Below are 72,089 nucleotides of genomic sequence, written 5' to 3' on the forward strand. Positions count from 1 at the left end.
TGTTGAGATTTTGGGATCGCATTTGATTTTTTTTTTCTTTATTTTTTCTTCTAGCTTGTTTCAGAGCTCATTTATTCCATTAGAAATGCGTTAAGCACAAGATTAGTAATAACTGAAAACACTAAGGGCAAGCTGTTTTCAGATATAGCAGTGAACTCTTTACCTCATAGTGTTTGACTGATGGTTTTTCTTAGAAACTGTCATACAATATGCAATTTTAATCTATGATCTGTTCCTGAAGTACTTTCTTAGTGGACTTAGCTGGAGAAATTCATGTATCTAACAATTCACATGGTGGTTTTTTTTTTGTTTGTTTGTTTTTTTGTGTGTTGTTTTTTTTTTTTCACATATAATATATTCTATGTATTCTATATATAATATATTCTATCTGATAAACCATGTGTTTCATAACAGAAGTAGATCTAAACTAGGCAAATTATAATCGTTGTGGATTAATGAATGAAAATGATAAAAGTTTATAAAAATGCAGAAGTGATGCAATTACTGTTTCTTTCCTTCATGAAGGAAAAGAAATTACTGTTTCTTTCCTCTGTTTCCTTCTTTCTAAGAAGAAGGGCCTGCTCTGTTCCTTGAGAATACAATTCCAATAGCTATGCCCAGCTCAGGAACCTTACACTACAGTTCACATGCCTGTTATCTTTATGGTTTAAAAAAAAAAAAAAAAAAATCCTCAAAAGTCAAATCTCTAATTTTGCGTGGCCCTCTCCTTGTCTTGGTCAGCGGTTGTAGTCTGGAGAAAATATCTGAATGCTGAATTTTTGTTCTCTGTGAAGTTGCCTTGCATCTCTACTGTAAAGCATGATTCCTGTCTCTGTGCAAGAAGCAGAGAAAGAGATGACCTTTGCAGCTGCCATTTTGGAAAAAAAAAAGCTCTTCAAAGCTTGTTAAGAAAGAAGCCAGATACCTATGAAAGAAAAATAGAAGAAAATGAAAACCTTTAATTCTGCAGGGAGAAGTGTTTTGGCAAAAGCTGGTGGCAGCATGTCCTCTGCTCAGGTTGTGTGGGCTCTCCATTCAAGAGGAGCAGGAGCAGCAGAAGGTCCTGCTGAGTTTGCCTGCAATGCCAGTTGAGTCATTGGAGAGATGATGAATGCTTTTAAGGCAACAGTTTCCAGCATCTTAATTTTCTCGCTGGTCTCCCAAAGACTTGTGTTGCCCTCAGCGCTGGGTGGAGGCACAGCCCACTCTGGGGCTCTGACCTCTATTCTGAAATAGGCCCTCACAGAAACTCAGCAGTTCATTGTTAGGAATTTAGAGAATGAGCTATACATTGGCATAGATCTGTAGCAAGACAGATGAAATGGCCTGCGGCTGTCAGGTAGGGAATGTTCCTGGACAGACAGACACCCCAGCCAGTCCACAGCACACCACATCACCCTGCTGAATACTGCGGGACAGGGAATCCACCCCTGGGATGGGCAAAAAGCAGGGCTCTGGAAGAAAGAAAGGACTTCTACAGATAGATATTCTTGAACTGTCAGCACTAAAAATAGCAGTCCTAGAAACCTGAGCAAGGATGATCCCATTTTATTAAGGTCAGATGGGAAAGCAAAAGTACCTATTAGAAGTGATAAGAGACAACCAAAGTGAACGGTATTGGAAAGGTAACAACAGAAGCAAACAGCCAATATCCCTGTTATCTAGGCTTTGCCAACATAGACTGGGGCTGGACCTGCTAGTAGTTAATTCTAGGTTCAGCATACTTCTTCCTGGAAGTTTTTCTGCAACAAAACAACAGATGCCCATGCAAGGCTCAGTGCTCTTAAAGCTTTCTTATGGTGTACAGCCAGGTGATCTTGTGGTGTTCATTATTCTCCTGGAGCTGCTGCCTCAGCTAGAAAGTGCATAGAAGTGAGACCCTACAGCAGCTTCTTCTTTCATGTGTGAAGAATCACAAGAATTAATTCTGGTTGCAGTAGCCAGCCTACCTGGGGATACTTGAAGCTATTGTTATTCAAAACATATGGTCTGTGCTGTGCCTCAGTCACCAAATAAAAATTTGCATCTCATTGATATCAGGATTTGTTTTCTGAGGCTTTGAGATAGCCTGGACTCTTCCTCATGGGACAGAGGGCTCCAGGACAGCAGAAGGGACATCCCCAGAGGGTTTTGGGTAGATTAACACATTTCTCTTTGATGTAGAAGGAATTGAGCCAGATAAGTTGAAAACAGTACTAGAGAGTATAAACATCTAATGCTTCAACCTACCATTGTTTTACAAACAACAATGCAAAGTAATTTTACAACAAAAAAGAACAACACCCAAAGCAGAATCTCAAAATAGCTGCTAAATGCCACCTGAACACCTACTTATATTATTAGTGTTTTCTGTTATCTCAGCAATGGTTTGTGTGACTGTCCAACACCTCATACAAACATTTGAATGTGCACCAGAAAAAAGCTAGTTGCAGAGAAAAACTATTTATTCGCACTTGTGAAATACACGCATTTATATATATATATATATATATATATATATATATATATATATATATATATCTTACAGGTAAAAAGAAAAATTTGATCATGCTACAATAATAATAACAGGCCTCTTCATGGAGTGCTCCTGCAGCCTTTTAAAAGAGCTCAGTAAGTGAAGGGATAAAACTGGAAGTGTCTTGAGGAGATTGCCTTTAAAATTTAATGTCTAAAGGTGGTATTCTGCCAAGAGTTTCCAATAAATACGGGAGTTGCAATGGGGTCTCTAATCTTTGCAACAAAGTGCCACAGCTTCATCCTTGACACCACCTCAAAAAATCTGAGCTTATGTAAGGTTGGAGCATGATTGTCTTCTGAATGTGAGACACAAGGAGCATCTATAGAATGAGCCCTTCCTTGAGGTTCATCAGAGATGTCCATCTCGTGGGCTGAGCTGCCACAACTCTGTATTGTTCAGAAGGTTTAAAGCCACAGAGAGTTGTTTGTCCAAAGGAGGCACGTATCATTTTTCTGGACAGTCCTGACAGCTTCAGCACCCAGGTCGTCTCCCTCCAGCTCCACCACTTTGCACAATTTGGAAAGCGTATCTGAATGCAGCACGGTGCACCCTACAAAGAGTGCCAGGGAAACTGAACCTTTGCTGAAATAGGTACTTTATGTTACAGCCAAGGAAGGAAGGTTAAGAGCAAAAGGTGCAATTACAAGTATGACTAAGCAGGCAGATTTATGCTGAAGACAGACCTCAGGAAGAAGCAAGGGGGGTAGGGGAGTGGGCCTGGAGGGATGTTAGAAAGAATTAAGGAACAGCTGAGTGCTCCAAAAATACTGTATTAACAATCTCTAGCAGCAGTAGCAGCATTCGTGTGCCAGAAACTCAGCTTCCTGTTATAGGACCAGGTTGCTATAGAAACTTACTACTGGGAGCTAAATAAAGTAATTTCTATGCTAGTGTTGGTGTCTGTAACTTCAGCACCTGATGCTAACCAAATTGTGCTCAATAAACAAATTTAAACTCTAAAAGCCTGCAATGAGTTTACAATGGTTTCTATACAACTGATTAATCTCAATTGATCTTGGCTTAGAACACAAGAGCATGAGAAATCATAGAAACAGAGAAAAGACTGCTCAAGACCCTGCTCAAGATGCCTGATGCTTTTTTTCTTACCTGATTTCCTTCTTTGTCTGTGCACCTCTTTATTCTGTCTTAACTTTTTTATTTCAAAACTATCTTTTTCACTCCTGACCTCATAGTTGAGCCTGACATCTGTGATTCCCTTTATACAAATTAATTCTGAATTAACCTGCAGTTGCTCTTGCATCCCTTTCATATATCATTAAGCATTTACTTCAAGTTAAAACTGTGAGAAGCAATGTTAACAGCCGAGGGGCAAATCCTTCCTAGCTGCAGTGCAGGCTCTTGGAATTGAGAGGCGAGGGACAAGTTTGCAGATGTCTGCGCAGGCAGTGCATACCTTGGGAACTGCGAGAAGTGCTTGTCTCCCTGTGGACATCATAGGCTTACTGTGGAGTGGGACACGGGAAGGTCCAGTGAACCTGGATGCCAGGGCAGCTCAGGCTAGAAATGTCTCTGCTTTGGAAAGGAGTAATCATTTCTGTTATTACCGTAGCGCTTTCCTGTACTGACTAGGTAACAAGAGATCACCCCGAGTGTTTGAAAATGCAGGCTGTTTCCTCTTGACATTACCTAGAAGTCCAGACAGAATAAATAATGCTAGTGCCATAAGCAGTCATGTAGGATAGATTTAAAACTCTTTAATACTGCTTTGTCTCTGTTTCAGAAGATGTGCGGACCTCTCTGCAGCATCTGAGCATAAATGACAAGAGCTGAAACTATGAAGGGTGCCACAGAGTGGCAGCTGTGACAGCCCTCCCTTTGGCAGCTTAGTTGAAATCTCTCCCTTCATCACTGAAGTACCCAAAGCAGCCCTTAAATAATGCATGTGGAGGTACGGGTTAAATGCCTGGGGTAGATGGCACTTCTGGGGGAAGACAGCAAGAGAACCCAGCAGGGGTGGGAGCAGGAGGTATCCTCGTTCCCAGCAAAGCTGAGCATCAGCCAACATTGTTTTAACCCTGGCGGAGGAGCTGAGAAGCACATCAGGGGGAAGTGGTGTACAGATACCAGAGGATCGTTTCACTCTTACCCACCTTGTGCGGGAGGGAGAGGAGAGCAGGAATGGCAAGGCAGCCACTGCAGGAGGCTGGCGGGCTGTTTGGGCAGCTGAGCTGCTGGGGAGAGGCCAGAGCTATTTTACCACAGTGCCCAGCAGCACTCTGTGAGGAGATCAGCCATAGCTGCTGGTGCAGGTGGCCCAGGGGCCTCGGGGATGGCCTGAAGCAAGAGCAGGGCCTGGGCCAGCTTTGGCAGAGGAAGTCCTGGGGAGCCAGCTCTCCCCATACCAGCCTGAGGCATGGAGAGTTGCCAGGCATGGGTGAAGGGTGGCACGGGGCGTCCTGTGGCAGGTGGTCGGTGACACAGGGAGCCCTTCTGGCTTTGGCAGGTGGCACAGGCAGCTGGCAGGCACGAGCTGAGGGAAGAGGACCCCTGTCCATAATGAGTCTAGATGGTGGAGCTACCAGAAGGACAGCATCAAGTCCTTGCTCAAGCAGATCTGCCTGGAAAAGTAGAGGCAGTGTGTGTTTTATCAGTGTTTATTGAAACACAGGCATTCTGGGTGTGAGGCGAAAGTCTCTGGCACAAGCCTGGTGAATGCAGCTAGACTTTGAAATCCTTTTGTTCAGTGGTCTTTTGTTCACCCAGTCTGGTGATACCATCATCTAAAGTTACCTGGGCCTCCAGAAGAAGAGTATCACAGCCTGTGTCTTGTCAGAAGCAATGTCTGTGGGATGTATGTGCATATGCATCCCAAATATTTAGATCTCTCTGTGTGTATATATATATATATATATATATATGATTGTATGCAATTCCCTGTTCAGCATAACAGGGCAGTGGCTGCTCAGAGCCCTGCTCTTCACTCCAAGGCCAGGGGTCATATCCTGCTGAAACTAATGCAGTCTAGCCAGGCTCTTGGCACTCGCTAACAAAAAAGGTGTGTTTGCAACCCATTGACCTGGGGAGAATTTAGCTACCAGCTGAAGCTTCCACATAAGCTTAAAAGCTGTGTTGAATGAGCTGAAATTCACCCATTAATTTAAGAATGTTTGAATGCTGGCTCATTTAAGAGATGCTGTCCAAGGATGTCATAAGAAAAGGATTAAGAGGTATTATTAACTATTTTCCGTATGAGAGGTCTTAAATTGGAGAAATCAAGACATGAGGGTCAGGACCTTAAGGTGGAGAGACCAGACGTCCTAGACACTTGGTGTTTTTAATGATCAGATGTAAGCTTCTCTAGGGAGAGGTTCATAGCAGGATAGTCACTGGAAGGGTATCTGCAACACCACTATCACTGGCGGCAGGGGGAGTGCAGGTATTTAGGCACATAACTTGGACAGGCAAAGATAGAAATCCACTGTTTTCTTGCTGAAACAGAGGCAGTTTTCACTTCCTCTAAAGTGTAAGTAAGCTGAAAATGGAGAAGACTTGTATATTCTCTCCTAGTTAGACCATAAGGAAGGCATACTTGAGTCCTCAAGGAGGTTTTGAGAGTCTTGCTTTTAATGAACACTAATTTGTAAAATTCTTTTCATTTCAAGAATTGGCACTCGATTCTGATATCTGTTAGTCTTTATAATGTCTAGTCTGTTTGCACAAGTTTATGAAAGTCTTGAGTGGACACTTAAGCACAGTGATATTGTTGCAAAGCTAAGCGCAACTGCTCATACAAGTGGTACATTTTGCCTTGCTGTTTCAAGAACAAGTCCTTGTATAATCTGTGTACATAGTAAGTCACACCTGAACTTCCATACTCTTTTTCATCTTTTCTATACGCTCTGCAAATACAAATGTAAAAGCTAAAAGGGCCACACTTCGATGCTCAGCAAAACTAGAAAGCAAAGCTTGTAACCCACTTTCATTGCTTCTCTTCCCATCCTTTTTGTCCTTCACATCATCTCATTCTGTCCACTCACCTCAATGTCCCCAAGTGAGTGGGAAACAATATGGCTTATTTCTTCTTTCCCCAAATTTCTGAGAAGTTGTGTTTGTTCATCTGTTTTCTTTGTTGTTTATTTATTTTTGACAATGCTATTTCATATTACCTAAGAGCGGTTGTAGAGAACATGTATTTTAATTTGCATTCCTGACACATTAGTTCTGCCACTTAAAATGTTTGTGCTACAGAGCATTGTATACTTCCCTGTGATGGTTCTCCCTTCTGGCAGGGTCTGAGCTCCCAAGTGCTCACAAAACCAGAGAGCTGCAATCTGGTCTCTTCCCTGTCATCTATCTCAGGATCTATGCCAAGCCTTCAGGACTTTGCTCCAAACCTGAAGCCTTTTTCTGGTGAAGTTACAAGGCAAGGCAGAAGTGTTTCACTTCCAAAGGTCCTGCTCAGGCTATAATTCACACAAGTGAATCCCTATATCCACAGAGACTGACTGAGTCTGGTGAGCTCCAGCTGAAGCACAGAGAGATTTTGTGTGGGCATCCCTTCCGATGGCCACAGCCACTTCTTAGTGCATTGTTTTAATCATGATGATCATTTTTTTAGAAGCAGGCAATTTTAAGAATTAGTATTTGTCCATGCATCATAAAAAGTGGCAGGTGAAAACTAATGATTCCCATTAGTTGTTCTTGTCTCTGATTTCTCTAAGTTTTGCAAAGGCCTTGTTCTTGGTTCCTGTTTTGCAAAGGCCTACTGTTCTTGGTTCCTTATCTAAATAAAGTGAATAAAGAAGAAATTGTGCAATAAAACAAACTATGGCCTACAACTTGCTAGGACATACACACCTACTTAATTTTATATGCACCAAGGGTCATTGCAATGATTACTTACAGCACATTAACTTTAGCATGTGCATAATTATTTCCAGGATCAGTGCATAACAGGTCATCTTTTAATATACAGGAAACTTAATGAGGGATCAAAATTTAAAACCCTAGATCTGAGTTACTCTGAAATGTGGAATTCCAAAATGTAAACCTAAGGGTCTGTAAGTTGCCAATAACATTTGCTCTGTAAACTTCCACAGAAAAGTCTTGTGAAGCATTTTAATGTGATGGTTTTCTCAATGTTGCTTTTCATAGTAATCTGTTATACCTAAGCACATTTTACTTTAGAGAAGCTATTGATTTTTATAAGGAGGAAATGGTATTTTGGAGGCATAAATCTTGTTTATAAAACATATTCGGATTTTTAGTGGGGAGATGGTAGGAAGTTGTTAGCTCCTTGTGAGAAGAGTTTCTCTGCTTATTATGTTACATCATTTTTTGCTATTGTTGTTTCTCGGTCCTGCTTTAAAAAAAAAAAAAAAAAAAGAAAGGCAAATAGGTATAGGAACAGTAAAAACTTCCTGTATGTTCATGAAAGAAATATGTCCTTTGTTTAGTTCTTTTGCACATTTGACCAAGTATGATTTTTCCTCTTTTTTAATCTTAAGCATCATTTAATTTGGAAGAAACTTTTAACATTTTCTGAAATATAATTGCAAGAAAACTATTTCTTGCTGGAAACTTTATAAACCCTTTATTTCTCTAAGGAGAAAACTGGGTTGATATTTTCCATCCCTCACATGCCTGTGATGAGATAACTGACAGCAGCTGTTGGAGTGGGACAGGTACTAGAGGCAGCTTCCATCAGCCCAGCTGGGCTGGGGCTGTTGCTGGAGCTCTGGGTATTCAGAGTGGGCTGGCAGCTGGCTGGGTCAGGAGCTGTGCTAGTGCATGCAGGTAAGCCTGCTTGGGTTTGTTTTCTTGAATTATGTTATTAATAATGTTTTTTTTTTCTCTCTTCTGGTGATGATCTGTGCAGAGGGGCAACTGTAATGTATAACTTTGGCTTTTAAAGATGTTCATCAATACATTCCCTATGGAAAATAAATCCTTTTTTGTTGTTAAATTAGTCAGAAGGCTTTTTTTTTTCTTTCTTCTTCTGGAAGGGTAACTTACCTGCTTAACTATTGCCTTCTTGGCTTCTGTTTTGTCAGACTTGTAAATCTCTACCCACACATGCATTCTCTTTTTATCCTGCATTTTGATGGCATGTGGGGCTTTGGGATTTGGGGGGAAAAAAAGGAACAGGTGAGAGAGATCACCTTTGCTGTGGAAATACTCTAATTCTAGAAAGTGATAGCTTATGCCTTAAAAAAATCTAATTCTTCCAGTATAAAAATGTAATAACTGTCTTACAAAGGAAAAAGTATGATTATTTTTTCAAGGTTTTAGGGAGAGAGCCATTGGAACCTGAATTTGAGTTCATAAGCACTGAGCCAGAAGCTCTACCTAGTTCTAAAAATAAGGCTTACCGTGCTGAAAGTCAGTATTCCCTTCCTCCGTTGACACAAGTTATAGTATTGCAATGTTTTAATGCAACTAAGTACAACTGTAAGAAATACATAACTCCATGAAACCTGGTCAAAGCCTCTCTGCTTATATTTTGATGCAGATCCTTAGTGTCCTTGGTATGGACGTTTGAGTCTGCTTTTTGAAAAGCAAGTGTCCAGGGTTTAAATAAATGTGTATTTAAATATTTTCTTAAGTAAATGAAATAATAATAAAATGTACCTTATAAAAGGGCTTTACGTAAAGCTAGTCTGGAGGCTTTTGCAAAACAAATAAAAAATCAAGATGTAAAAATGATGGCAAAGGTGGGGGAGAATCCTAATTTAGAAGAAAGTATGAGGGCAGACAGATCTTTGAGGGAATCATCTTGTAGGAATAAACTTCATAGAGGAACCTCACCTGAAGCGGGTGATGGGGCAGCTGGCAGAGAGGAGGTAATTGTCCTCATGTTTGACTACAAGGTCAGATACACCTGAGGGAAGGAGGGGAAGGGTTGCTTAAAGGGTTTAGCAGGCAACTGTCTGCAAGACTGCTCAGGAGGCAAAGACTTCCTTGAGATAACAAGGGTACAGCTGGAGATAATCTGTGATATTATGTGACGCTAATTATCATATAGAGAATATTTTCATCTGATTCATTCAGTGAGCTAAGAAGCATGGGGTAGAGTAACTTAAATTTAGCTTTATTTGTATGGAAGGCTGATAGAGGAAGACGTGAAGTAAAGAACAAAAAAATAAAATTAGGATTTAAGTGACAATCTGACTAGTACTCATGCAATTGCCAAATCTCATCGAAGAACTGTTGGGGAAACTCATGTTTCTAGAAGGACCTAGATCAACCAAGAATGACAATATGTGAGAGAACTGAAATGGTAAAGACAAGGATTCAGTTAAATAGATGTCTGATGAGGGGTACCATACTTGTCTCATTAGTATGAATGAACCAATACTAAACATACGTGATTATCAAAGTGTTTGAATGCTCAGAGTTCTCAGTAAGCATGTGGATGTGTCACAGGCCTATGAAGCATAACAATTATTTAGGATACCTCTTAATACAGTGAGTAAAACAGGCAGAAGGGGGAATTATGACAGCAACATTTAAATCCATATCCTAAAATCTCCATGTAAAATTGGGCATGAAAACCAGGTTTAAACACTCTGAAAGTGAAGAGCTATGTTAACAGTCAGGTACAACAGTTTTCCTGAAGCCCTGAGTCATACATGAAGTTCTGCATTTTACACAGCATGGTAGCTCTTGCCTACGACTATCCTTGGCTTCCATTCATAGGAAAAGGAGATAACTGTTATTGAAAAGCAAAAATCCCATAGACAGCCCAGCTGAGATGTTGATTTTTCCTTCCGAGAGCCCTAGGCTTGTCATTGACATTAGGGGAGTGCTGGACTGCAACAGCAAACTTTCAGGCAGGTTGCTGAAATGATCAGCTTTGTGAACCAAAATACAAAGAGACATAACTATTTTTATGCTACCACTACTCATATGGGTTATTACAAAGCAACAACAAAAAAGTGACAATAGAATGCATGCTGTTGCTTAAAAAAATAAAAATAAAATGTATGAAATAAATGTGCTTAAGGAATACGGAACCAGCTGTTGTGTTGGAGCTCTTCTAGCTGAGACCTTGAAGAGAAAAAACAGGAATATGAAGCATGTTAAATGCACTCAAATACACCAAGTGAGGTCTTCCAGTTCCAATGCATTGCAGGTGTTGACAGACAGCGAAGGATATCAAAGCTCATGCTCAAGAAGTGGCTTTCTCCTTGATGGATATTACTTGATTTTTGACAGAGCTGGGAATGTTCTGCCTTTTCTTACACACTTATAAGCCCTGTATGCCTTGTCAAGCCAATAAAGCCTCATTGAACTGAAACTGCTTTCTAATTATGGTGTGTGGCAATACCTGTGGAAACTCATTGCCTTCAGCAGAATTGCAGAGGTGGAACTGATTGGGAGTTAGTGAGGGACCTGGTAAACAATGCTCAAGGAGGGATAGGATTCAGCACCCTCACTCCCTGTTCAGTCATTTGCACAGAGCTAATAAGAACAAAAATCCAGTAAAGCGCTCTGTGTGATATGAATGGCTATGCAATCCTGCTGAATGTAAAGATGCTCTTGCGCAAAGACAGCTTTCAGCATAGAAGCACATACTTGTACTGTCAAGGTAACCTCAGCACTTCTAAGTATGGTAGTGGTCCTCCCCCCTTTAAAAAAAAAAAAAAGAAAAAAACTCATATAGGGGATAATTCTGTCATGACACTGCTCTGATAGCATGGCAAGTGAGGTTTCAATCCATGCAAGTTTGGATTCGTTGCATCTTCCCTCTCTTGCATATTTGACTTCTTTATTCCTTGTTTCTTTTCATTTAACATGATTATATTGCTAGTCCCTGATGAATGCATTACCTTTTTCTACTAAAGGTGCAGCATGTTTGACGGCAGGTTTTGTGTAAAGAAGAACATGTTGGGGTATCTTAGAGTGATAGATAACAGCATATCAGCAGATTTATCAAGTTTATCTGAATGCATATTTAAAAATGCCAAATGTGCTTTCAACTTGGTTTTGGCGAGTCTTTTGAATCTCATTAAAATGCAACCTTGAGGGAGTTTAGAGATCTGAAACAGACGTAATTAGCTATTTCTTTAAAGGAAATTTGCCCTTGCTGACAAAATATGAGCCAAGATCATTATTATTCTTACAGTAGTTAGTGTACAGAAACTCTTAGCACTGTTAAGATATTTTTTTACCTTCCTGCTGGTACACTTGAAAACAATCCAAGAAAATGATGAGGGTTTGCTTCTGATGTAATGACGTATCCCCCTGACATCACAGTGAAGAATGAATGTTTCTCCCTACAAAAATCACAGGTATGTGGACTCTGGAATTTCTATCCCAATGAATTGTTTGTCCCACACATGATTAAAATCACAGTACAGGAGGTGGAAATAGCAGGTGTCAGTGCATATGTGGCACAGGGATGGGAAATGGTAGTGTTTGCAGTCTTTTCCCTTACTAGTGTTTTGCTGGTGCAAAATTAATATAAGCAGTTCTTGCTACTTGATATTCACATCAAGTTTGCATACTCATCAGGGGGAGCTGGATTTTGCCTTCAGCTATAGACAGCAAACTCCCTTTTTCTTGAGATTCACCTCTAAATAGATTCTGAACTGGGACTGGGGAGTAGTGCAAGACATTCTGGGTACTTGACTCTAAACAGTTATTGCTGAGCTGAAATATGCCAGCTGCACGAAGCTGCTTCCAGGACTTTGTGGACCTCCCCCAGCCTGCCATTTCTGATAGCTCAGGCTGCAGCTTCCCGCAGAAGCTGCAAATTCTCAGCCCAGCAGGAGTAAATAGGGTGTCACACAATAGGTGTCAACTGAAGTGTGCTGGATCCATGCTGTTGTAACAGAGGAATCATGTTTGGCACAGTCTGATCAGTTTGTACATCTAATGTTTTCCTTGCATCTGTTAAAGGAAATAAAATCTGGAAGGCTTTTTTTTTTTTTGGGGGGGGGGGGGGCTTTTTCTAGTGCTTAAGCATTCTTATGCATTTTTTCCTTCATTTGCTTCAGTGGATGCATCGTTGATGTTTCACTCCTTAAAAACTGATGTTTGATCTAACTTCTTTGTTATGTTGATTTTTTTTTTTTTTGAAACCTTTTTGAAGTAAGGCAGTGTACATGTGTGCATGCTACTTCAAATGTTTCATGTTGACCAAAATTACATAAAGCAGCTTCTGATTAAGTGACAAAATGAAGCCAGTTTTAGACCAACTAAAAATAAGCGTGCATCGATTTTTTACTATGCCAGATTTCAAGTGGTGCAACTAGTGTTTGATCTTCTGTTCTTATGGCTCAGTTGGCTGTCCAGTGTTTCCATAATGTGTGTTGTGTGCCTCTGTGGACAAGGTGAAGCTGCATTATCAGTATGTAAATAATATTACTCCTCTCATTTTGACCAATGGCTAGTATAACCTTTAGCCGATAGCAAAAGGTTGCAAGTTTGCCACTGGATTTTGAAAAATATCCTGCTAAAATAAAGCAAGTGTTTATTTTAGCTACGCCTTCACTAAAATGTTAAACTTAAAACAATACTGAACAAGTGCAGTAGTAATGTGTTTTGAATGTACACTGGGGAGAGGGGGGAACACTTTTCTGCAGTTCTCATCTTAAACATATCTATCTTGTCATTTTTCTCTCATGACACTGACTATTTGTACATCCCCAGAGTTGGAGAAACGGGTAAAATGATGCTAGGTGTGACTGGTAAGAGTGGTTGGTTCAAGCAGATTTTGCAAGTGTAAGAGGTTATCCTCCACTAGAAATACCTCCACAAACCTTTTAAAAGTATTAGCATTAGAAGAGTCTTATTCATTTTGGTTGGACTTCATGTTTCTCCCACTTCCTCTGCTCTGTCTGCAGTTATCGCCTGAGGAATGTTATTTTACTGAAAGCCTTGCTCTGAGTGGTGTTACCATAAAAGCCTTTTATCTTCCATTGGTGTTGGTTTTGTAACTTCACAGATCTAGGATGACTGTGGTCTTCACTGGGGCTGTCTGTCTCTCTATGAATCCCTACTCTCTGGTTTGAGGAATGCTGATATTGACATAGTTAACACTACTTAATTCAAAGGAATTTGAGTCACCTGCCTGTCACAATTTTTTTTCCTGTCAATCATTTCCTAAAACAACAGTGCCTTTCATAATATTTTCATTTATGCTAGGTATATATCATGCAGTCTGATATTTTGCTTTGATTGATTCATCCTTAAATATCAAAAGGTAACACCTTGAAAAAAATCACATTTTCCAAAGAGGTTCATAGTGCTTTTCTTCAGTGCGTACTAGAGACCTGCAAAAGAAGCCTTGGGCTAGTTGTAAGGGTTTGGTGCATGCGTATACATGCCTGTGCCTTTACATGCACATACCTGCACAGTCAGTGCACAGCTTTGTGTGGCAATACCTGCTTGAGTCCAGGAGGTATGGTAACTGCGTTAGCATGGCATTGCATCTAACCCCATAAGCTCTACCTCTGCACAGGGCTTCCTGATTCCAGACCCACAAGTGTCTCAGCCCCGGGCAGTTTCAGCATCACGCTGTGCTGCACAGATACTCAAACTGTCTGTGTGCTACGGCACGGCCATTCCTGGGGCTCTGAGGATCCCATGTCCAAACCAACAGGCTGCTGCTGGACATGTGCTGTGCTGGAAGTCATGATCCTGAGGGGATGCAGGCGGCTGCTGTGTCAGTAGCCAAAGAAACCTAGGACAGAAAATGCTGGAGTGTGTAATCTCACTGCAGGCAAACAGAATAACAGTATAAGCAAAATGCAAGGGTTTTTTTAAGGCTGTATTAACAGGGAGGAAAACAGTGTGACCTGGTATTCTAAGCCTGTTTGTCTCCAAATTGTAATCATTCCTGCACAAAGTCATGAGGACAAGTTGCATTAATAGAAATAAAAGCAATCAGAAAACTTGCTTGAGTTTACAGAAGTTGAAGACATACAGTAATCATCCCCTCTTGGTATGCAGAAGCCCTCTGCTTGAATGCAAAGCCCTTTGAAGTCATTGCTGTCCATCTCATTAAAATGTGCTGTTTCCATCACTTTTTCTATTGGAAACTCTCAGGATTTAAGTAATTTGAAGATATGTTAGAAAAAAAATGACTATAAAAATGATGCAACAAGTATTTCTTCATGTATTTTGAGTTTGGGGAGGTAAATTGGGAAACTCATAAAAACATTCTCAAAGGTAAGCTTAGTATTTAAACTAGGAGTGGATGCAAATGTAGCTAGTTTATTTCAGCTGTGTTATAAAAGAAGGGAGGAGGACTGATGCTCTGTCTCCTTTGTGGTGTTAGTCAAGGCATGAATGGGCGATGCATAGAGTAATTTAGACTGGAAGGACCTTTGGATGTTATCTGGACCAATCCCACAGCCAAAGTAGAACTGGCCTAGATGATTGACCATGACTTTATATGTCCACTATAAATGCTCAAATTTGACTTAATCTTTGGGAGGCTGGAGCAGTACTCAAGATGAACTTACCTGGTTGCAATTTGCAGATCTTTGATTGCACTTCAGTAAATGGTGGCCTGGGGATTGTGTGCTCCGTATTGGTTTGTCTGATGGGGATGTTCCCTATTGGACATGCTGCAGTCTTGATAGTTACCTGTCAGAAAAGGGGACAGGGAACAAAAATATTGAGATGATGACTATGCTGCTGAATAATATTGTCTGTGTGCTGATGCAAAGCAGCAGAGATGGCAGGATTATCCTTAGGGACCTATATTTTTTTTTTAACCTTCCTTAAATTAATTGTAAGGAACTCTAATCTGGCATTCCTCCCTGCTTCCATCTATGCACGCTGACTACAGAGGTCTAACACTGGCACCCACCTTCTCATTTCCTGAAATGGGAGAAGTGCTCTTCTGTGGCAGATAACACCCCTTTCTTTCTGATAGCCACCGGCCATGTTGTGGCTATGCCATCACCAAGCTGTAACATTACGACCACGTGTTTGATAGGGATGATGTGGTGATTAGTAGCACTGTTAAAGTCCTCTCAAACCTTGACCCATAGTGAAGCTTTTAAACATGTCTCATTCTTTACACACACACATACTCCATCTCCCCCCCGTTCTCATATCTGCAATGTGGCATTGTGAGAATTGGATGTTAATTTGTGATATTAGTATGGAATATCTGAAATACAGAAGCATTAGTTGCACAAAACCTGACTTGCTCTGACTTCTTACTCTCTATTAAGTCTCAGTTCTGTAGCGTAGTGTGAGGTTCAATTTACTGAATCAACCCTTTAAACCATCTAATGGTGTTGTACATTTAACTTGATATGCTATTTGTCTTGTTCTTAATGAATCTTTGATCAGTTTATGCCTAGTTTGCAATTTTGTCTGTGCTTTACTGTCAATGTGGGGGAAAAAAAGTAAGGTCTCAATTTAAAAAGGTTAAAATAGTAAACAAATTTAAAAGGGTCATTGTACTTCAGAGTGCAAAACAATGTCAGATTGCGGAAGGATTGCTTTGATCCTAATTCTCTGCATCGCATAAAGGTGTCGGTCCTTCTTAGATTTCCCTGATGCTAACAAAGCCAGACAAGAGCTGACTTGTGAAACCAGGCTTTGCTGTTACAGACTCCTTCCTCTTCCAGCAGAGTATTTCAATGTGTCGCAGTATATAAATAGCCCTTAGAGAGTGGTAACACGCAGTTGCACTACTTGCTATATGCACAGCAGAGCCAATTAGAAGTGATGAGTCTATTTGGTGGACTTGATTTGCCAAGGTGTGTTTTTTTTTCCTACTCCACCTGCATCCTGCAGTACACAAGTACTCTCCACATGAATGGCATATCTTCTAATATCAGAAAACTATTGGGTGTACTATGCAGTAAAATATTTGCTATTAGATGCAGTTTTGGGGTCCAGTTGAACAGGTTCATTGAAGGCAATGGCCAACTAAGGTTTTTTGTTTGTTTTAAAGAATTTGGACTTTGAAGGCAGGAGTGTGTAGTTTTGTTGTTGTTGATGGTTGATTTTGTGTTTTCTTCCTCCTTTTTTTCTCTCCAAGAAAACTGTACAGAATTGGGAACTCTTTTAAAATTAAAAACAGTTAGCTAGCTCTGTAATCACAAGCATTGTTGAAATGTTTTTGGCCAACAAACAAATCCCATGCTGATTTCAAGTCAGGGTCAATTAAAACAAGTAAATGTTTTTTTCTTTCTAGGGAAGCGTTTGCATCAGAAATGAAACAAATTATTTTCTGCTCCAAAACATAAACACAGGCTACTGACAATTTTCATTTGGGAGCAAATAACTTATGGAATAACACAGAAATGCATGGTTTATATGTAATTCTTATACTACTACTACTCTACAACTAGTTCTAGCAGTCCCGTTAGCTTAATTGCTCTTGATTTCATAGAATCTGCTCATGTATACAAATCCCCATAAGGATACAGCAAGGCTGTAGCAATGAACTTGAACATGGATTAAGAGCCATAAAATAAAAAATTGTCGTTGACTTTCTTTATGTATTTTTGCAATGGGTGCTTTACAGCCTAATGTACACCAGTGGTAATCTTTACAAAGTGTTTTCTTAACTATGCTTTTTTGCTGTCTAACAGTTGTTTAGGCTGGGACATACTGCTTTCCTGGCATGGCGGGCCTCAAGGTAAATAACACTCACCACCAGCAATGTTCCTACTATCCTCAGTAAAGACAGGAGTAACTGATCTGCCAGCAAACTGGTGACAGCAATGGCAATGGGAGGGTGTTTGAGGAGTTCCTGAGGCAGTAACACAGGTGTAAGTAATGCTCTTACTGATGAGCAACTCTGGCTTGGTAGCTGGCAGGGCAAAGCAGTGGGTGGCCAGGGACCTGTGCTGCTGCTCTAACAGCAGGTGGGGTCTCCCCGACAGCGTGAGTGGTGGGAACTTTACAAAACAAACAAAAACCTGCTGTTCTTCTCACAGATAAGTGTTTTTTTTTTTTTTTTTTGTCTTCAGTAATTACACACAGTTGTTTTTTTCCCCTTCTGTTTCTCCTCTTTGTGTTAATTCATATATTGTTATATACCGAAGGTATAAAATAATATGCAAACTTGGGGGTGGCTGCTCGGTGTCTGACGGGATGGGTCTGTGTGTCCTAATTCCTGGAAAGAAGGACTGGGAATGGAGGGAAAAAGTCCGGCTAATATATACAATAAAATATAAGAATAAGTAGCTAATGACCTTGCCAGAATAAATAGCAGACAGCTTTATCAATAATTACCAATAAAGCAAATGTAGCAGTAGTAAGAGTGATATATGAGAATAAATAGTTGTTGTTGATGGTAGTCATTAATATGTATTACTGTTACATGATATTTGTTGCTTTGTTCCATATATGTTTCTGTAATTATCAATTTTGAGGGATAGTATTTACAGATTTTATTTCCAGAGCATCAGTACACAATACCCTGTGATTGTGTGTTTTGTAACATGATGATACTTCAGAGGCTGTGAAGTGAAAGCTGCTAGTAATCCTATCAACAGGTTTTCCTTCTTGTTGTTTTCCTGACTTATTGTATCAGTCTCCTGTGGTCCCAACTTTCTCTTGCAACTCTGCAGTTTTGCCCCTTATCATGACCTAATCTAAGGAGCATGAGCTCACATGAAGCTTACAGCCCCAGAAGTAAGTGGCTTTGCTTTGGGTCAGTTCTCATTTGAAAACAGAAGTCTGTGTAATGTTAAGAGGAGAAGAGCTGCTCATGGATCTCTGGAACACAAACTGCAACCGTGGTCCAGAAATGTTTGTAAGGCTGCCAACAGGCCTTTAGAAACATCACATATATCCACCCGGCTGTTTGAGAAGCAAAGCTTGTGCACCAACTTTGTTTACAAAACTGACCCTTTATTTCTGAGACTAAAATCAAGATCATGAGTGCATGATGCAAGATGTCACACATGCACAACAACACACAGACCAATTCTTCCATTTATTTAGGGCAAAGAGCATTAGATAGTCCCTGATCTGTACACTTGAGTTACTCATTGGTTGATGTGGACCAGTCACCTGCCCAAGAATAACTAAAAAGCTAGCTTATCTACCAGTATCCACACCCTACCATCAGCCTACCAAGCAGCAGGGCAAGCTAGGCTCTGTCCTTTGTGCAGCTGCAGTGAAATACTGGTGTTCAAGTAAGCTAGCTCGGATAATCCTTAGGTAGCCCTTGGTACATTACAGTGCCTTCTCTGGTGACAGAATGATAGATTCAGCTGATTGTTCATCTGCTCCTACTGCAAACTTCTGAAGTGTTGAAAAAACTGGTAATCTTCTGTGGAAAGTGAGAAAGAAGGACAAAATTGGTCTGATAAGAATGGATGCTTACAGATTTCACATGCATACACCCTCCATGTCTTCTACTAGTTTGAGCTTCTATGATAATGGGAGATCAGTATATGTCCTACAAAACATACAACTGGCTTTAGAAAAGCACTATATGCAACTATAAAATAAAATCACTTCATAAAACCAAAGATGTCAATTTGAGGGGAGAAAATTAAATCCAAATGTTAGATTTGTCCTTAATTTGTAGGGACAGAAAATCTATATATAAAAGATGTGAGAGGCAAGAGTCATAGAGACAGAAACATTACTGTGCTTTGAAGAGCCCCAGAGCACAACTCTTTGTAATGGTCCATCTCATATGCCAATTGAGCAGAGACCAAAGCAGCCAAAGGCGAGGAGAACTTTTGAGGGAGGATAAGGCACATCAGGTTTGCATGGAACCTGCAGTATAACTAAGTGGAATGCCACAAATGTTTTAACAGCATACTTCGTTGTTGCTATTTTTCTCTGAAAAGAGAAAAGGTTGTTTAAGGTCTTGATAGATGAAGATGTTGAAACGGGGGTCTTATTTTGAGGATACATGGAGATTTTGAAACAATCTGTGAACAGGGGTCTTATTTTGAGGATAGCCTTTGAAACACTAAAGGCAGTTAAGATGATACCTGATCAGTGCACTTAGAGCAAAAGACATATTAAAGGAATTCATTACATTACGGTAATACCAGGGGAGAAAAGACTGTGGCATCAGTTTAATTATGATTTACCTTACTAGGGAAATAATACTTTACCTTAATAAGAGAATGTAAGGTGAGAAAAGATTCTGAAATGCATAGACTTCTTACTTGTTTAAACTATAATAACAGATTATTTTTCTTTGGGTGCACTGGGTTAGCCAGCAGAACTACTGTTGCCTCATTGTTGCTTGTTTTGCAGGGCTCCTAGTCTGAATCATTGCACTATTTTTATATTCTTTTAATGCTAGAGCTCCTCTAGGCAAGGCTTTTAAGTCTTCTGGGCTACTGGAACCATTAAGAAAAAAGGAGGCTTCAGATTGGAAGTGGTCAACAGAAATGTGTAGATCTCCCCGTCTTTCACCATTGCTCTCCTAACACAGAAAAAGTTTCTGCTCTTGCCATTCTCGTTTCTTATGTTTTGATCCCGCATCCCATTTCCTTCCAGCTGCCATGGCTCCCTCGCCATCATATACATCAGCCCTTCTCCTGCTGCCTTTGTTGCCTTCCATGTTTTTCTCTTGTCCCTGCAGAATAATTCTTTATTGTCCAATTCAGCTTTTCTTTTAAGCTTCTCTTGTCAGCAAATGCCTTTATGCGACCAAAAAAAAAGGGGGGGGGAGAGAGGGGAAAAAAACACTGTTGCCTATAGTAAGTGTGTGTAACTAATCAATTTAAATGCATAATGTGTAATTCTAACTAGTTATTATAATTGGATAAACACAATGAGTCCTCTCTTCCAGCCCACCTTTTCTGTTGCCACTCAGCATTTTGCTGACTGAAATTATTGGTATTTTTCAGAGCACAAAAGAAAGAAGTTGTGCTGGATGTTCCCATGCTTTATATCTTACAGTTTCTTATAGCAAGGCTAGGTATACGCTATTCTGACCTGAAAATGCTTGACAGCTTTTTTGCACAAGATTATCTAGCCTGGAGAAGGTAACTAAGAACAATAGCGTGTCCTTGAAACTCCGGACACAACTACGGCAGTGTATGTATGTATTTAAGTAGACAAAATGTGTGCATCATAGAATAATGGTCAAATTGTCAATGTTATTGTATATGTACAGTTGATGTAGTAGAGTAACATAAGTATGAAAACTCTATAATGCCATTCTGTAGTAGATCTTAACAGTACAAGACAAGAACACAATCAAACTGAGCGCTTATCTTTCAAATTCACAGATATATTTGGTAATCAACTGACTGCCTAGTCATAACTGAGGTCCACAAACAAGACTTCAACACTACACCTTTACCACTGTAATTAAACTGTCTTTCTAATGTAATTTCAGGGCATAAATCTATGGTGTGCTTTTTCTGAGACATATCTAAATCCTTTAACAGCTGTAGGTCTCTTCAAGAGAATTTAAATGTGAGGGTATTGGTAATGGAAACAACTTCTGGATGCTGTTATGCGAAAAGACCAAGGCAGCAGTGGTATTGACTTTGAATCTTTCATTTTTTTTTCAAGCATAAGACAAAAACTGGATGAAGTCAATATCCGATCTCTAGATGCACAGGTACAAAGTGTTGCAAAGTAGTTCAATGACTTGCTTTGCCTTTCCTTACTGAAGCTGAGTTTACAGTAGATAATTGTTGTTTTGATTGTTATTAATTATTGTTACTGTGTTTAACTCTGTTTTTGCTTATAAATACTTGTTTTTTGTGGTTGTTTGTTTGTTTTTTTTGACATTAAAAGTACCAAATATATATAGTTAAAGATAAGGTTCAGTGTTACTTTAAAGAAGCCTTGAAAGAAACTTCTACTCAATTGCCAATTGAGGTTGTTTCTGAGAATGTTATTTTTCAGATCTTTCAGCAAGTAGAAGACTATATTAGTGCCAAGGGAGCAGTTGAAACCAATTGTTTTTGGGCAATGTTTTAAAAAAAAAGTATCTGATCTGGTTCCCGTGAGTGTTTAAGCTATGCAAGAGAGGAATGATAAAGAGGCAGGCAATATATGAGCTTCAAGTTATGGCAGTGTTTTAGTTAGCTCTTTTTGTGCTTTTTCTGTGGATTTGTGTTGGTAAGGGATACATTTAATTGAAGGAAGTAAGATGGAAGGAGTGTGTGCTGAAAGAGAGAACACTAAAGTGAAAGACTAGGAATGTAAATCTGACTGTAGTAAAGACTGGCATAATCTTTGTGTTATACTAATATGTGAAACAAACTGTGAGGCAACACTTCAGGAAAACATCGTTGTTTCAAAGAGTAGCAAAGGTGTTGTTTCAGTCAAAGATCCACATGATTTATGACTCGGTCCAAGGAGGAAATGCCACATCAGGAATTCCTTGTTTCTCCATTTAAAACAAAATCAGAAACAAAAAAAAAAAAAATTGCTTTTTTAATCTTGTCCCTTGATGTTCAATTTGTGCTTGCAAGCCCCCAAAACCATGATTTGTCTCTGATATTTGTAGTTAAAACTTGCAGTCTCAGCCTAGTGTAGTCTTCTCTTTAATTCCCTGATGGTGGCAAACATTGCTTCTTGCTGAGTCTTGCTCTGCAGCATCTGTTGAAACTGGTATAGGTTCCAGTTCAGTAAATGTGTTGTCAGAGTGCAAAGGGGTTGAAGATCCATAAGCACAAAAATGAACTCCTTCAGAGAGCAGAACTCACTCTTCTGATGACAGCAGAAGTAGTAGTCTTTGGACAACTCAAGTCCCTCTCAAGTTGAATTTGGAACACGAAAACCAGAACCTCAAACTACATGTTGCAGATTGTTCTCAAAGGTCTATTTTGCTTAGCAGGAGGTAGGGATGTTTTTCCCTCCCTGTTTCTCTGCCTTCTCTTTTTAAGGCAGAATACTTGCATTTGGAAGTTGTGATTTCTGTAGTTCAATGGTCTACTGTATCAAACAGTCTCTTGTCTAGATTTAAGATGACAATAGGCAGATCTCCTCCTTAGATGCTCAATGTGCATGTCACAAGTACTGTGGTACTGCACTTCAGCAGAGTTACTCTGGTGTATTTCCAATTGTTCCTTCTAGGTTCTGGGTATACAGTCTAACTACAGCCACAAGTCACAAAGCTTTGTGATGGACACAAAGGGCAGAAACATGTTTGCAAACTAATGTTCAAAAAATATGTAATTACCTCAGATTACATTAGTTCTTGCTTCATCTGTATCTTCAAGATGATACTGAGTCCTTTTAATGGACAGGAATAACACAGGTCATGACTAATTAACTGAAGACCAAGCTAAAATTCAGAATGCCAGTACATTTTTAACGTCATATCTGAAACTTCCTCTGCAAAATATGAACAAATGTTCTTTCTGTATGTAAAAAAAAAAAAAAATACTTATTTACAAAACAGGTAATTATTTATGTATTTGCCTATTTTTGTGTTCACATTTACTTTGTGTATGCTAAGTTTTAAAGGGATGCTCTGTGAGACCAACTTAAGTTCTGAATTTAAAAAATATGCCCTGAAGTTTATTTTAACTCTCCAAATAATATTTTAAAAATGTCCATAATGAGGAGCAGCTTATTTAAGAAATCCAAAATTATGGCTTAAAAACATGAAATAATTTGGATGTCCACCTGGAATCCAAGTGTTTGTGCATTATGCATGAGAAGACACTGAAGTACAAAACTAAAAATTTGATAGACTGGTGGAATATTTTGCCAACAGGAAAGATGGATTATTGCTGCTCAGAGCATTGCTCTTGCTCGAGTGCATGCACATACAGTTATTTTGGGAGGGTTTGTGTTCATTTTATCTTTGAAAGTACAGCATTCATTACTTTCTTTTAAGCGTATTATCAATGTGGATATTGGACACATGTTTATGTCTGAACCTGACCCAAATCGATGAGTTGACTGAATAAATGAAGTGATGTTTGGAAGCTACAGGCAATCGTTTGTGTGAGAGTAAAGGTGGTATCAGCTCAGTTGTCACGTAGGTAGGGAATTAAGTCCATTCTCTGGAGCTATGGAGGAGTTGTTGTTCTGCCTTCGTTACATGCTCAAAACCTTTCTAACTACAAAGGTTCTTTGGGTCAGGTTTGCATGAGCCATGCTCATTCCTGCCTTCCAGTTGGATGGGAGAATGTCCCAAAATGTGTTGGTGAATTGGCTTGCTTTCTTTAAATCTTTCCCAATATGGAGTGACAATTGGGATACAGCAAAGAGTGCTACATGAAAATAATTAATAGGTGATTGCTGCTACCAATATGGACGTGCCAATGTGAAGAAACTGGCTCCTCTGTCACTCTTGCAGAAATGTGGTTTTGCGGACAAAAACACATGCTCTGTCCTTCTGGAGGAATTCATCTCTGTCCTGAAGGTACCTTTCAGCATTCCAACTTTTGAAAGGTAACTTCTGGCTGTACCTTTTTCTTTTCTGCTTCCACTAGTATTTGAGGAAGCAGTTTGAATATATGGTGCATGCTGGAAGTCAGGGCTGAGGGTGTGAAGCAGCAACTGGTACGCTCAGATGACTGCATTTCATTCTTGCCATGAGATATTTAATTACAGAATAACACTTCTTATGCCCATAATTTGAGGAATAAGACAAATATCCATTTATTAGTTAATTTTAAAACTATTTTTCTGGAAGGTACTTTTGACTTAAATGATTCTTATTGATATGTGTGTATTTGTGTAATACATATGTGTAGGTATCTTTACAGACAAGAATATGGTGGTAAAATAAAAATAACTGGGGTGTGAATCACATAAATTTGCTCTTTCCTTCTCTTTGAAGTCTTATGCAAACCAATTCATCAAGTCTTTTTTTCCATCTGTGAAATGGTGTTCATGCTCACTTTTGAGCAATTTTAGTCTCTGCTTAAGCGTCACTATCTGGAAGGAGTGTTATTAATTAGATCAGTGCAAGTTCTTGAGCATAATGAGATCCATATAGGCATAAATGGCTTATCAGGTATTTTTGGCTACATGGAAAACAGAAAAGCTTATGGCTGCTTTGAATTTTGGCGATTACTTCACAGTCTCAATAACACTGCAGAAAGCTCAGGCTTTCCAAGCAGTAATCCAAATGGGAATGCAAACAAAGCGGTGACCACTGAACATATTCTCCTTCATCCTGAAATTTAATGCATGAGGCAAAGGACTTCATCCTGGGAATCATCCTGTTCAGGAAGGGAAAATTGTGATTATTAGCAAGTATTGCTATAGGCATTTTTTTTAATAAAATTAAAATTGAAGACAAAAGGATATGCAGAAGAGCTTGCTTGGGATCATGTATGTTAAAGCTATTGCTAATAATGTTGTTATGATAATTAAAAAACAGAAACCACTTTTTTTTTTTTCTGAGAGCAGTTGTACTGGATGAGTGTTGAGTGACCGATAGCAGAGCTCCAGCATTAATAACAATGTACTTTGGGATACTTAAGTTGTAAATGGTTTGCTTATAATGCAGTTTCCAGCTTTAAAATGGATTTTGAATCTGTAATGCTCTTCTCTCTAAATCTGTCCACCCTTGCTGACACTGTCTGATCACACTGCTTACTCAAGTTCAGGTGTTTCTTGGAAGTAGCTTTAAGTGCCAGTAATGAAGCACCTTAGAGGTTCCATGTCTCAGCACAGATTTATTTTTTTCAAGCCTGAAATCTCATGTGCTCTTATTTTTTTTTTTAATTCCAGGAAAAGTTTTCTTTGTCTAACATTAGCTCCTTTTCTCTTGCCTTTGGTAAAATCTTTGGGTTGTTTCTTGAAGAAATAGATGCTGTTTTCTATGCATTATACTACCTCAGGAAAGATCTGTGAATCTCAGAAGCTTTTATTCTCATTATGCTATAGAGGAAGGGACTGGGAAATAATAAATCCCTTACTGAAGTGGCATGGAACATTTTCATCTCATCTTGAGATGTGCTGGAGTGCCTTGCAATCGGCAAGCAGCTGTACTGTCAGGTCCTTCTGGTGCAATTTGGTCCTGAATGCTGAAGGGGAGCCAGTGAGTGTTGAGAGTATCTGTCCTGAGAGCTGAGGGGCTGGGCACATCAGACAGCAGGGACGGTACTAAATCCAAATGGCAAGAAAGTTTTCTGACCTTTTTATATCCTTGGAGACTTGATTTATTTTTTCCCCCCATACATTTATTTCAAGTGAAAATTTCAATTCAGAAATAAGTGCTCTGCTGCATGAAAAGGATTGTCCTTTTTTTTTTTTCACCACATTTGCTGACAAGAGTGTCATCTATGCTGCTTGTTATTTTGAGATTAAGTATACTGTATATTGGGCATAGAGCATTATCAAATATAGATAGGCAAAGAAGAGCAAACTTAGGGTTCAAAATAAGAAGTATTCTTGAAAGGCAAACACACTAATTAGCAAAGTGCAATAGCTGGGTTCAAAGAAGGGTGGGACTTTCCAAAGTTCGTAGGCCCCTGTGTTTTTCAGAAATGCTGTCTGCAACTGCTTAATGCTGCTAAAAATTAGTCATTGGTGTTTCCTGTAAAATTAGTTTGATTCTCAAAGGTTAAATTTCCATTGGTTTCTAGGAGTTTTACAAAGTGTGCTTGACTTACGGAAATTGAATATTGTGGTAACATCTTTGGATTCAAATCCCACATTAAAAACAAAATTTAAAAAATTGTCCCTTTGTCCCTGAAGGTGTTGCAAAGATTGTGTGATGCAATGGTGTCTGTACTACAGACCTTGGAAAGACCTTTAAGTGAAAGATGTATTACAAAAACAACATACTACTGAAGAGAGAAGTTAAGAAAATTCATTTGTTTCAGCAATGAATATTCTTTTCCATTTGCTTTTTGCAAATCTGCTTCATGCAGCTAAATACTTACATGGAGATATGTTATTTAACAAAAAGCTTGCAAATGAAGGTGATTTCAAAGCACTGCACTGCAACTACAGGTGTTTGTTTTGTTTTTTTAACTCAAAGCAACAAATTTGTTTTCTAAAATGCTGTGTTGTATTGCAATCCTACCTATATGTGTTGCAGTAACACCTGAAAGCCATGATAGTGGAGACTAGGTCAGCTGAGGCAGAGGCATTGGTTGCTCCTAGAGTCTAGAAGGTGTTGGGCAAATCGTCCCTTCATGAAGATTTCACCTGCATGGGCAAAGGCTCAGTGAGCAATGCAACCGCAGGCTGCATTCCTCCAGGTGGAATAGGGCTTCTAGGAACAGACCACACTGCAAAAGTGTTAAGTGGGAGCAAACCCTAGAAGCAGAACTGGTACCAGTGCAGAACAGTGATTACAGCTGGCACAGGTCTTTCTGAAAGTCATCAAAGGCTTCCCAGTAACACATCGTAGGAGGTGGGGTGGTGGAGGTGTGTGTACATGTATATGAAGACCTCAGGGATGATTTCATCAACAGAACTGGCAAATCTAAGGCCCAACAACATCTCAGACACTGCAACCCCCAAAGCTTGTGTTCCATCGTCATATTAATCTTCCCCTCTGTTACCCAGGAAGCACCTGTGTCCTTGCACACAACTGGCAGCTGTAAAATAAACACCCACAACATCAATTATGGATGACCGTGCTGCATGATACGCTCCCTGCAGCTGATGCCGACAGGCTGGCTGAGTGCTTCAGCTCACGTTCACTCTCGTTCACAATGGTCTTCAGAAACAGATGCATACAGATGCCTTTTCTGGTACTTTCTGGGAGGTGGAAGAGCTGGAGATGATGAGAGAGAAGGATGGAGCAGAGGAAAGTGGTCGGCTGCCTTCCGGCACAAAGGGAGGCTTTGTCCATGCATGCCTCGCGCACCTCAGCTAGAGCTTTGCATCAGGGATGGGCACTGCTGGGGGGCACCTAGCAGCATCTCCCCTGAGCCACATCTCAGCCTGGGGTCCTCACCAAGATTAAGGTCCTGATTTAACTGTTTTTTTTTTTGTGTTTTTTTTTTCTAATTAACCAGACAAATGGTCGCTAACTTTAAAAGCGATTTGCTTGAGTAAGGAAGGCAGTAGTATGTCATTCAGGATTTATTCATATTTTATGAAGCGTTTAAGAATTCTTCAGAAGGAATTGTTATGCACATATAATATCAGTTACATATAAGACTGATTCAACAATGAACAAATAAAAAGGGCAATTTTATCTTTTATTGCCCCCTTTTCCCCATTTTCACTTTGTCTGAAATAAAATTAATAATAATACTATTTCTAGCATGTCTGAATGTCTATTGAAATAATAAATCAAGCTTCCCAGGCACAAGTGTGATTTTAAAAATACATAAACATTAATGAGCTTCATTTTTCTCAGCTTTGTCTTTTTGTTTCTCACTTTGATAGCATATCAAACCATTCTTAATAAATCAGATCTCCAAGTTAAATTGTATACTGCATGTAGAACAGTTTATACCACGCAGACACATAAATGGCTTTGGCAACCACTTTGAAATATAAAGAGATTCATAAACGAAATATTCACCCAAAAAAATCTGCGGTTCAAAACATACCCAATTAGAATTCAGAAAGCAGATGAGTTTTAAATGCAATCTTAAACTTGGAAGGAGAATCTATCAGGAGATAATTGATTCCACCAAACAGAAACAATCATTGAAAATGTTCTGCCACCGGAGGATCCTAGGGGCTATAGAAAAGGTAATAACTCTATACTTTTCCCTATAATATTTCTGACAGATTTCTACAAGCCATTGTCCCATCTCACTGAGCAGACAACCCCTCTTCTGTCACGCTCCGTTGCCCTGCTGTTGTCCTGTTTCTTTCCTGAATGACGAGGGCAGCCCTGTGTTCACCTCCTTTCTTCTTCCAGTGGAGCCTGGGGAGAGCTGTGCAGCCATGGGGGTACGCAGGCTTCTCCTGCCACCTTGGCAAAGGCAAACTTGCGCAGGCAAACGTGCTCCTGGCACCGACTGTGTTGACAGGGGCAATGGGAGGACACCACTCTTCTTACTCCAGCGTAGCTCCAGGGGCAGTAGGAGCAGTGCCTGACCCTTACGCAGCTTTCTCCTGCTGCTTGGTTCCCGTCTCCTGTTTCCCTCTAAATCTTCCCTTTTTATGGTAGAAGACAGCTGTCCCAAGGCTGGACTTCTCCTTCCCATGCATGCACACACCAGTCAGAGCAACAGAAATGAATTCTGCCTGCACATTTGGAAGCCCTGATCCAACTTGTGTGCTGTCACTGGCTGGGGGTAGGGAAGGAAGTGCTGTTGTCTTTATTCTAAATATATAATTTTAATGGAGGTGATTCAAAATGTATTTGCATGTTTGGACCTCATGCATTTTTATTCCAGGCACAAACTGAGCTGCTTTAGGCTTATAATTCCTAACCAAACTTATTTCCAAAACTGCAATGAAAGGCATGGATTTTTCTGGATGCACTCCAGTAAAGAGGTGTAGTAGAAAGTCCCTGAGGGTGACAGGTCACTTTGTCCCACGGTATAAGCCTAGTAAAATCCAATCACACCTACGCTGCCCTCTACACTCCCCCTACAGAGCTAGTGGTGTGTACTTTGATTTAGTATTCTACTTTTCTTTCACTCTACCTGCACCGAGAATGTGCTTAGACAAGCCTAAAAGTAGTCTATGGAATAATTATTCTGGCCCATATGTAAATAAATCGTATTTTATTTCTTGCTGATGCTCAGCAATTTTCCTGCTTTTTATTTTTTCTCTGACCTCTTCTTCATCAATGATTTTATTCATTTAGAGTACTTTTAATGAAAAATGTTGGCTCTGAAAGAGCAATTCATTGTAGGGATGCATGTATTGTGTGTGTGTGTATATATATGTATATAAAACTGGTACTCTTTTAGCAAGCTTCTTTGTTAATTTATAACTGTGCTGATGGGTGTTGTACAGTAATAATTTTACTTAGAATTGTACTAATTGCACAAGAGCTTAGTTCTCCTTTAAAATAATGAAAAACTATGCAGCCTGTGTTTGTGTATCCTTAATGAGCAAAAATGAGGTAGGACTTTTTACATTTGATTTTTTCACAATAGCTATGAATTCAAACAGTACGCTGCTATCTAGAAGTGATAGGAAAGATCACTATGGTATGACAGAAAAGGTTGTGGAAACCTCTCAGGTTGGTGTGCTAGGCAAAGGGTTGCTGCTGTTTTATAAGATGTTATTCTATGAGTGGGGGAAACCAAAGCAACATTTTGTGTGCGTGTATGGATTCATGTCTTACGTACTCTCTCTGACAGCACTAGTCTTAGCTCCCTCTTGCATCACCTGTGCCATTCTCTCTCTAATCCCTGACTTTTGCATCTCTAAATCCCCCGAATGTCTTGTGCTCCATCCTGTGTTTTCTAATTGCAGGCTGGGCAAGCAGCAGCATGTGTTGCAGATGGCACTGAGCTGCACATTTGCTGAGTGGCAGCTGACAGACCAAACAGAGCCTCCGAGAGTTGAGCGGATACGGCAGCCTTGTGTCCTAATTTACATTTCTGATCTGCAGAACACGGGAAAATCTCAACTCTCCTGCCCATTTGGCTGATGGGGACTGATAATTTTTATTAAGGACTGACAAATGGGCAGAGATGGCAAGATCACACATAGCTCATTTTGCTAGGTTATGAGACTAAAATACGTCCTGGTTGTCCTCATTTGCAGCGAGACTCAACTTACATGCACATCTGTGTGGAACCTTAGAGGCCTTTAGTAATTCCTTGCTATAAAAGGTGGAAAAAAATAGGTATGTAGGCTGTGGTTGTAGTTTCACAGCAAATAAAGACTGCGTCATTTGGGGATTAAGGCACTAGAGTCTAACTGCTGGTGGGATGGGTGAGTAGGGAGGGAGAATTTCCAAAAGTAAGAGTTAGTCAGGGGAACTGTGGCTAATTTAAGCCCCAGAGACACTCCTGCTTTGAGATATAGTAAAGATAAAATGCCTTTTCCTCTCCTTCTTATAAGGTGTATTTGAAACAGCACTGCAATTAACTTCCTGTATGCTGCCTTTCTCTTCTGTTGGGTCTAGTGCCCTTTTGCTCTCCTTGGTTCTTCTGAGGAGCCTTATGCTGGGCTAATTTAAATATTGATAATTAAACTGTTTCTCTATTCCTTTTCCCAAAAATGAAAGAAATATTTCTTCCAACTCATCTGGTGCAGTGAGTAGATTTTGGGTAATGTATAATGTCTTCTTTAAGAGATAAAATGCTAAAGTAATAGTTATAAATAGAAGTGTAAAATCATACTGGTGAATCTCAGAAGCACCGCACGCGAGGAGAGCAATGCAATTGACAAGCAATTTAAGCTACAGCGTGAAAGGATGCAGAAATAACAAGATTTGCATGAAAAATATTGAGATCATGAGAACATCAAATTTAAACGGAAAACTCATGTGCCTCATGATTAAATCATGAGAGCTGACATTACTGTTATAACATTCAATATCCTTGCCTTTTGAAAATAGTTTTATAATGAGGGTGGAGTGTATCTATCTGTATAGAAAATGAGCATTGTTTGTACCTAGCTAGCTCATTACGATGGGAATCAGGAATACAAGGCCCTCAAATCTTAATACAGGTCAGAAGATCTCAGATGCCTCTAGCTATGGCCGAGCCCCCCCTTGTCAGGAAGATAACCCAAAGCAAAGACAGAAACTGACCCTGCTTTCAAATCACCCAGTCAGTCAATCAGTCAATCAATCAGTGATTAAACAGTACCGGGGGAAAAAAAATAGACAGAATTTCAATCAGGTAGCTGATTGTCTATTTATTCCATCTTATCAGTGACAATCATTTATCTTAGGACAGAATACAGCTACTCACATCAGTGATGGAGGCAGTAGGTCTAAGGAAGGGTCATGGCAAAGAGTCTCTCTCGTATCCATCAGGCTTTATGCTTGCATGACTTACAACCACCGTGGCAGATTTATTTCATTTTCTCTCAGTGGTGTTGTGCTTTCTGATTCTTTCAGTCAGGAAAACCTGATACACTTGTTATCTAAGTGGAAATATGGACTTTCTAAACCAGTTTGTTTTCATAATGTATTCTAGCAGTGCAAACCTGGATGGCACTTGCGTGGGCTCCCTGTTTAATTCTATGAATGAGAAACTTGTCGAAAATGAAAGTGGTCCTTCAGGTACATTCATGTTTTCTGAATTCCAGCCTCAACTCAGTTGAAGATTTAAAAAAAAAAAAAAAAAAAAGTCGGTTCTAGAATTGTGGAATTGATTTACATTGTTTTCTGCTTTAGTGGTACTCACTGAGATGTCTTTAATACTTACCTTTTATATTTTAAATAAATCTGTAAGATGTGTTTTCTGTTTGTTTTTGAAATAGCAGTCATCCTCATGATAATGAGCAGCAGCATTTATATAGAGCATTTCTTTTTTTTTTTTTTACTGAATAAAGGGAAGGATAAAGTAACTAGATTCTATTGTCTGGAAGCTGCTAGGGTCGGCTGCTTTATAGCACTCCTCTGAATAAGAAATACACCTCTGGGAAAGACTCAGACTGCCCCCCTGAAGAAGAAGCAACTGGCATTTTTTTTTTTTTTTCAATTTAAACTTTACAAATTATGAATTCACAGGCATGTCAGACAAACTTATTTCTGATTAGAAGAAGCTGAGTCAAACAGGACACTCCTTGCTGTGCCATAATCCCCAGCAGCCATGTCACTTCTGCTGTGTCATATTCCTTCATGTAATATCTCACAGCTGACACTTTGTTACAGGAATGCTTTTGCCTTGCAAAACTGAAATGCCATTAACTACCCAAAGGCTGACGAGTCTCTGCCAATTTATTATATGTCTTGTGTGATATCCCCACACAGTAAGCAAAATTCTCATCCCCCTAAAAAGTACAGCAGAAAATAATCATGGGTCCCTCCTCGAAAATACCTGGTTATTTTATTAGATACTGTTTTTATCTTTTTGATTTTGTATCTTGGAACTAAATTAATGTTTCTTGCTTTTGGCATCAACAGGCCTTTTGTGTGTTTAATGCAGGCTTAAAATATTGTGATAATGATGTGTCCAGTATTACAAGAACTGTGCTACTGAAACTAGCACAGTAACACTGAAATAAAACTTGGAATGAAAAAGGGGTATTGAAGTGCAATTATGTGTTGTTTACTGAGACCTCACCATTATCAGTAAAAATAAAATTATTTTACCCAGAAAAGGGATCTCTTTGCAAACACTGCGTTTTACTGGTCTCATCAGCATTATAGTGCCTGTCTGAGCAGCTCAGCCTTGTGTGAGGCAGTAACATTTATTTTCTAGGTAGTCTGCCAAGCCCGGGGGGGATTAGGAGTCTGCAGTGATTAAGCCCTGAAAGAGCATGAAGTTTGCCGGCTGGTGTTAAATGTCTCAGAAGGTGCTGAGACTTCTTTTTCTCCCTGTGATGGAGCTCTCCACCGGGAAAGGGTGAGGGCAGGGTGGGACAACCATGTGCCAGAGCTGGCATTCCCCAAATATGCTGCAGGTATGCTGTGGAGAAAAGGTGCTTTATGTCTCCACTGAAAATCCAAAGCTTGGGTAGCACATGCGTGTTCCCTGTAGGAACTTGTGGTGTTTGCTGGGTAATAGGTAGACTAGAAACCAAATTTCAGTCAAAAAGTTAGCTGTTGGTTAAAAACAGTCTCTGCTGGAAGCTTTCATCATCAAGTATTTGTTGTTGACAAGGAAATAACTCTACATCTGTAACACAGACTCCAGGAAAGCAAACAAACACACACACACACACACACACGCACGCACAAACAAAAGAAAAACAAAAAAAAGCCAAACCCACAATCTGCTGGATTGCTGGATGCCTTGCCGAACTTTGGTGCCTTTACAAGTGTAGCAATGACACTCTGCTTCCAGGTCTGTGCAGTTGAACGCGGTTCTCTTGCCTGTCTTTTCTTCTCAATTAATGTTGTGTGTCCTCTAATTATCATTGCTTGGAATTGGCTAGTTTTTTCCTCAATATGAAATTAGAAGTTAGGCAAAAGTACTGAAACCTTTTCAGTTAGTGCTGGTTTGTCTTTGATCCTTTGTGCATCTCACAGAACTAAGTGTATTTAACAAACTAATTTGGGGATAAATCCAGTTTGGGAGAAACAAAAACTTACTTCGGAATTGTCACCCAATTGCAACAAAAATACAAGAGAAAAAGTACTGTTAAAATCTTAGTGTTTAAATTCTGAGGTTTTCTTTAAGGCTATTTCTGGAAATATACGGGTGAGGTTGTTCTAGTTTCCTTTTTGCTTTTTACACAGATTCTTTCATATTAAAATGATCTCTAAAGAAAATACTAAAACATCCAAAGCAATGTAATCTTCAGTTCATTTTTAAGTGCAGGTCAAAGTGTATTGTTATTCTTTACTTTTTTTTTTTTTTTTTTTTGTAAAATTATCTCCTTTCTAATGCTTTTCACTACTAGCAGTTTTTCCCTCTTCTAACCTTTTCCTCTGGATCATCATTTCATGGAACAAGCTGGAACTGGCTGGCTGGCTTTCTTTATGCTGCTGTTGTTGCTGTACTCCCCAGTTGCTGGACTTTACACATTAAGCAAACTGACTAAATACCTGTCAGATACTGTTTGTTCTCCCATTGTCTCCTCAGAGGAAGAAGTATGGACAGTGAAGTGTTATGTTCTGATAGGGATTTCAGTTCTTAAATTGCACGTGTTGTTCTGTATTTCTGTTAGTGTGCAAGGTCATAAAAGCGTGCTTTGTCCTTCAAGGGGAAAGTAGTTCCTTGGTCAGGGCCTGAGGAGAATGCTGCCTGCAGGGTATGTCTGGTTTCCTCATCCAGCAGAGCCTGACTGTCAGCCAACCTTTGCATCCTGGAACTGGAGGTAATTTTCATGTGTTAGGCCGCTAAATGTTCAAAGCCTTTATCCTTCTCATTTTATTTGGCTCTCCTGTGGAAAGTGTAAGAGAGACTTTATATATATACACAGAGACATATATATATATACACACACAGACACACACGTATATATATTCATTAGTTTGTGTTACTGGGAAGGTGAATCACAGTGTTCAGTGTAACAGCTGCCCAAGAAGCGCTTTTATTATTATTTTAATATACCTACATGTTGTAATGTAACAAAAAATTGAAGATACAAAGAAGATGCCAAATACATTTTCTTTTTTGGTTGTTTGTCAAAGTGGGGTCAAGACTACTGTATGGAAGGAAATTGTAGTTAAGAAAATTGTAGTTAAGAAAGGTAGTGCTATTGGAGAGGTTAGTTCCATTGACAAATTCAAACTGATTTGCAAAGTACAGGATAAACTGAGCAAATGTGGCATGCATAGCATCCATCACGTGAGCACACGTCTGTCAGATCCTAATCATGCTGGATTAGGATTACCAGTGAATTTTTCAGTGGCAAAGAAACAACTCTGTTTTTTTTGGCAGAGATCCAATTTATCACCCACCACCCTTTGCCTGCATCCTGTTAGGAAGGACTCAGGCTGTGTTCCTATATTGATGTCAACTTCCTCTGGTTTTTGGTAGCACAGGAATATTGTATAGGAGAGGTTTGAGTGTCTAGCTTTGAGAAGCGTAGGGAGATGTTTGGATGTCTTCCCAAGCTGTGACTGATACAACTACTGTGCTATAAAAGTTGTACTCCCAGGGTTCAGTGAAATGACTTTCTTTGCAGTAGCTTGAAATATATCAGTTAATTCTGTTAGCTACATGTCTTGATTGCCTGTTTGGATGCTAGAGAGAAGCAGTGTGTGATTAGTCTGATTTATTTTAGATGTTTACTCAAAGTCAAGGTCAATTGCATCCTTCGTTCTCACCACTGTCTTTGAAGAAATTCCAGATGTATGGCTCAAATACAGATACCTAAAGGCTGGGCAAAATTAACTCTTTATTCATCTGTAGAAAGAGATTTTAAGTATCTTTCTTGTGGACTGTCATTGTTTGTATTTGTCATCACAGGACGTGTCACTTCATTTAGATTTCCACCACTGAGACAACTTAATCCAACAAGTAACTAAATAAACCTAGTCTGAGAGGTAACCACTGATCTGTAAGAAAATGGCAGAAAAATTGGCTGAATTCCTTTCTATGCTTTTAAGGAGAAAAATATGTTTTTATGGCAACAGTTTTTCTTTCTTTAAAAGTCTTAAATCAAAATGAGGTGCAATGAGAATAGAGAAAAACCTTGGGAACTCATGCTTTGCTCACTAGTTAGACATTTTCATGCTTTTCACTTATCTTTTTGCTTAATCCTGGTTCACAAGGAAGAATGCACCATTTCTTTAGACTAAAAATCAGAGAAGCGTGTCTCCACTGCTTGATGAAAGATGAGTATGATGATACCGCTGAAAAATGCACAATTATACGCATAGAATAAAAACAACCACAGTCAGGCAGAATTTTTTGAGTCAGGAAAAATCACTATTTCCTAAAATGTATGAATTATAAATAGCAGATACTTGCATGATCATAATGAAATATGTTTTTCCTTTCAAAATGAGAGAATAATACAGGCAAAAAACATTCTTGTCCCAAGTGTAATTATAAGTACTTTTGTTAGGAATCCTGCCTCTGTTGAAATCTATGGAGTTGGTCTGAATATACACAACAGAGTTAGGTATTACATAAATTCATTCATGTAGTTCAATGTAGGTATGTATTTGTGATGTCATACTGTCAAGAAATATATAAAGGACGTTTCATTTGCAGCAGACATTTCACTGTCACAACATATTATCATCCTTGCTAATGACAAGTTGGAGATAAGGTTTGTGCTGAAAATGACCTTGAAGCTTTCCTAACTCAGTCCAGCAGAGACAAAGAAATGTCACAAACCTCTTAGCAGCTGTAATGGTGTCAGGCTTCTGTTATGAAGAGTTGTCTTATGTTGCAAGAAGACAGAGAAACAAGGATAAAAAGGACATGCAGCAAACCGAAGACTTCTCCAACCAGAGTTTCTTGAAACAATCAGTAGAAGTTTATGTTCCCCATCTAATTTAAAACGAGTATTTTTTTCTGGACAGTTCATAGCCCCACAGTTGGGTGGAAGTGGGAGGAGGGCAGCTCTGTCTGCTATATGGGGTAATCTTAATCCACATCCTCGGTGAAGCTGATGAAGTTTTGGCAGTGATTTTAGCAGAGCTGGCATCTTGCTCTGTCTCTCTCCAGTGTCGTCTACCAGTTGCACATCACAGGTGAAGGGGGCCCATGAAGAGTTACAGTTTGAAGTCAAGAAATAGCTAGTTTTTAAAGCACTTGCTTTAACATGCAACACGTACTGTAACACGCACACCATATTCTGTGACTTTTTTAGTAATTCAAGAGTTTAATATTAAATGAAAAGGCATGACAATCAAAAATCATGAATTCAAATTCTGATTTTGACAGAGGTGATCTTTTTAAAAATGGAAATGAGATGTCACTACCAAAGGAATTCTGTTTAGCCGGGAGGGCATGTTATCTTCAGCTATGTCTGCAGTGAAGAAAGTATAATAAAGCAGTCATGCTTTCCTAAGCTTGTTTAACGGGGGGGGGGGGGGGGGGGGGGGGAGAGAGAAAAGGAAGGGATGGAGAATATGCTCCTAAAAATCATTCACACAAAAATGCAAAGTTTACCGTTTAGAACTCTTAGATACTTTTTACACTAGTGAAATGTCCTTGAGTTGCTGATTTCTTTTGTTAAGCAAGCTATGTTAGTGTGTCAAGTTAGATTTGATGCACCTAAAACATTTAAGATGCTCTGTTATCCATTGCAAAAAAACATCAGATACGCACCCTCATGCATTTGCAATTGTCCCACTTATTGTGTGAATGAGTGGAAAAGAAATTAACTGAGTAAAAATCATGCAGAGCGTTGTGCAGCGAGGAAACATGACTTGATGCTGTGCGTAGCTGACAGAACCAAATACTTGATAGCTATTGAAAGAGCAAATGGTGGTGGAAGTTTTTTAAAGGATTACTGTTTAGAAGCAGAAATGTGGTTCCAAACCCATTCTGAGACACACATACAATGTGTGTGAAACATACACCCAAATCTGAAAAGGTAGCCTTTAATCTTTGCCAAGCTAAGTGCTATCTTTCAGTTTGTTTGCTGGAAAGTGCTGGGTGTGAATGCAGAACTTCAGGTTCTCTGGTGAAGGAACATCCTACTGCCTGACTAGCTCATGAATCTCAACTATGTAGAGGGAGTCTCCAAAATAAGTGAAACTACAAGTCACAACTATGGAAATGCAATTTTGCAGGTTTATTAGATGGAAAACCATTCAAAAGGTATGTGTCAAAAGAATGTTCTGTCAAATTCGAGCCACCATCATGCAGTCCATGTGGCCATTCTGCTGTTACAGTTTCAATGCTCAAAAAAATTAAGTGTGAGGTACGTCTTCTATGAGACCTACTAATACACATGCTTATGGGAGAAGTTGCAAGCCTCAGAAATAAGCACAATCAGTAAAATTATTTCTAGAGTAATATGATAAAAAATGTTGTCTGCCCTGCTGGAACTCAATAAAGCATTAGGAACCATTAGTAACACTTGAATTTTTCTTTAATGAAATCTAAAAATATTTTTTTCCTTAAAACCTTGTCACATCAAATGATTTCATAAAGAACCCTCATGATTGTTTGAGAAATTTAGTATAGATTGTCATTGTTCAAAAACTTTGAAGTAATCTAAGGGTTCTAAGGCCCCAGTGTAAAATTGCCTTCCTTTAATTTAAAAACAAATAAATAAATATTCTGATTGTCTGGGGGGCAGTCATAAAGAGATGGAGAGGAAGCTGCTAATCTGTGATATTTTAAGATATGTGTGGTGGAAAATACAATGTTTGGACTGTTCCTTGTTTTTTAAAGTGAAATAATTTCTATCACAAGAAAGGGTACAGGTTGTAACAAATTAATGTGTTTAGGCTAGTGCATGGTGGATGGTGGAAGTATGATGCTGCTGTGGACTTCCCTGTTCAGAGGTTGGGCTTGGATTAGTTGGGGTTCCTGGTTCCTAGCCAGAGCATTTATGAAGTCTCTTTCAACAGCCAAACACAAACTTCCCACTGTGTTCCATTATGTACAAAATATAATAATATTGATTGGACTTTTACTGCTTGTATAGGACTTTGGGATCCATGTTTGGATTGAAAGTGGCTGCATATTTACGAGGCACTGATCTGATTCCAGGAAGTGACTTTGAGGGACCCAAGTACAAATTTATTGACCCCATTAAGATGTATCAGAATAAGGGAAGGCTGAATCTGGTCTGAGGACACTAGCTGCTCTTTTATTTGCATCAGTGACCTATTGAGAACATCAATTAAGCTCCTATTCTACTCACTTCACAATAAATGGTTTTGGTGACATGTTATTAAGGTTTTCGGGGATTTAGTTGTGCTTGTAGTTCAAAAAACCAGAAGGGAGTATTTAGTAGTAACTGGTGTTAGCAAGCTACCATTACTAAGCTCTTTCAGAAGCAATTTGTGGACTGCGTCATGGATCCTTCTGTGCTCGTGGATCTAGGCTTCATTCTTGATGCAGTCCTCACTGCCTTTACAAGGCAGAGAAGGGGACTTTTTAAGAAAAATACATCCGTTAAGCTAGAAGAAAAAGAAAATGACATTATACTGGTGTTAGTAAACCTAGCTGATCAATAACCTTATTACAGAAAGCTGAAACTTCCCACTCTGGGATTTTTTTGTGTAAAAGCCATTTGAAGTGGGCAAGTGTAAAAGCTGGAGCTTGTGGTATGCATAGGAGAAAGGGGCACAGTTCAGGGGAATTAAATGGGTGTCAAGAGATTTCAGGTTGTTTGTTCTTCACAAAACACTTGTGGCTGGCAACGTTAATTACTTGACCCCTAAAGAAAGGGGAGGTGTTTTTATTTTTTCCATTTAGAAAAAAAATAATCTAGCATTGTTTATGTATTTGATAGAATATGGCCTTTGTCAGTTGACCTCCTTATTTCATTTAAAAGCAAAACCCATTACCAGCTGATGAAGCAGTGGTTCAGGTGAATGGTAGCTGTTGAGATGCCTCAGGGAAGAGGCATTTGGAATCGCTGCTGGTGCTGTGCTTGGAAAGGAACCGAGGGAGCCCCCTGGTCCCACCGCAGGTCCCACCATGACCGTGTCCCACCACGAGGCGAGGAACCAGCTCCAGTCGGATGGGGTCTCTGCTGAAGCCTGCGAGAATAAAAAGGGGAGGGGGCGTAGGGAAGGAACGCGCTGCAGTTGTTTGACAGCCACTAGTAAATTACGCCTCTTACCTGTAAACTCTCCAAATCCCCTTTCAGCATCTCACAAAGAACAATAATTGTTTATTGATCGAAGCGTTAACAATGTATCGCTTGTTCTTCAATAAGGTCCAGAAATGTAACTCAAGGGCAATAACTGCTTTGGATAAGCAACACACTTGATGGATGTGTGGTTCTTTTCCTTTCTTATTCCAAAATATGAGCATATGGTCGAAGCATTTTGTTATCAAGATGCAATCAGTATACATATGTATGCCTGTATGGGCTAGTGTCTTTCTTCTTCAAAAGAATCATTTTTCCCAACAGTGTTTAATACTTCCCTTATAAATGCTTCTTTTAAAGCATAGCAAAATGTTAAATTCCTTTTCAAGTCATTCTTTTTACCTTCTCCTAACATCTGTGCTTTGTCAGACATTCAGATGTTGTACACAAAAATAAAACCAAGGTGATACAAGATGAACCACAGCAGCATAAACACCGGTAAAGAAGCTTTCCTTGTGCTGCCAATATTTTGCATGTATTGGGTGGGTGCATTTAAATAGAAGCAGAATATGTTGCCTCAGATAGCAACCAGTCACGCTTAAAGAGGAAAGTAATAATATAAAGTGGTGTGTTTGTTTATTTAGTGGATTTTTAGATGAGTCTGTTCTGTTTCACTTCAAGAGAGAAGGGAGAAGATGAAAATGAAATTAATTGCTGCCTAGCAGAAGAGCAGGCGGGTCATCACCGTGATCTTAAATAACGGCGCTGACAGCAGCAGGCCCCAGCAAGTTATCATATAAAGCTAGCTTTCATACAGAATGAGTACAAAAAAGTTTTCAAGTGCAAGGCTTCTTCCAACCTGGTAGATTTGGACAGCTGATAAACTCTCGGATATCACAGTGACAATTAGTTACTTATCTTTCAGTCCTGAAAACAGAGGTTGAAAGTTAAGTGGCAACATAAAGCTAAACACCTCTGGGACGGGGCTCAGGTCCAAGCCAGGCAGAAATGACAGAAAATCGTTGAGAACAGAAGACGTTAAAAGGTCAGAAATAAATTGTGATCAAGCCCTGTTTGACCATTTTATCAGTTGGTATTTTTCTCCCCTTTTAAGAATGAATCGACATTTTCCCTTCTCTGAAGCTGTTTGTGTTGGCATTAAGGATTTACCTACCATCTAAATACATCATCTTATTTAGATGTGTTTCATTCTGTAGGGGGGTCAAGTTCTTCGAGGAAACTTTAAGGCAAACTTTCAGTGGAAATTTCAGTGATAACATAAGAAATGAGAGGCAGGGGATTGGGAAGATGCAGCTGCCTGATTTAGGTGTGCTAGAGACTGCTGGAAATTCCTCCTCATGCTCTCTACGAGTGAAATTCTGGCTGTGAATGAATCAAGGATAAAGCTCTCCTTGATTTCAGTGACATCTGAGGACTTTACCCTGTATAATTTCTACTCTACTAAGCACTAATAATACTTTTAAAGTAGTGAAGACTTCAACTTAGATGTTGTTGGAAAAAAAGCATGTGTGTATATATACGCATGTTTGTGGATGGATCTTCTAATTCATTCACACACTTCTGGAAAAATTCAACCATAATAATTTATTCTACCCTCGTCAATTATACATGTACTTTCTAATTCTCAGAGTTCAGTTATGAGATTTTCCTACAAGCTTTCCTGTAAGGTGTTTTTTCAGAGCTGCATAGTCTTGCAGAGCTTCTCACTAAGGTGCTTCCTCCACTGTTCTCATGACTGAATCTTACCATATTTATTTTGATAATGGCACCACGATCCTTTGTTCCCCCGAATTTCCACCTCCAAGAGCCAAACAGGAGCCACTCCTGGCCTTCTTCCACTTTCCCTGTCATGCTGACAGTGCAATGCCACAGTGTGCACTCTGAGGTGCCGTGTCAGCCGGTCTCCCCCAGGAACAGGTCCTTGGCATTGCTCGTCACTAATGTGTTCACGCCAGGGCAGTCATATCTTGGACTTTAGTGCTGATCAAATACTTCCCCACTGCTTTAACTGTTACTGCAGATGAACTGTTGTTAACTGAGAGACTTTACCAGGAAACTCATCCCATCTTTGCAGGCAAAATTTCTTTCCAGTTGCCTCAGCGACATTGGGTATCCAGATGCGTCTCTGTGGAGGAAGCAGTTGGATGTACAATGAAGTGCAAAGGATTTTTTTAAATTATATCTTACATTTCATTTCTTTGCCATTCAATGTGCTTTTCTTCAATGTGCTGGAAACTGCTTTCTGCTGCTGTCATGCCTCAATTCAGAGGGTATTTTGTTCTTCACACCACAATCCTTTGGAAATGTTCTAGCAAGAATCTTCTGTCAATGTTAAATCTTGAAACTTCAAGATTACGTTGCCCATGAAACTATTGTGCTGAAATGAGTTAAAGAACAGAAAACATAGGGAATGGCTCCATTGAAGATATGGTGGAAGTATTGAAAAAAATTTGTGTGCATTCCCCAGGATACTCCATGATACCTTCGTTCCACCTGGACAATCTTTTAATCTGTGCCAGCTGGAATCATTCATTATGATTGATTGGCAAAGTAACTGATATGAAATTCAAGCTGAAGGAGATGGAAAGAACCACAAAATAAATGACAAAAAAAAAAAAAAGGTTCTCATGGGTTTTAATTGTGCTGCGCATTAACACCTTTATTTAAAAATAGATTGCCTTCTTTACAGAATATTTTATATCCAATAACTTTGCGGATTTTTTGCTTTGGTTGGTTAATAGATAACTGTAGATGTTAAGACATAAGCTATAATTTCTCCGGAGTTTTATTTGAAATTCAGTCATGGTACTGGTTGGATTACTTTATTTCAGTGCTTCCTTCTCTATTTTTTCCCCGTGTCCCTGACATATAAGCTGCAATCTCTTTCAAATCCTCTCCAGGAAATACATTGAAATATATCAACTATGTTGTTGTGTGTTATGTGGAACTCAAATTGATTTAAACAGTGAGCTCTACTTTTTAGGCAGAATCTTGTAATTTGAACTCATCTACAGAAACATGTGATGGGGTCTTTAACATTCAGATGCCTGGTTATTACTTGCTTTTCTTTTGGTTGCATAAACTGTAACTAATAATGTTATTATGGACTTATTTATTTTATTGTTTCACTATTGTTTTACTTGCCAGGCAGTACTGAAACTGATAACTCATGCATCCAGCTATAATTCTCACTGATCTATGCTGCTGCCTCATAATGACAAAAGAAATCAGTGGACTTTTTTTTTTTTTTTCAAAGGCAAAAGTACTGAATTTACTGTGTTTTTTGCTTTCTCCCAGCTCATCAGTGGTATTGACTGCTGAATTAGAATTCGTTGCAAACTTTGGTGTATTAACAAATTCAGTGCTAGCTAGAACCCAGTAGGGGCCAAAATCTTTAAGTACTTAGGACTGAAACATCCTTAGGGTTAAATATTTTGAAGGTATTCAGAAGAGATTTTGCAAAATGTTTTTTTTCTCTTTTTCATAGCTCTGTTTCTATGTATATTTGCTCATTACATTTGCATGTTGGATTAGCAATATTTGACATTTCTATATCATATGTCTGGATATCTTTGTACCTGACGTCAATATGGGATTATATTTCTCCTGTAATGGACCTTAGCCTGTAAAATTAGGGCTCAACTGAAATTCATTTTGATTTATTTCAGTATACAATTCACTGTCCAAAGGCATAAAGTGATTGTCCACAGCATGTGTGCAAGAATACCACTTAAATGACAGCAGATTTGCTTACTTCTGGTACAAATACAGGAGGATGGTTCTTAAAGTTTGCATGATTATTTTAAGGGATGAAGGCTAGGGAAGAAGGATGCTTGAATGTATTGCTTTTCTTTGTTATGCACTAGAAAATGCTATTATTTTCTTGTCTGTGTTGTCAGCGTCCTTGCTCTGACTTCTGAGACTATAGTAAAGGATGCATCGTATCCTTTCTTAAAAATCTTAATGGCACAGGAACGGTCTGTCCTCACGTGCCCAAAGGCGAGCCATGCCCAAAGAAGACTGGCCTGGCTCAACAGAGAGTTGCAGCTTGAGCTTAGGAGAAAAAAGAGGGTTTATAATCTTTGGAAAAAAAGGCGGGCCACTGAGGAGGACTATAAGGATGTTGCGAGGCTGTGCAGGGACAAAATTAGAAAGGCCAGAGCTCATCTGGAGCTCAATCTGGCTACTGCCGTTAAAGACAAAAAAAAAAATGTTTTTATAAATACATCAGCACAAAAAGGAGGACTAAGGACAATCTCCATCCTTTACTGGATGCAGGAGGAAACCTAGTTACAAGAGATGAGGAAAAGGCGGAGGTGCTTAATGCCTTCTTTGCCTCAGTCTTTAGCGGCAATACCGGTTGTTCTCTGGATACCCAGTACCCTGAGCTGGTGGAAGGGGATGGGGAGCAGGATGTGGCCCTCACTATCCATGAGGAAATGGTTGACGACCTGCTATGGTGCTTGGATGTGCGCAAGTCGATGGGGCCGGGTGGGATCCACCCGAGGGTACTGAGAGAACTGGCAGAGGTGCTGGCCAAGCCCCTATCCATCATTTATCAGCAGTCCTGGCTATCGGGGGAGGTCCCAGCTGACTGGCGGCTAGAAATGTGATGCCCATCTACAAGAAGGGCCGGAAGGCAGACCGGGGAAACTACAGGCCTGTCAGTTTGACCTCAGTGCCAGGGAAACTCATGGAGCAGATCATCTTGAGAGTCATCACGCAGCACTTACACGCAGGCGATCAGGCCCAGTCAGCATGGGTTTATGAAAGGCAGGTCCTGCTTGACAAACCTGATCTCCTTCTATGACAAAGTGATGCACTGGGTGGACGAGGGAAAGGCTGTGGATGTGGTCTACCTTGACTTCAGCAAGGCTTTTGACACTGTCTCCCACAGCATTCTCCTCGAGAAACTGGCTGCTCTTGACTTGGACTGGCGCACGCTTCATTGGGTTAGAAAATGGCTGGATAGCTGGGCCCAAAGAGTCGTGGTAAATAGAGTCAAGTCCAGTTGGAGGCCAGTCACTAGTGGCGTCCCCCAGGGCTCGGTGCTGGGGCCGGTCCTCTTTAATATCTTTATCGATGATCTGGACGAGGGCATTGAGTGCACCCTCAGTAAGTTTGAAGATGACACCAAGCTAGGTGCGTGTGTCGATCTTGAGGGTAGGAAGGCTCTGCAGGAGGATCTGGATAGGCTGCATTGATGGGCTGAGGTCAACTGCATGAAGTTCAACAAGGCCAAGTGCCGGGTCCTGCACCTGGGGCGCAATAACCCCAAGCAGAGCTACAGGCTGGGAGATGAGTGGTTGGAAAGCTGCCAGGCAGAGAAGGACCTGGGAGTGATGGTTGATAGTCAGCTGAATATGAGCCAGCAGTGTGCTCAGGTGGCCAAGAAGGCCAACAGCATCCTGGCTTGTATCAGAAGCAGTGTGGCCAGCAGGGCTAGGGAAGTGATTATGCCCCTGTACTTGGCTCTGGTGAGGCCGCACCTCGAGTACTGTGTTCAGTTTTGGGCCCCTCGCTACAAGAAGGACATCAAGGTGCTTGAGCGGGTCCAGAGAAGGGCGACGAAGCTGGTGAGGGGCCTGGAGAACAAGTCCTACGAGGAGCGGCTGAAGGAGCTGGGCTTGTTCAGCCTGGAGAAGAGAGGCTCAGGGGCAACCTTATTGCTCTCTACAGGTACCTTAAAGGAGACTGTAGCAAGGTGGGCATTGGTCTGTTCTCCCATGTGCCTGGTGACAGGATGAGGGGGAATGGGCTAAAGTTGCGCCAGGGGAGTTTTAGGTTGGATGTTAGGAAGAACTTCTTTACCGAAAGGGTTGTTAGGCATTGGAACAGGCTGCCCAGGGAAGTGGTGGAGTCACCATCACTGGAGGTCTTTAAAAGACGTTTAGATGTAGAGCTTAGTGCTATGGTTTAGTGGAGGACTTGTTAGTGTTAGGTCAGAGGTTGGACTCGATGATCTTGAGGTCTCTTCCAACCTAGAAATTCTGTGATTCTGTATCTAAAAGGATTAATTTCAGGGAAAATCTCTGAATGGTATCTGCAGTTGGAAATTGTTCTCTAAATGAATAACCTTGTACTCCAAGTCAAAAGGTTCCACAAATCTTGGTTCAAATGTATACAGTACTAGCTTTTTAGAATTTGGACAATGTGTTTATCTTCATATAGGGATGATTCCTTTAGCAGAATCACGTTATTTCATGTAGAAACTGGAAATGTGTTAATTGATATACTTAAAAAAAGTTCAACCTCAGGGCAACACCTGGATATAGGTTATATATAGGATATAGAATGTAACTATAATCAACTTAAAAGAGTCCTGCCATGGAAAGAGATTAGTAGCCCCTACTATAGCTGATACTCTTAGCCCTGCTAATAATACACGGAATATTCCAATGAAGACTTAGTTTGCAAAGGTGAACATTTTATATATGCATAATGTTTTATAAAACCAGAGGATACTAGGATGAAGTGTGCAAAGAAAAATGTTTCAGGCATGTGTCTTGCAGTTCCTTTGGCATGTGCTTAGCTTAATAATAGAAACTGACAAGCTGAATAAAGAACATGCTATTACTGTTTTGGAGTACTATTAAGAACTTATCCCTGTTGTCATTCTGCAAGATTTTTCCAGAATTACCAGGATTCCAGAATATACATGTATATGTTTTTTTCATCTGATAGCATTTGCTTTGATACTGTTTCTCAGACTCAGTTCATTGTTCTTGTACAAGTCTTTGTGGTACATATTAATTCTGTAGTTTGCTGCAGGTGAAGCTGTTTGGAGAAAAAAAAAAATCAAACAAAAGAAATGTGAAGTTCTGCACCTGGACAAGTTCATACTCTGGTATAGGCACTGGCACAGGCTGCCCAGAGAGGTTGTGGGGTCTTCCTCCCTGGAGATCTTCAAAAGCCACCTGGATGTGGTCCTGGTTGGCAATCTGGAGTAGGCAGCCCTGCTTGAGCAGGGGCTTGGCCCAGATGACCACCAGGGGTCCCTTTCAACCTTACCCATTCTGTGTTGTCACCTTGATGTGGCAACCTGCTAGTTGCTACTATACAGAGTTGAAATATTTAGCACTGTGTATCAGTTAGGATACATAACAGCTCTTCTTATAGCAGAAGGGTTTTTTCAGCTCATCTTTTCCTTAGCTGGGTATGACAAACAGCTGTCAGCACTAAATGAGTTGCTCTTCAGCTATTCAAATACTAAGTACAGCTCCAGAAATAAGAAAAGTAGTCCTTATTGGTCCAGGATTGAAGAAACGGAAATGTAAGCTATCGAGCTGTATTGCTTAACTGATGTAAGCCTATGAAAAGCAGAATAGCCAACAGCTGTGGGACTGAGGCTGTCTACATACATCCTGATATGCATCCTGGTGCACTGAAGTCACAGAATTAAAATATATCCTTTCTGTGAAAGGTACATTTTGTACCTGTGATCAGACAACAAGGTATTCATAGTATGTATGAATCTGTCCAAAGGGAGAAATAGGAATAATTTCTGTTTAACTGTATTCATTTGCAGAGGAAGAGGGTTTTTAAGAAAGAGTAGCTTATTTTAATGAATTACGTAGTTTTTAAAATTTGCGTGCAAAACACCTATATTATTTTCTAGTTGTTAATGGTTCTGTTGAAGGGAAAAGGAGGAGGGGAGAAATATCCTGTTTTTAAATGAGATCAAACTATGCTGCTAGTTGCATAGCATTGCTATTATTGAAATCTAAGCTTTGTTGTAAGGTAGAAGTGGCGAATCTGGGTTACATGCTCAAGTATGTTTTTTCTTGTTGTATCATCTTTTTATATAAATTCACTCTCCAAATGCTTTACTAATTCATATAATGTACTTACAGAGATAATAGCAACAGCAAAGCATGAAAAGCATGAAGGAGAAGTTAAGATTTCATTCAAGATTTAATGGCAAAATGGACAAGAAAGCAATGTTTTAGTTAAGAACAGAGGAAGTAAAATAGTTGTCCTTATTTCTACTGTATGTTCAAGAAGATAAAATAAGTAGGCTTTTTCTACTTTGTCTAAGGACTGTACAACACGATAAAGACTTGAGGTAGTAGAAGTGAGAAAAAACCTTGTATATTTCTTTTCCCTGTCTGAAATACTTCTTTGCCTTGGTAATGAAGGAAGAATTGCCGTAAAGGGTAGTGAGTAGGGGGCATTTGAATTGCACAGTCATGGGTTCAAATTACAGCAAATGGTAATACACGTCTGGAATGATCTATTCTACCTCTTCTAATAAATTTTTTATAGTAGTTTACTAGATCTGTTTGGCATTTTTTTTAATTATATAGCTGCTCTGTATTTTAGGGCTAGTTACATCTAAAGGTATGTTAGCATGTGGTTTCTTGTTCAACCACTGGATATCTCTGCATGCTAGGTAGTTTTTCCCTAAACAGAGGAGACAAAGTTGGGCTTCGTTATACACTATTTTCCTGAGAAAGTTTCATCTGCTTAAAATGGACCATATTCAATAAATTGTAACTCTGCTCACTGTTAACACACTTGATTTTCAGTATTTAACAACACTGACCTGTGTGTGAGTCTGTATCTAGAGAGAGAGAGAGGCAAGCAATGGTAATTATAAAGTTAAAAGACAAGCAAAATTTAATGAATTCATCACAATTTTCTTCTTGCAATCTATGCAAAATCCTAGGGACTTCCCTGGAATTGTTAGATATCCATGGTCAGCTGAGCAGATCGAATTGCTGTACTGGGTTCATATAATGAGACGACACAGTTATGACTTCAGATAGAAACAAGACATAATCATAATTAAAAAGTGACTCCACAGTTTCAGTCTCTTTTTAAATGTACAACAACTTCAGATTTTCACTTCATATTTGAAATCTCATTAATATCTTTTCAGTTTTTCAGTCACATATGCTTCTTCGTTCTTGCCCTTTCTCGCAGTGACCACATCTAAGTGCTAACTGCATAAGCAGCACTCATTATTTGCTTATTCAAGTATAGCAGGATATTCAATTTCAGTTTTTTGAATTAAAGAGATGGAAGATGCCTCCTAGTTCTCCAGGTGATGCTTAAAAGAGCTCAGAATTTTATAGTTCACTAGTTAAGATATCTTTTGGAGGTTAAGCTAATGACATTTTTTATGCCTTATTAGCCATCTGACAGTGCACTAACACAAATATATTCAACTTTTTTTTTTTTAAAAGAAAGGTAACTAATGCAATCACATAAAACATCACTTAATACTGAAAACCCCAAGTAGTAGTGCAGAACTACAGTGTAAGTTTGAGGGTAATGTGTTATGCAAAGGTACAATATTTATTGTCCACGGTTCCTGAAATCTTTCACTCTAAGTGTTTTTCTTTTTTGAAAAAAAAAAACAAAAAAAAAAAAAAGAAGCCCCCTGTGTTGGGGGGCTAACTGTTGTATTATAAATGGTTTAAAAAGCAGGATATGCCTTCCTAGGTATGGTTCCTTGTCCTCAGTGAGAAAATTAAATATACAAAGGGAGAAAAAAAAAAGCCAAAGAATTGCGACATTGGTTAAAAAACAACAGCTTTTCTGTGATCAGTGGAATATCAAGGCACAGTAGAATACACTGTGTAAAGGTCCAAAATTTTGTGCCTTGCATGATCCACCTGTGATGAGGCATTAGTATGTCTCTGCACCATTCCCTCAGCACGAGCTGCATGCACTGAAAGTATGCCCATTGGGGTGGCTATTTGTCCTGTAGTGGAACTTAAGGATTCAAGTATTAGGTAGGCATGACTTTCTGTACGAACATCATCAAGTCTAGAAAGAAAATAACTTCCTGTCCCTCCAATCTAGATATAACAAGAGACAATTAATGTGTGAAAGTGAGTAAGGAAGAATAAACTGAACTAATTCTGAAAAATGTTTTAGTGATAGCATACAAACTGTCTTACCACCTGTGAGCTTTTCATAGGTCTGACAAGGCAAACAGGGTAAAGCAACTGAACAGTGCTGCCTTATCAGGACCCGCATCTTGACTGAGCAAAACAGAAACAGAAGATCTGAGCAGAGTTGTATGTATAAAAAATGGCACTGTTCTTCCCCTTGATGCTATTCAATAGTCACTGCTACCATTCTATCTTCAGCACCAATAGTGCCGGTGATAGTAGGCATGAAACAGCTACGTTATGAATTATGTCTTATACTTGGGAAGGAACTTGTAGAAATAAATGAGGGAGATGGTGCCAGAAATGTATGAGCCCAAACAATTATTTTGGCAGCAAAATTTGGACAGATACAAGTGAAGGCATATGGTGTTTTGGCCAGAGGGGTGGAAACTTCAGTAGCCTAGACGTGACAGAAGGAAGTCTTGGATAAAAACCTGTTTCTCCTCTCATTCCAGACAGCTCAACTTCTTAAATACCATGGGCTTGAGGAACCTTTGAGATATATTTGTTGTGGGATTAAATGGAGGGACAGCTCAAAATTGACTACAAATTGTGTAACTGAGTGGGAGGACAGTTGGGGCTGTCCTAAATCTAAGACAAAAAAAAAAAAAAAAAAAAAAAAAAAGGTTATTTTGTGAAGAAAAGGAGGAAGGGCTCTATTTTAATTGTGTTGAGACTGGATGACAACTGGGCAATAACAAGAAACATTAGAAGATAAAGCCAAGATAGGGGTGTGTGGGGCGGGGGGAGGGGGGTGGGGGGAGAAGTAATTCAGTCGTTTGGAACTTCCTCTAGGAGATATATTAATAATATATGAAGTGTGCATCTTGTGACTCCATAGTCACAAGAATTTCCTGAATGTCCCTGGTTGCCGTGGAGATGAGCATCTAAGGGCTGAAAAAGTTTGTTTAAATTTGAGGTTCTACTTTAGAAAACTAAACACGTTTCTTGCCTTCAGTATGGAGCTTCTTAAGCTCAGAGCAAGAGTTTGGTAAGAACAGGAAAAGTTCAGTAAATAGTATTTATGAACAGGTAAATTTGGTGGATTTTTTTTCTTTTTTACTTCTTTCCTAGAGGACAAATCATCTGAAATGGCAGTTGGGTTGGTGAGGCATGTCTTTTCTCAGACTGAAATGCTCTGACACATGGAGAGTGCAAACTAAATAGGCTAAAGCTCTCTTCCACCTCATGACTAGAGCTCCCTCATCCCTGCATAGCAAGGTGATATGGATACATTCCCTCTGCGTGCAGATGATATAATCCGTCTCACCACATATGAGGGCTATGTGGGATAGAATAATGAGCGTTGTTGAGCAATTATAAAACACAAGCACCAAATTTGTATGAGTAACAGAAAGCAAGAAATCTGTTTCTAAAGCTGTGAGTATGAATCCTCTTCTGTTTTCTGCAATATGCCCAAAAATTTGCTTCTTTGAGAACAGAGTGCAGTTCAGGAAATTTCAAAAGAGAGGAGGGGGGACACTGTCACATTTGCTGTTGGTCTTCTGTTTCCTTCATGTCTCAATGTATTACTGAAAATTGAAGACAAGCTTATGATATGTACATCAAAAGGAACTTTTCCTATGATGAATGATAGGGGGACAAGGTCAATAGCAGAAGTGATTTAAACATTTGCTAAGATCTGTTGTATTATTCCACTGTAAAGTTTGTGAGGCAAGAACACAATACTGCTATTAAATACTGAGCCAGATTTTTCTACTTACATTTCTCTGTTCATAAAAAAAACAAAAACAAAAACATTGTTTTCTCAAAAATCCAAATTTAAGATCCCTGCCATCATGTGTCAGTTGGCTGTGATTTCATGTTTGCTTGAAAGATGCTTAGGATGCACTAACAGTTCTCTAGGAGCAAGCAAAACCATTCTGAGAACTAGTTTAGAAACTGAACACAATGTAGGTTATTAGAGCTCAGAAAAATAACTTAACAGCTGCTGGTAGTTTCTAAATAATTTTACCTTAATACTTGTGTAAGGAAAAATGAATATTTTTTTCATTATTTTCAAAACAAATCACCCTTGAGTTGAATAAAAGTAGTAGACATTAAATGGTTGGCTGAAAATATTGATAGCAATACTATGCAACACTGGCAAAACATGCTCTTTTGGGGATGGTATTACTGTTGCAGAGCTATAAGAACACATTTGGGAGGAAGGAAAGGGGGAAGGAAAAAAGAAAACGATACACAAACACATTTGAAAACTACAGCTACTTCAGTGAAAAAGGTAACGAGCAAGAGGTGGTATGAACAAGATTTTCTTGATAAAAAGTTATTGCCAAGAAAAGTCTTCATGTAGCACAAGTTCCCTATAGCGTACCCTTTCTATTCTACAGTCTCATTACTCTAGAGCTGTGTTCATAATGATTGGAGTAATAGATTTTTTTATTTTTATTTTTTTACCTGGAGTAACCGAAAATGTCTTGGCTGAAATCAGGCACTGCCCGTGGCCCTCCCGTGCTCCCAGGACACAGCCCTCCAGGGCATGGGGTAGAAGCTGGGTCTCGATATCTGGGGAGGCTCCCCATGGGTCTCGATATCTGGGGAGGCTTCCCATGTGCCCTCCTAGGCACGCCTGCCCACTGGGGACTCCTTTGCCCCGTTGTTGCGGGAACTCAGAAACGATCGTGCCACTGTGAAACTGTTTTAATAAAGACTTTATCAATATTTAATGCATATTAGGACTTAAATAGAAAATATTTATAAGGAATAAATGGCATTAAATTAAGAATTATAATTTCCAGTAACTTCTCTTATTTTATTAATATTTAGAGAATTTCTCCTCTAATCCTTTTCACAGATCATTCTGCTCAGGGCTGCTGTTTCAATAGAGCTCCATTCTCGGCCTCGTCATTTAAGTTCCCCATTTAATTTATATATAAAAAATTCAACAGGTTTAATGTTCCAGTTTCTCATTCTTTTAATTAAAATGGAAAATATGCCCCTTTGTGTACCTCTTCAAGTACTGAAGATTTGAGCCATCTAAGACAGCTGTAAAGAAGATTTTGCAGAACTTTGTGTTTCTCTCTTGTTCCTTAAGATACACTGGACAAAAGAGAGATGATAAACTTTAAATGTTGAATTTATTAGAAGCATAACGAACAATAATAAACTTGATTTTACCAAGGCATCTCTAGGTTTCTTTTCCTGTATATTAACCTAGCCAGTGATTACAGTGGATTTTTAGATCAGATCTCCAAATTTCCTTGCATATCTTATGGCACAGATTGCTATGATGGCAGCTTAAAAGTTTATAAGGTCTCTGCGTTCCACAATTTTTGCTGATTGCTGTTGAGTTATATGAAGCCCTCCATTTCTGGCAGTACTGTGTCTTCACAGCACCTGCTGCCTCCAAGTGGGAAGCCTTGATTTAAGTCAGTAAAACCAAGGGAAGGAGGTGTATTAACTTTCTGGAGACTGGGGTCAGAACCTGTGAGACTAGGAAATCTGTTTGCCTGCAGAGTGCTCAGAAACCCCTGTCACAGAGGCTGGTTGCAGTTTTTAATTTATTTCCATTCAAAGCCTTAACAAATCAAGTCTGAAAGGCAGCACCTACTTCCCCTTCAAAGCAGTGCTAAAATGATCAACTTCAGTCAGATAATCTAGCACTAGATCAAAACCCCTCAGGGAAATATTTACATTTTGCCAGTTTACTCAGAGGAATGGCTCTGGGGATCTGGAGATATCCTTGGCATTTTTATTTTTATTTTTTTCCATCTGAAGGAAACACTGATGCCAGAGCTGAAGCTAGTGATTTAATCATAGGATTGCTAGAGGCTGCAGTACCCTATCTGCTCAGAAATCGATATCTATGCTCTCAGTTATATTAGAGAAATGTTTACTTCTTCACCTGACCAAGATATTAATTTGTATATGCTGTGTTGTCTGTTTTTTTTAAGTTAATGATTTGTGAGGAGAGTAGCTTAATCTATTTCGAAATCCTCTCATGCTGCACCATTTCCCTGTTATTGACTGATTATTTTGCATGTATATATAGCACCATTCACATGCATCAAGATGCCCTACAAAGAATCTGAAATGCTCTGTATGTAGGAAGCAATGTACTGCTCTGCTGAAACACAGCCTTCAGCAGGGCAGTGTAAGGTAGCAACCTTCACACTGCTGGAGCAACTGATTTCAGCTCAGGAGGCGAATTCAGGTGGTGCATCAGGGGAATTTAAGTGGGTGCAATGCAATTACCTGCATTGGGATATGATCAGGTTGCCAGCATTAAACTGTAGTCCTGTGAAAGGCACTGTGGGATTTTTAATAGCTACAAGCTGGATCAAGTTTTATTTCCCATCCTGAGAATGAAATCTCTGTTAGCAGCATGCCTCCTGCCAGTGGCTGTAATGTTGGTGTAACAGGGACCCATGTGGAAGGATGCGAGCTCCTATAGTGAGTTGCTGCTGCCACCACTGCTGCCTACTTGGAGGAGGGCAAGGTGGAGGCGTGCAAGGCAAAAAGTGATTTGCCTACTGCTGGAGATGACTCTGTGACAGTGCATGGAGCTGAGCAGGACAGTGGAGGTGCTGCTGTGCCACCTCCTTCGTGACTGAATGTGCTTCCTCGTGGAAGTGTGCTACAGCATCCAGCTGTCCACAGGCTGACCTGCCTCTGCTTCATTTGCTTAACGAGAAGTGACGAGATCGCGCCTCAAGGTGGTTGGCTACAAAGAGCATGTTAAACATGTCAGTGCAGGTGATTCTCCTGCTATATAAATTGACAGCCTAGGATTAGCTGGTATGGTGTTGGAAATCTATTAACATTTGAAGCAGTTTGCTTGAATTAGAAGTCTTGATAGAATTACAATTACTTTCCTTCTCCTCCATGAGCTTTGTTGCTATCTTTGTGTATGTCGTAATGAGAATGCTTATAAGCCAAAGATGATCTTTTCCAAAATCTTATGTGGAGCCACATTCTTATTCTAGATTTATATTCCTATGTGGGCAAGGTAGAAGTGAATGAAGGGAAGAAACAAAAGCAGAAGCCCATTGGGTTTTGTAGCTTGACAAGGCAACAGGGCATGCTGAAGTCTAGAGGTGTGGAAGTGGGAAGATGTAAAGGCTGTGGCCTTGGGAACTGGCATACATTGGCAGTTCTCAGAATGGTACAGGACATGGGTGAGAGTATTTTGCTGCTTATACACTCGGTGCAGGGTGATGCAGGTAGAATAACAAAAGAAGGCATTGTCTCAGTCAGGGAGCTGGAGGCATGTAACCTTTTCTGACTGGGACTCTAGGTCTTTCTGGACTCAAGCTGGCCGTTAGGGATGAACAATGTCTACTAGTATAAAAGGCTGAGGATGTGCCAGTTCCTCATAACTGCAACTAAAAAGTTAGAAACCTACAGTCTGCCTCCATCCCCTGGTGAATGGCTCCTAGATAGCTTTATAAAAGCAGAGTAAAGAATTACTGCTAGTAGTTTTAATGCGTGTGGAGTGGCACCACAAATAGTACAGCATAAGAGGATGTGAAGAGAAGGCTTCAGGAAGTGGAGCCAGCTGCATGGTGAGTTCAGGTCAGAAACCTGGGAAACAGCTGTGAAAAGTGTATGGGTTGGCAAGGCCTGCTCTGCTGAGCAGCCAGAGGAAGACAAAACGGGAGGGAGAAAATAGCGACTAACATCACCTGGGGAAAAAATGAGTGGTCTATCAAGGAAATAACCCTTGGGCCTCACAACTCAAGGTCAAGGTGGGAGGAAATAAGAAGGAACTGAGAAGTGGTCTCAGAAGTCTGACCCAGAAACAGGTGAAATGCAGAGTACAGAAAAATATTGCCTGCTGTATAGAAGAAGACGTCATTGCATGTTTTTCCTCAAATAAGAGGTTGCTTTAAAGTAAAGATGGCAGAAGACAGCAAACCATCCCTCATGAGCTGTAAGAATGAGGTGCAGCGTCAAGTGGTTATGCATTTATATTGAAACAAAACAAAAACTGTGCTTCTCCTACAGTATTTCAGGTGTCTTATAGGAACTCAGAAATACCTTAGATTTCGTTTTCATCAGTTCTACTATTTGTTTTTTACTTCTGAATGCTTTAGCTCAAGCTGTATTGCTATTCTTACCAGAATTTGATCTGTGTATGCCTCAAATGGATCAGGCTTAGTTGAAAACTCTTGTTCCTTATGCTAGTACAGTGCCTATGTACTCGAGTGAATTCATATTTTGAATAGTCCTTTCTTGGTGCATGTCTTCTATCCAAAATATTCCAGATTTTCTGTCTTGTATGCTGTGATCATCTCTATGAACATTAAAATCACTGACTATTATGTACCCGCCATAATGCACCCTTCTCCTGACACGGCCATCTTTGAGTCATGCCAGGAAAAAATCCTGCTTTATCTAAATGTGAAAAATCATTTCATCCCTATTAAAACTCTTCATAGCCTCCAGTCAGCTCTTGGACCTTATTTCTGGCAGGCAGCATGTCATTTCATCTGATCTTCACCTTCTTCTCCAGTAATGTCTAGGTTGCTTGCATATCCTATTCCTTTAGCTCCTTCAGGTAACACTTTCTGTATAAAAGCTTCTATCATGTATTCATTCCAGGCTGTCCAATATATATGTCACATCTGAAGCCAGTCATTTCAGTTCATAATTCTTTTCTCTAAGTAACAGTTCATCTGTTGATAGTCTCTGCAGTTTAAAAGTTCTTGCAGTTCATTGCTTAAGTAGGTAAAGAGGAAAAAGCATCTATGAAATCAAGATACATGGTTAATATTTACTGAATATAGAACAGTTTTAACAAAGGAAAACTTTTAAATTTTGGAAGCTTAAATGTATGTTGATTGTGGGAAAATAAATCCAGTTGCCAATGTCAATGTTCGGTGCAAAGTGCTCATGAAACTCATATTTACTAATCAGTAACAATTTGGTTCTCTAAATACAATCAGTTTTGATTCAATCAGTTCTCATTCATCAAAAATTTGACTTTGATATAATAGAAATACAGAGGGTTATTCAGTCCTGAAAAGTCTCCATTTATATAAAAACACTAACTCCATTACATTTTCTGTAGTTATTAAATTTTTGCTGATTTTTTTAAACTTAGTCTATACAATGAATAAAATGTTTTCATGTTAATTTATACAATCAACCATTAGACATACAAACCAAACCCTGTAGTTCACAAAGGTCATATTGTTAAATATCTTGCAATATGTTTTATTGTACTATAAAAATAAAAACATTTCTTGAAGCAGGAATAGTTTTAAAATCTGCAATGCTAAGTCTAGTGCCAACTCCAACAATCCAGAACTTCTGAGGAAGAATGGGGAGGAATCGGTTTTAAGTTTATAATAAAATCCAGAGTGGAAAGGAAATGTCAAAGATGCATCACATTTCCAACTAAGGAACTCCAATAACTAAGTCAGTATTTGCACTACATAATCACAGTGGAGTTAACAGCCACCTTTTATGCACAGGTCTGCAGAGATAAATGTCTCAAAATTGGGGGAAAAGGAAATATTCATCTAACATTTAAACTAACATCTAGTCATGAATGAGCTTGGAAACTAGCTGTACTTGTAAATGCCAAATATTTGTATTTGTTATTTATATACAAATTTGTATATATAAATACTTGTAATATAAATATTCCTTAATGTATTTGTTTTAGTTTTTGTTTCTTGTTTTTTTTAGAAATCAGTTCAGTTGTTTCAATATTGGAAATACCCTTCCCTCCTCTTAATAATATTGGATAAACCAAAATAAGTAGAATACTGGGACTCATCTATTTTCACTAGAGGTTATAAACAGATGGAGCGTTTCCAAGAATGGATGAATGGAACAAATAATTTATCAAATAGATCAATATCATTTGCTGTACCTAAAAAGAGCAGATACTTTCAGGCAATAGTCTTCCTTCATCCAGCCATCCTTTAGTCCATCTGTCCTTCACTAATACATTTTCTAGTCCTTTTCATGGCCATATACCAAAAAAAATATTTCCTGAAACTTCCTGATGGTTGGCCAGATATGAGAGCCGTTTCCTATCTCTTTTCTAGGCCTTAAGTCAAATTCCCCAGAACATGATTTCGCATATGTACTCTGCATTATGCAGCTATAACCACATGGAGAGGAAGATAAACCAGTGTACTGGTGGATACACCTGTAATAATTGGATAGTTCATATGAAAGTAAAAGAACTAGGCTGAGGAAAACAAATGCTTAGGGGAAGTGCATGTAGTCTGTGTAAACAGTGCTCTATTACTCCTTTTGCACTCTCATTATATCAACTATTTGCTAATGGAACTAGCTGTGTTAGTCCACAACTTCGTACAGTCCCACTTACCTTCCTTCAACAGCAAAGTCACTCATCGTTGTCTTTTGAGGAGAACGGAAATCCAGTCATCTCTCAAATTGCTCAGGAATGACCTTCTGACCTTCATGTTCCTTGATCAGTGAAAATCATTCTACTGGCAGATATTCATTGAGCATGGCAGAAAGGGAAAATACCCTACTGGAGTTACTGAGATTGTCAAAGACCAAGCAACATAGAAGTAGCAGAAGAGATTAGTCATTCCCACCCAGTGTACTTGCAGGTGAAAGCAGATGTCAATTGTTTTAGGATATTCAGACCTTCCCAGTGCACCTCTTTGGTCAACTGCCATGCTGTACCTGAGGAACCTGTGGTTCAATTTTTTTCTTTCATTGCAATCTGTGATGCTGGCCAGAGGTAGATTTCGTTTGTTAGCTCCTTCCTGGACAGCATGAAGACATCTTGATTTTCTTGCTCTGAGAATGGAATGCTTTTCACTACGTATCACAGTGTGTGATTTCTGTTCCCCCAACAAGAAGATGATTTAAGTAGGCTTTCTGTTACAAAAATTTAATTCAACTAATTCCCATAAGAGATTTTGACTAAAGTAATTTTAATGATATTTTTTCCCCTCAAGTCTTGAAGAAGGGAACAGAAATCTAGTCTTCTCTCAAATTGATCAGGAATGACCTTGTCTCTAGAGATCAGGAAGGAGTGAGAAAATCACGAATAGAATTGACAGAGAAAGCACCTTTACATGCAAAAAGTGCTTTCTGATTCCTGGAGACTCTAACTTTATACAGTTATATACATATAGCATGTATAATATAATTACATACATAACTACACACACTATCAATATAAATATATATCTGAATAGATAAGCTGTATGATGATATAACATACATGTATATAACTATATATATTAAAAAAATACAGGCTATATGCTGTTAGACTTAATAATTTATTTGTTGTGGTACTTAGCAGTGCTTATGCCTAAGTAGCACACAAAATGTCACGACACAGGCAGGGGGTCAAATTCTTTTCCTGACAACTGCATGTTCTAGGCAGAACCACATCATCAAAGTAATTTATGCCTGGAGATAAGGAAATACTTTTGTTCACTCGTATCAGTGGCAAAAACTCCCACTCAGTGGGATCAGGATTTGATCCTGTTGAAAGCAATGGCCAACATGAATAGAAATGAAATGAAAGAGTAAGCAAACACACAGTGTTGTGGACTTCAACGTTGTAAGATCCTTTGGCTTAAAAAAGGCATAAACTCCTCCGTTATGTTGAACATTCGGTCTGTAGCCTAGAGACCTGTACAGGTATATAATGTGGTCATTTTTGCCTGTCATTCTCTTGCAATGTTATTGGTTGATTTGTTGTTGCTGTAGAAAACTTTATATGGCCTTATTGTATGCTACCAAGAGTTCAGACTGGCTGGAGCTGAATGCACGTTATGGTAATACCAGTACATGATGACATGATGTGGTATGTGCCTTCTGCCCCTGGTGAGACTAATGCAGGAGACTGTAGCATATTATTCACTCTTCTTTTTTTATGCAATACAAATGTAACCTTAATTTGTGTCATCTCTGGGCTGAGTGCTTTTGAAAGTAACAAAACATGGGGATTTCATCCTCATGAGCATAAGGCTGGAAAAAAGTTTCATGTTCTTTTTCTCAGTTTAAGACTTGAGCTACCAAATGACCATCATACTTAGAAAAACGAGATCCACCTTTGCTGGACAGAAGAATTTTAAGTTTTATATCTGGTGTGTAACGTTTGACTCAGGAAAATCAGGTTGATTTCTGAGTATTTGGAAAAAAAAAATCTGCAAATTCGTTGCAATGAAGCAAATTCAGCAAAAAAAAAAAAAAAAGTAAAAGAAAATTTACAGTTCTGGTTCCATATTTTGAATCTATAGTTAAGCAAAGAACTGCTGCCTCACTTATATCCTTTTTCTCTGCAATTGCAGCCCTGGGTAGGTGATAGGTGACCAACCAGAGCATTCCTCACATCAAAAAATGTGAGGAAGAAAACTGTCCTTCCTGAGTTGTAAATGCATCCCTTAACTTTGTGCAGTAACTTTGTGACGGTCCCAAGGAGAGATGCTTTCTGAATGTAGCAAGGTAGCAGCTTCAACTGGAGACAGGACCTGGGTTTTGGAAAGCTGACTAGAGAGAAAGGTAAAACTTGTGGGTGTTAAACGAGACTGGAGATCTATAGGCAGAAGACTGGTGCTACCAGTAGAGAAAGGAAATGATGGGGACACCAACAGCAGATGCGGAAGGAGAGGAGCCAGAAGTAGGTTTTGACTTCAGGTGGTAAATGGATATGTCACAGGAGAAAGATGATGGGAGACCTGGATTTAGCTGAGCAAAATAGCTGCTTAGAAAGCCACTTGACAATTTGTTTTGCTCATTTTCCTCCTTTTCTTGTTGCACAAATGATTCTGGTCTTGTTTGATTCCCTCCACTCACCCTTCCTCTTTCAGAGATTAAAATGTGTTAGTTTTTTTTTTTGTTGTTATTCTGGGAATATCTAGTTTTTGAAGGGAAGGCTGTATATAGAGAAGATTATGTATTCCAGTGTCATTTATGTGGATAATTTGGAACATGTATTGTGCAAAGGTTTGTATTTGCAGGACTCACATTCTAAAGCAATTGAATAGTGCCAGGGAGACTGCAATCCTCTGTCTCACTCTCTCCAACAGTTCTTGTGTGATGCTAATCAGAGCAGATTTAGAGAGTGCATAGTAAATAAAGCCTGAAGAAAGGGGACATATCCTGAGGAGAAGCAGAGAAAGTATTGACTATTTGTTAGAAGAGGAAAGTGTCTATTGTGTGTAGTCTGAATGGTACAAACATTGTAGGAAAGAGGAAATCATAGGATTAAAAACAGGCTGTAAGCACAGGCATAGCGATATAAAGTTTCTGGGACAACAATAAATGCTGTTTTCCCAGTTTGTTAGCTGATTCTAGTTTTTGTTTTGTTTTTGAACACTTGATTTTGAAAATTTATATTCTCTAAATGGGGTGGTGTGTGTGGGAGGGTGTTTCACTCTGCGTGATTGTGTCTATGCTGATTCATAAGTGTGCCTTTTTGATGATAACAGCTTGCCTTCGAGATCTTTGAAGAAAACTCGCTTGGCTAAGAGACCTAAGGTTAATGCCTGGTATGAAGCTGTTATTCCCAGCTTCACAGTACACAAAAAATTACTGACCTGCTTGAATAAGAAATTAATATTTTACTACCGGTTGATTTGCTGGCATGATATATCTCTTTACCTTGAGAATTTTCTGTTTAAGTAATCTTAGAGCAATTTATTTTCTTCTAGCTAAGCCTTAACAGTAAATGTATACCATAAAAATATTTGTGCAGAGAAACTAAATGTCTGAAATGTCATAGTGGATCAGAGATGGCTATATTTCCTAAATTACAAGTCGCCAGAGGTTGTCTAGCAAAGTTGTAAACAGTAGAAGAGAGATACTGAAAAAAGTTTAGTTACATAGGTTGAAATACTCTGTCAGTGAAAATTACACAACAAATGTTTTTATTACAGCAATCCAGCTTCATTTCCAGCAAAAGATAAATATGTAAATATAATAAATGTTTCTATATTATTTGGTAAAATATATTAACTAAAGAATCTGGTTATTTTTTCTTCCTGAAATTGTAAGAAAATAAAGAAGACACAAGTGGCCTGGGATAGGCATTATAGTGACAATACATATGAAAAAGACTCAGTGCCATCTTTCCCTCAGCCTTTATTGTGGCAATGATGGCTTTTAGGTCCCTGCCATGTCTTGTGTTCAGTGGAATAGCTTCTGTTAGAGAACTCTACTCATGATAGAGGAAGTTTGAACAAGGAACTGCTTAAGTGTACCAAAGAAGCATAAGCCCGTGGGACTTACTGCATGCATGGCAATCTTTTGAATAGCTTGTCTTCCATATGTTATACGTATGATTAATACACAAGGGTTTGTTCTCAGAAGTATAGCAAAGTCAGAGTTTTAAAACCTATTTGAGGTATTAGTAGAATTCTAGCCATCATAGGGAAAGAGGAGTCTTCGATCTTTTCAAGGAATTTAGGATATATTTATGAGTATGCTGATAATTTAGTTTCATGCTGTGACATGCTCCGTGAAGGTGATTGGGATGCTGGCATGCTTCCCAATAACTTACTGCATTATGGTTGTTACAGTCGCTAAAAGTCATTTATTCCTCTTTTAACTTTTTAGATACCGTTTTTCAAACCAATGCATGTAGCTGAAAAGCATACATGGATACTTAGGTGAATGTTCTGGCAGATAAGCACATCTTCAGGAGCCCCAGTCATTTAGTACAGATTCACCTCATCCTGTGCTAAGGAATGGGTTTGTATTTTGTTATCTTGTTTATTTTGCTATCATCCTTCAAGATATGTTATTGTGAAATGAAAGCAATGTCTCTTCATATCTTATGGGAGACATAGATGAAACAAAAGAAAAAAAAAAGTCCAAGGTTTCTTATACTAAGACTAAATTCAACTTAACGGGCAAGTTCTGTGTCAAGTTGACTTACCATGCACTTTCCTGGCTGGAACTCTTTCAAAACTCTCAGAATTTCATGGCCCAGGTTGTGTCTGTTAGAAAGAACTTCCCGACAAAACATGCTGGCTTTTTTTTTTTTTTTTTTTTTTTTTTTTTGCTATAATGAGTGTTTATAGTGAGTATTTATTGCCCCTAAACATCACTCTTAGAAGTCTGTCATAAGGTGAATATCAATGTGCATGTGCAAAAACAGTTAATTCAAAAGACACTGGATTAATAAAAATTCCTTGTTTATGCCACTATAGCATTTTAGGTCAATGTGTCATAAAATCATCAGCAGTCCATACACTAATTTGAATAATAAAATTAAGTTGGATTTCAACATACACTTGATTTCTTGCAGATTTCTTGAATAACTTCAGAAAATCCAGTACATGATGCAAACACCTGACTGGTCCCCTTTCTTGCTGTCAGTAAGGCCATAAGCCTGATGAATTCACAAAGGATTCTTTAGTTTCTCTGTCATGCTTGGCATTGATAATACTCACTTTGTATGGATAGAAACTGTTGCTCTAAGCCATTCTCTTTAATTATTATTTAAATTTTAAAAGGCATAATTTAACTATGATAACTCTAGATTCCTAAAGAAACAGGGTTTATATCCAAAATTTATTTGAAAAAAAAAAAAGTCAATTATGACTGCAGGAAACTTCATTCATTGTTTACTCTGTACATGTTAGATGCCCCTTAGAGAGAAGAATTTTAATTTTCTAACATTTTATTAGGAGCACCAAGATCTATTCTTTCAACGATGGATGCAGGACACTGAATGGCTCAGGAAACTGGTAAAGCGACACCAAACATATTATTATGCTATTCACTGTCTCAAATTCAGACATGGTGATGACTGAAAGTCATTACCATCTGACAACTATTCCATAAATTTACATCAAAGGCAATGATGATTCAAGTCCAGTTCGTTAAGGACATCTGTCCACTTAATATGATCATCTCTATTATTGGTTTAGATTTCAAAGACTGAACAGGAATAGAAAGCAACCATTAAAGAAAAGACTCAAGACAGCAGCCGGGTTGTGCAAATAAATGCTCACTGCCCCCATGTCTCCTGGGAGCTTTCTGGAATCCTTAATTGATTCACAGACCTTGGCTGCTCTTGAGCACTGAACAAACTGAAGGCAGTTTGCTTAGCTGTTTTTCTTGAGAGAGTCCATGATATTTTCTCACAAATATAAAAATGTTGCCTTGAATTCTTGTTGCCACATTTGGGGTTGGAGTGGGAATTGGTCTCTTCCAAAAGCAGTAATTTTCCCATACAGAAGTTTAAATATTTTCCAAATCTCATGAAATAGTTTTCTAATCCCCCATTTCCACTGTTGCAATATAATGCTTGTATGATTACATCTTCAGTGTGAGACTGTGATTAGTTCTCTTTTTCAGGGAAAACAGGACATTTGACGAGCTGTCAACACCATATCTTTTAGTACATGTCTTGTGTTCTTTTGTTCTCTGAATAAGCATCATAAATGTGATGACAGCATAGATATAAGCGTATAAAGAACTAGCTTAAATCCCTTTCACCCAACTACATTAAAAATAGGTATGAAATTCAAGAATTTAATTCAGCTACCTTTAATTCAATACTTGGAAGATTATCTTGCTTATGTTACTGGAAAATATTTTTTTCTAGCAATCAGTGTGGGAACGTATGGGTATTTCACAAAGTAAATTTTTTTGCAGATTACTTTTTTTTTTTTCCCATTTCCAAGTGAGATTAAACCTATTATAAGATAAACTGTTTATATTCAAAAGTCATTGTGTGTAGCAGCAGCTATAGACCAATGACTATTCGGCATCTATTTCAACAGGCCTGATGGGCATGCAGATGGTGGTTGCCCTGCTAAGTTGTATCTTCTTAAGCTAGTTTCTCTGCTGGTACTAACTGATATTGCTCTCTGAAATTCAAAAGGTGTGTCTGAATTTTAGCTACAGAGGCATTATATCAGAATTGTGTACTCTGAGTATTCATTTTAGGCATATTCAAGCCATGTAATTGAAAGCCGAACAGCAGGAACTAAATACGAAAGCTACAGACTAACATCTTCTTAAGTGAGGGAAAAAATGGTAAATGCAGAATTTGAAAACATGTATTGTGGCTTTGGGATTCCTGAGTGTGGAAAACTGAATCTTTAGGTATTTGATTTTTCTTGCCCTTCTCTTATGTCCCCATTTTCCTGTTGCCATGCACACACACATCCTCGGTTATGTCAGGATGTCTGTTTATAGGGCTGTTCTTTCAACCTAATCAAGGAATTGATTTGGGCTAATAAAAAAGGCAGTCAAAGAAGGCTTTTTTTCATTTTTAAGAGAGAATCCTAATCAGAGCTGTAGCACAAGCTAGCAAATGATTGTGCTAGGACAATAGAAAGCAAAATGCACCATAAGACAGGGAAAGGAATAGTTTAAGCTGCTATTGCCACTAAATGCTTTGCACTTGAAACGATAGTTTTCAAGGAGTTCCAATAAGCATTGAAGTGCTGCTGTGTGGTTTCAACAAGATACTAACAGCTGCCCACCAGTGATTCCAACAAGTGTGAAAGGAAAAAGCAAGTGGGCTTACTTATCAGAAAAATTCAAATTCAGTGGGAAAAACGGGTTGATAGCAGCTGAATCTTTACTTAGAAACCAGCTGCGTGATATTTTAGAGATGCTGTTTCTAAGCCTCAGTGTGTGAGTCAAGAAATTTGACTCATAACCTGACACAAAATAAAAAGCCAAGTATATGAGAAAGTGGCAGACCAGAGGGATCAGATTTTCTGGCTGTTACCTTGATAGCCTTTTTGGCAGGCGATAAAGGTGACCTCTGGTTTTAAGCAGCCAAGGGGGTGCACAACCTGAACTAGGGTCAATATCACAGGAGGAAATAAAAGACATGTTCTACCCCAGAGCCTAACACATAAAATTGAATAAGCTGTCAGCTTTATGTAACTATTTACTCTAGGGTGGAAATTAGTAGTTACCTTAGCAACACTAGTATCACCTGAGACAGAGCCACGCTGACTGTGATTTACAGAGATGCATTTACTTTGACAATGTATTAAGTAACCTTTCTGAATGTTTTACTGTGCTTTTATGAGGAATGAGATGTATTGCAGCCAAGAAAAATGGTTTCTCCAGATTTCTAAGTGCTACATGCTGGTCAGACCCTTACCTGGCATAAATCCAAAAGACTTCATCTCCAATGAAGTAATGTTGATTTATTACAATGGAAGAACCAGCTCATCATTTTGAGCAGTAGCTTGGTTTATTACCAGTCAGTCTTTTTACTTGTCAGATATGAGGGAGTTTGATTTGCTTCCTGTGGTATTTGTAATATTGTCACCATGAAAATGAGAACAGTTAAAAACCTTCGGTGTCACCAAATCTGTTGCAGAACTGAAATGTGCCTTTCCCACTAAACTCAGAGTTGAATAGATTAAATTCAGGTTGGCTTGGATTCCCTTCTGTCATGGGATACTTCAAATATTAAAGACACAACAAAGAAGTTATTACTAAAAGCACAGTTTTCTATCAGGAAAGTTCTAAATTTGGCAGTGTGGTACTGCATGGTTCATATTACACACTAGTTGAATTATTTAATCCAATAACGTTGTGACAAGTCTAAGCTTCCCCACATACATAATATACAACCGTCTTCAAAAGATACATTAAAGTATATTGAATCCTATTTTAGAGACTCTGAGCAAGAGAGATTCTGCCATCTTCTAAGCTGAATTGTTACTAGCACCCAATACCTGCAAATTGTATCTTATTTGGATGACGCATTTGTTGATTTTTTGTTGTTGTTGGTATTTCAGTTTGTGTATTGTGGGTGAATTCTGATCCTGCAGGTATCAAGTTACTTTATTGTATAAGTACTTTGCATACACTGGGAAGTCTTATCCATATTTTTCTCTATAGTAAACTAAACAGATCACACTTATGGCATGCCTTTCTCACTGTCAGTCATTTTGGGGATCTTTCTCAGAAATCTAGGAAAATCTCTCCTGAAGCACAGGAAGCAACCAGCAGGGCATGGTATCTCTATAACCTTGTAGGCATCTGTTCCTTAGAGGCAAAAAGATCCTCCTAATTTTGTTTCATATTTTTATGCCTCCTAGGCCTACAGTTTACTGGATGTGAGGAGGCTAGGTATGGATTTTTTTTTTCTCATCCAGCTGTATATTCTTTTTCCACAAGGCAATCTTATCCAAGCAAGTTTTGAGAACTTGTTCTTTGGCCAGGATTTCCAGGCATGTGTCAGCCCTGTTTTAAATGTAAGGTTTTAGCCATACTTGCAAACAAGGCATAAGGTACATGCAGAAAGCCATAACAGTTAACACATGTTCATAAATCTGAGGCATCCGCAGGATGGACGTGCTGTGCATGTACAAGAGATGCAGAGTACCCCATTACTTTCCAACAGGGTATGAACTCTGTGTATAGGCTACAAAGATGGCAAGTCACTCTTGAAAGTAAGTAGCAGTATATTATGAAGTTTTCAAAAAGTCAATGTAAATGCATTAGACTATTCCCGAACAGTACACGTGTGCTGCGGTTTTCCGGAAAATTCCAAATCATCAAAACATGTATTCCAATTTATATAAACCAAGGACCAATGGCGTTGTTGTATTATTTACTATTCCCTAAAGGCGTAAAGTAGACTGATAAAATTACCGAATAATTTTGGATGACAAACTGATCCCTTCTGGACTTGGCTGATAATACCTTTAAGCCCTGTTACCAAACATGTTTTTTAGAGATGTCAGTAATTCAGTAATTCAACTTGGATTCCATCTCTTTTGCTCTGCTAATTTTTTGTTTAAAAAAAAAATAATAAATTACTAAGATGAAAGTAGAGAAGGAAGATAAGAAATGCTGTCACATTCTGATGATGGTATTGCTGTATGTTTTAGGCCTGTAAACATGTTTAGACAGAGACAATAGAACTGTATCTCTTAATCCTAGAACCATGGTTTGGGTTGGAAGGGACTTTAAAGACCATCTGTTTCCATGCCCCCTGCCATAGGCAGGGGCACCTCCCACCAGACCAGGTTGCCCAAAGCCCCATCCAGCCTGGCCTTGAGTATTTCTGGGGTGGGGCATCCACACCTTCTCTGGACAACTTACCTGTCCCCATGCCTCACCGACCTCCGAATGAAGAATTTCTTCCTAACGTCTAATCTAAATCTACCCTCTTTTAGTTTAAAACCATTCCCCTTTGTCCTATGATTACACTCTCTGATAAAGAGTCTCTCCCCGTGTTTTCTCTAGGCCCTCTTTAAGTACTGGAAAGTTGCTACAAGGCATCCCTGGAGCTTTTTCTCTAAGCTAACAACTCCTGCTCTCAGCCTGTCTTCATAGGACAGGTGGTCCAGCCCCCTGATCATCTTCATGGCCCTCCTCTGTACCTGTTCAAACAGGTCAATGATTTTCTTATGCTGGGGGAAAAGCAGAGCAGAGAGGAGAACCACTTCCCTCGAGCTGCTAGCTACCCTTCTTTTGGTGCAACCTGGGATACGACTGGCCTTCTGGGCTGCAAGCAGTCGTTGCCAGCTCGTGTCAAGCTTCTTGTCAACCAACATCCCCAGCACCTTCTCATCAGGGCTGCTACAAATCCATTCATCACCCAGCCTGTATTCATGATTGGGAGTGCCCCAGCCCAGATGCAGGACCTTGCACTTGTCTCTGTTGCATTTCACGAGGTTTGCACAGGCCCACCCCTCAGGCCGGTCCAGGTCCCTCTGGATGGCATCCCTTCCCTCCTGTGTGTCGACCTCACCACTCAGCTTGGTGTCATCGGCAAACTTGCTGAGGGTACACTCACTCCCACTGTCCATGTCACCAACAAAGATGTCCTACTTCTCCTGCCCAGCATCAATTACATTATGAACTTGAATTTCTGTTGATGGCACAGAATCCTGAATCAATTGCTTCTTATTTTCATGTGAGCTCTGAACCAAGACTGTTTACTCCTATATCCCCGGCAATCTCTGTGTCTGAATCCTTTTCTAGTATCAAAACTCGATCTTGACTTTTTAAATCCTTTAAAACTTTCTCAGATTGATTCAGACCTTTGACTCAAGCTGCAGTCCTTTGTTTGGGGGTGAGAACTGCAGCTATTTTCCTTGAAGATATTCCCTTCAGTTGGGGTGAAATATTTTTAAAAGGTTACAGATTCTACTACTGCATATTTTCCCATTATGTTAATGATCATTATTATTTTTCTTTCCCTGTGTTAAACTTGCTGTTCTTTCCTTAATATTTTATTAGATGTGGAAACCTTCTCTTGCTTTGTACCACCATATTATTACAACTGTCAAGTGAATGTTTATTTACTGCTATTTCTGATCTTTTTTATCTATTGTTAATAATGGCCTGATTCTTCATCTAATGTTCTGTTCTTTTTCTAATATACTGAAGAAGTATCTTTTTTTTAACCTATTGGTTGCAGGTTTTTTTTTGTTGTTGTTGTTTTTTGTTTTTTGTTTTTTTTTTTTTAGCTAGGGCATTAATCGTTGTTATAGTCATCTTCTAAAATTAATATGTTTTATGTTACAGAACAAACAATATGAAATACATTTTCAATTAAATTGATTTGTTCGTGGCCAACATAATTGTATCAAATACTAAGACTGATAAAATATATCTGTATTTTCAATGGAAACTGAAGGCTTTAGCTAATTAAAATTTTAATGGAATTAGTCTGTCCAGTTTTGGGGTATATGCCTTTAAGTCATTTCAATGTTTTATTTGGGGTGTTTTTTGGTGTGAGAAAATTGTTGTTATCTCAAAATCAAATTAATGATTTTTACTGGTTTATACCTGCTTCTTGTTATTCTTCATACTCTCAGTTTATTTTGCATATGCTGTTGTTACCTGAGACAAGATAGTTTGTTATTTATTTAGCTTTTAGTCTTCATATTTCTATTTATTAATACTAACTTGACATACTAAGTGAGCTCCTCAGTGCTGTATGGAACTTCTGTGATCTTGTTTTTTTGTTTTGCTTTTTAATAGATCTTCCACAGATTACTAATGACATAGCATAATCCTGGAGAAATGGTGGGAACAGGTGAATATCCATTCCCTTGTTTTGATAAACATATGGAAGACAAGACTATTTAAATGTGTCTGCTTAGGAGCTTGCTCCTGGAGTTACAGATCTAGTTTATATTCCTCTCACCATAAGCTATTTGAAGTGTTTGTGAAATGCATAAAGTGGACTCATTCCTGTATTTATAACTGTATAACTGAAACACTCCTGAACAAGAAATCTGGTACTGGTGTTTGTGGCTCTCCTTTGGCTTCCAAGGTTTTCACTCTTTTGGGCAAGTGAAATAGTTCTCTTTACCTCTAATTTTTCAGCTTAAATTCATCACGAATTTAATTATCCAAATATTATCCTATTACTATTCACGCTTTCTGCTGCAGTCAGGGGTTCATCCCACAAATGAGCTTTGGCACCCCTTATCCGGTGAGATGATACAGTGCAGGACTGAAGCAGATCATTGCTTGAAGTAGATCTTAATAAAGACCACTTACTTGTTTATGTTTCACTAAATTTAACATGTAAAAGACACACAGAGTAGAAGAGATGCAAAGTGTCTACAACTTGCAGAAAAGAACCAGAGTGTTCCTGAGCCATGCTTCACGGTCTTGCAGTACAAAGCCTCTTTGCCAGAGCAGAGAGGATCCAAAGACGACACTTCTGCACGGAGCTTTTCATTGCTGGAGTTAATAAAAATTCTTTCTTTTCTGGCAAGCTATACTTTAAAGTGGCTACCATGTATTAAAGGTGTCAGAAGTTACAATGAACTGTAAGGAATGACTTCTTAAAAACACAGTGAGCTTGCAAGCAAATCTTGTGGGGGAAAAAGGTTTCAGTTTAAGTGACAGATGACACATTTTTTTTAATTGCCATGAGAGTTGCAGGAGTATCTAGAGAATGGATGTTCATGTGGATTCTAGTGATTCGAGCTCTGCAATGTTGCAAGGACAAATAGAAGTGCACGAAATAAGGAAGATAATGGATAAAAAAACCCACATTACAGCTCTAGAAAAATAAGAGATCAGAGATTTGTTTTTCCAATAGTAAACACATGGATAACAATAACTGTTCCACATGTGAAAGTAAAGGTTGAAATCAACCTTAGGCACAGAGGAAGAAAAGCTAACATTTTTTACGTGCTTTTTTGAACCCTATGGGTTTCTCCCATAATAGTTCCCTTGGAATTGCTTCTTTCCTGATAGGAGGAACTAATCTTTATGTACAGGAGCAGAGCCTGAAGAAATCATTAGGGCAATGAATATTTTAGAAAGAGCATGGGGAGCACTTCAGGGAGAAAGGCGTATCAGCAGAAAACCTGTTCTGAGGAAGTTTATAGCATTTTAAATCATTTCCTGCCTTCTTTTTTTGCATGTGGAAGATCATTATATTGGCAACATGTATGCATCGCAGTTTTGAAGGAGAGCTGGAATTCTCTCTACTACAAGGGGAGGGGGTTATCAATAGCTGTGCAAGAGACGTATTAATATCTCGTCATATTTGCTGCACTAGTGGTTGGATTTTGCTTTTATTTTTTGTGGTGGTAGTGATGAGTGCCCAAACAGTAGGGATAAAAAGCTAGAACTAGCCAATCCGGGGATGACTGGCATGAGAATGTGCTTCTGAACACAGCAGGAGTTGGAAGTTGGTATCTTGTTGCCGATCTCATGCTTGTGCTCTTTGCAGTGCCTTGCTTCTGGAAAAGACACAAGCTCCTTCTCTGTCTGTGTGGCAATGGAAGTGAAATGAGCTGCTCTCACTTGAATAAATGTGTCCTTTGCCTCTGTGCAAGGCAGACACTCAGAGCTCTTGCTGCTTATTTCTGTTGTCCTTGGGAGCAATACCCAAGTAGGGACTCCAGTTTCTGAAGCTACCAGTTGAGTACCATTTATTTCTTTCTGCAAGCCTCTGTACTTGGAACCCTTCCTGTGAGTGAGCTATCTCACATGGCTCATCTTTTAGGTCCATTTCAACACATACACCTGCAACTTCAGGAACTTGCTCCTGGGTCCCCTGCACTTTTAGGACTAGGCAAGCCTAGAGGAAGAGGACTATGCCATACTTTTTTTCCCCCTGCTATTCTCTAGGAAGGAAAACAAAGCAGAAAGCAGAGGTACTCACAGTTTTCTTGTCTGTGTGCTGCCTATTCCATGCCACACTCAATAGCTGGCTTTCTACAGCTCTGTCATCCCTGGGTGCTGTGCCTGCTGTGGTGATCAAGGTCTCATCAACAGTGACAAGGAAGAGGTTGCTTATTTAATGCTTTGTATCGAATTGTACTATGGCCAAGCTTTGCTTCCTTATGATTTGTGATGATAAAGAGAGAATTCCTAGTGGGGTCTCAGCCTGACTGAGAACTAACTCCGTCTTGGGCTTCTACAGTACAGGCAGTAGCTCTTCCCTGCCTTTCTGCAGCTTATTGATGTATCGTAGCACGTGGCTCTCTGTTGTGCATCTTTGTGCCTGAAAGCACACATCACCTAATTAGTGATGGTGATGATTAAAGGAAGGACAAAAGAGCCAAGTTCCAGGCCTGCTGGAATGGCTTGCAGGCCTGCAGAAATGTCATGGGGGACTCCAAATAAGCTGCTGTGGCTCAAGTCTGGTTTAAAGGTATCCCTGGCTTTAGCCTTTTGGAGCAGGACTGAAGTATGAACCTTCTTCATGCTGAAATGTTCTCACAAAGAAGACTAAACTAAAACAGCTTCCC

The 72,089-nt window shown here is 39.2% G+C and overlaps 1 long non-coding RNA gene across 1 annotated transcript; it reads left to right on the forward strand.

The window, feature by feature from the left end:
* The first annotated feature begins 11,657 nt into the window (after positions 1-11,657).
* LOC106019576 (uncharacterized) lies at positions 11,658-52,603 on the forward strand. Its single transcript, XR_002405695.4, has 3 exons — positions 11,658-11,772; positions 51,604-51,700; positions 52,274-52,603. It is a non-coding gene; the product is annotated as an uncharacterized lncRNA (long non-coding RNA).
* The last annotated feature ends 19,486 nt before the right edge of the window (positions 52,604-72,089 follow it).

This window comes from Anas platyrhynchos, chromosome 1 (assembly GCF_047663525.1).
Source record: "Anas platyrhynchos isolate ZD024472 breed Pekin duck chromosome 1, IASCAAS_PekinDuck_T2T, whole genome shotgun sequence".
Taxonomy (NCBI): Eukaryota; Metazoa; Chordata; class Aves; order Anseriformes; family Anatidae; genus Anas; species Anas platyrhynchos.